The 63,560-nt window shown below is 43.5% G+C and overlaps 1 protein-coding gene and 1 non-coding gene across 2 annotated transcripts; one reads left to right on the forward strand and one right to left on the reverse strand.

Moving 5' to 3' along the window:
• The first annotated feature begins 24,473 nt into the window (after positions 1 to 24,473).
• On the forward strand, positions 24,474 to 50,831 carry LOC115793790 (NACHT, LRR and PYD domains-containing protein 5-like). The gene is made up of 9 exons (XM_030748899.1): positions 24,474 to 24,501; positions 26,969 to 27,158; positions 28,869 to 29,044; positions 29,165 to 31,079; positions 40,054 to 40,227; positions 41,045 to 41,218; positions 44,105 to 44,278; positions 47,240 to 47,413; positions 48,256 to 50,831. Exons 2-9 carry the CDS (start codon positions 27,037 to 27,039, stop codon positions 48,263 to 48,265), a joined length of 2,919 nt encoding a protein of 972 aa, XP_030604759.1. The 5' UTR covers positions 24,474 to 24,501; positions 26,969 to 27,036; the 3' UTR covers positions 48,266 to 50,831.
• A 4,250-nt stretch (positions 50,832 to 55,081) lies between these two features.
• On the reverse strand, positions 55,082 to 55,200 carry LOC115795165 (5S ribosomal RNA). Its single transcript, XR_004021238.1, has one exon. It is a non-coding gene; the product is annotated as a 5S ribosomal RNA (ribosomal RNA).
• Positions 55,201 to 63,560: the final 8,360 nt, after the last annotated feature.

Here is a 63,560-nt window from a genome sequence, read left to right on the forward strand (position 1 = left end):
GGCGACGCTTCGTTTCTCTTTACGCATCTGTTCCTGCGCCAGCTCCCCCCTCCCGTGCGCACCGCGCTAGCCAGCTCCGCTCTGATACTGGCCAAGGATTACCGCGGGCTAGCTGAAGAGGCGGACAAGATTTTGCTGGCATCCAGGCATTCCGGTGTGCATGCACTTTTACCGAGTGCGGCTCTACAAGGGACGGAGACTAGAGAAGCTGGTGCTGTGGCCGCCGTCGCAGAGCGCCGGAGGAAGGAGAGCATGCTCTGCTTCTATCATCGCCGGTTCGGAGTGAAGGCGAAGCGCTGCATTCCGCCGTGTACCTTCCAGCACCAGGGAAACGAGAGGGCCAGTGCTCACTAGCAGCTGTGTGCGCTGGCAGCTCGGACAAGCTGCTCTTCATTGAGGACACTGCTTCGGGACGCCGTCTGCTTGTGGACTCGGGTGCTCAGCGTAGCATCATGCCGGCTTCAGCTGCGGACGCCTTGGGACAATGTCACGGACCCCTGCTGGACGCGGCGAACGGTACCCCCATTCGCACATATGGAATGAGGTTGGTGACTGTGTGTTTCAAGGGACGTCAGTTTAACTGGGACTTTGTGATAGCGTCTGTGTCAGTACCTATACTCGGCGCTGATTTCTTGTGTGCTTTCAGGTTGTTGGTCGATGTAGCTAATAGGTGCTTGATAGATGCTGTGTCTTTTGATACCTACCCCTGTACATTTGGTAGTCCTGGCCCCCTGCCCCTCGCTAACATGCTTGCCACAGGTGATGAGTACCAGCGTTTGCTTGCCGAGTTTCCCACCCTCACGGTTCCCACCTTCTCTGCAGCCGTAGCTAAACATGGTGTGGAGCATTACATTACCACTGTGGGTCCGCCGGTTTTTGCGCGTGCACGCCGTCTCGATGCCGCGAAGTTAGCGATAGCCAGGGAGGAGTTTGCAAACATGGAGCGCCTTGGTATTGTGCGCCGCTCAAACAGCCCGTGGGCGTCCCCGTTGCACATGGTCCCTAAAGCTGACGGTGGGTGGTGCCCTTGTGGGGATTTTAGGCGCCTTAATAATGCGACGACTAATGACAGGTACCCGGTTCCCCACATTCAAGATTTTTCGGTTCATCTTGCGGGGGCAACTATTTTTTCAAAGGTGGATTTGGTGAGGGGATACCATCAGGTTCCTGTCCATCCGCGTGATGTGCCCAAGACCGCGGTTATCACTCCTTTTGGCCTTTTCGAGTTTTTGCGAATGCCCTTCGGTCTGAAGGGCGCGGCACAGACGTTTCAGCGCCTCATGGACTCCGTTTTGCGTGGTATGCCATTTTTGTTCGTCTATCTGGATGACATACTGGTTGCCAGCCCTTCCGCCGCGGAGCATTCAGTGCACCTCCGCCAGTTGTTTGAGCGTCTCAGTGAGCACGGTTTGATTGTGAATCCAGCTAAATGCCAGTTCGGTCTGCCGGCCATAGAGTTTTTGGGACACCTCGTTTTGCCCCAAGGGGCGTTTCCCCTGCCCACTAAGGTGGAGGCGGTTTCTGCTTTTCCGCGCCCTTCCTCAGTGAAGCCCCTGCAGGAGTTTTTGGGGATGGTGAACTTTTATAACCGTTTCATCCCCCGGGCTGCTCACCTCATGCACCCTCTGTACAATGCACTTAAGGGCAAGAAAGGCAACCAAGAGATAGAGTGGACACCTGAGCGGGTGCAGGCATTTGACAGTGCCAAAGCTGCTCTTGCCAACGCTGCCCTGCTGGCCCACCCGTCTCCCGAGGCGCCTGTTGCCCTTACTACCGATGCCTCCGATTTTGCAGTCAGGGCCGTGTGCGAACAATGGGTGGGTGGTGCTTGGCAGCCCCTCGCCTTTTTTAGCAGGAAGCTTCGGGATGCGGAGAGAAAGTACAGTACGTTTGACAGGGAGCTCCTTGCCCTTTTTCTCGCGACGCGTCATTTCCGGTTCCTGCTTGAGGGCCGTGACTTTACCGCTTTTGTAGACCACAAACCTCTCACATTTGCCATGGCAAAGGTTTCAGAACCATGGACTGCACGGCAGCAACGGCAGCTTTCTGCTATTTCAGAGTTTACCACTGACATTCAGCACGTCGCCGGCAAGTGTAATCGGGTGGCTGACTGTCTGTCCAGGGCGCAGGTTAGTTCTGTGCATTTGGGAGTGGACTACTCTGCCATGGCTGCCGACCAACTTACGGATACGGAGATTCAGGCTTTTAAGGCGGCCGAGTCCAGTTTGCATTTGGAAGATGTCTCATTTCAGGATAGTGGCGTAACCCTACTTTGCGACGTCTCATTGGGCAGGCCTCGCCCCTTGGTTCCTGCTTGCTGGCGTCGGCGGGTTTTTGAGGCAGTTCATTCTCTTTCGCACCCAGGAGTTAAAGCCTCAGTTAAGTTGGTAGGGGCCAAGTTTGTGTGGCCCGGCCTCCGGAAAGAGGTCAGGGCGTGGGCTTCCTCATGTGTTGCTTGTCAGCGCGCCAAAGTGCAACGACACACCAAATCCCCTCTGGAGCACTTTCCCATACCCCAGAGAAGGTTCGAACATGTCCATGTAGACCTGGTAGGTCCATTTCCCCCTTCCCGGCGTTTCACCCATCTCCTGACAATGGTGGACAGGACGACTCGGTGGCCTGAAGCAGTTCCTTTGGCGTCAACCACCTCAGCAGATGTTGCTCGTGCGTTCGTCTCCTCCTGGGTATCTCGGTTTGGCGTACCGCTTGACTTGACATCTGACAGGGGTCCTCAGTTCACGTCTGAGCTGTGGACTGCTGTGGCGGAGAACCTTGGCGTCAGACTCCATCGCACTACCGCGTACCACCCGCAGGCCAATGGCCTTTGCGAGAGGTTCCACCGTACCATGAAGGCTGCCTTACGGGCTGCGCTGGTGGACAGCAGTTGGGTTGACCGCCTTCCTTGGGTCCTGCTGGGCCTGCGTGCGACACCTAAGGAGGACCTGCAGTCTTCTTCAGCCGAGCTGGTCCTGGGCCAGCCTTTGAGGGTTCCAGGGGAATTCCTTCCTGGTGCATCTGCTTCGGGGGCCGACAAAAGGAGCGGGCCGGTTTTCCCGGGGAATGATAGGTTTTTGGCCCCAGTAGCGGCGCATCACTGCCTTCCACAGTCATATGTGCCAAAGGACCTGATGTCTGCCAAGTACATTTTTATCCGCCATGACGCGCACCGTTCTCCACTTCGACCTCCTTATGATGGTCCATTCCGTGTGCTAGAGGTGGGACCTAAGGATTTTTTGGTTGAGCTGGGAGGTCGTCAGGAGCGGGTTTCGGTGGATCGCCTTAAGCCTGCTCACATGTTTCCGGATGGTCCTATTGAGTTGGCCCAACCTCCGCGCCGCGGTCGTCCTCCCGTTTCTATGCCTCACTCGGAGGACCTGCCCCCAGCTGCTGTTTTTTCCCCTGCGAGGGGGCAGTCTCGCCGTAGTCGGGGCTATGCCCCTCCCTCGTTTTCACCACCTGTGGTCGCCAAGCACAGCCGTAGTGGCCGCCTTGTTAAACCCCCTAGGAGATACTCTTGATGTGGTATTTTATTTTTGCTATGTTGAGTTGAAAATGGTTGCTGTTTTTATTATTGTATTGTTTGCCATTCTGTGTGTTCAGGGGGGGCCTGTGTGGTGGCCACATATATGCACATTTCACACCAGAATGCCCCAAGCTCTTATTGCGAAGAGAGAGACCGGAATAGATAGGGAAAAGGCGGGAGAGAGAGGCCTGGGATAAAAGGGCTTGACTCCTCCTTTTGCAGGAGTTATATTTGGAGTTCTAGTTTGTTGTGAGTTTACCGAATAAAGCTGAGACTACATACCTGCTCGTGTCTCCTTCCACCGACTCCTACAGTGTGATTTTTCTGATTCTTTAATATATTAAATGTCTTACTTTTTAATTAAAGTGTTTCAGGTGTCTTGCTTGACAAACAAACCTATTACATGTCAATAGAAAAGCTCATTGATTAGGTCATAATAATGCTGAGCTGCACATTTAAAACCTGAACACATCTGATTGATCATCAATGATTTGATCTCTTTGTTTTATTCTTTGTTCAGATTGTGGAGCTGCAGCCTGTCAGAGATCAGCTGTGTGTCTCTGAGCTCAGCTCTGAAGTCCAACCCCTCCCATCTGAGAGAGCTGCACCTGGGTGACAACAATCTGCAGGATTCAGGAGTGAAGCAGCTGTGTGGTTTTCTGGAGAGTCCAGAATGTAGACTGCAGACTCTGAGGTCAGTTCACTGACTGTGTTTCTATTCTCTGTCTTATCTGCTTATTTACCAAGTGAACCTCATTTGTCTTCAGACATAACTTCCCTTCAACATGGAAATTTCTTCTTCATCTTTTTTTCTTGTCTGAAATGAAGTGTGTTTTGATGAAAGGCGAGTGTGTCAGTGATGGTGATAAATGCCTTATTTCAGACACACAGGTCCAGCTCAGAACAAAAAGAAAAGTGTAAAAAGCAGCAGAAAGATGTTTGTGTCCTCATGTTTCCACAAACAAGACCAATATCTGCTGTCACTGTGAGCATGCTCAGTTAGGGCCGCTATGACCACATCTTTAGAATCAGTTAGTCGACATCAATTTGGACATAAATTCCTCCACACAGCATGAAATGCACAAACATGACTGGTCACAAACACGTGGCTGCACTTGTCCATCTTGGAAGCTTGAGCCAAATCCTGAATGCATCATTGTGTCTAACCTGAGGCTTTTTCATTGTTCCTAAACTAGAAGTGCTCCACACATAGACTGTATAAAGAGGAGGACGTCAGGCTCTAAACAGCCATTTGATCAGCATCTGTTCTAGAGATGGACATGATTTTTACAATAATATTCATCAAGTCCTAAACAATCTCCATGTTTTATGCCAATATTTGTCTAAAAATATGTGTGTACATATTTTCCTTGGCTGGTAGAATGTAATGCACCATTACAGCCAGAAGGTGGCAGTCATACACCATTACTGCCAAATGAATGCTTCTAATTTCTGATGAAGAGTCTCATCTGTGTGCAGAAGATCCTCTGAACTCAGATCAGTTTAAAATGAGAAAGTTTACTTGATGCAGAAATATTTCTGTTTCTGTTCATTTCAATGTGATTTCACAAATAATGTCTGATCATTGATATTGATCCTACAGAGCAGCATGTGATTGATCTGTACTGACATGAAAAGATGGATAAATGTTGTGCTGACATTTATATGATGTGTGTTTAAGGCTGACATGATGATGATCCACAATAACAGAAGCACAAAGTCGCTCTTCTCATTTCAGAGAAAAGTTCATTGATTATGACACAGTAATGCTGAGCTGCATGTTCTGGCTTTTGTAAGTTATAAGTTACACCGTGTGCAGTTTTTGTAAAATTGCCCTAGAACTCCCTCCAGTGGTTGTTTTGTAGCATTGTTTGTGGTTACAAAAATACAGGAAGTAGACAGATTCAAGATGGCGGAATGTAATGCCGAATGTTCGTGAATTAGGCTAATATCAATCGTGAAACGTTGTTGTTTTGGACAAGATTTGTTCTTTTACGATGGTCGAAAGTGGACAATGGTCAGAGGCCATTCTTCAATAAAGCAGCAAAAAAACGGAAAGAGAAGTTTCTTTATTGGAGCATCGTTATCTGGCTGTCTAGCTGGTGAAAAACAGGAAACTCAAAAGCGAGGACAGCACAGTAAAAGAACATCAGCGCAGCAGGCAACAACCACAAGGAGATATATAGCGCAGCAACCATGAGTCTACAGTCAGGTAAATCAGATGACATGGAGAACAAGGACAATGCAAGCAACACGACACACGCTGTAAGTCTGCACGCTCACATTCATCCAAACGTTCATCGACAACGTTAAGGATTCACATTGCAAGTAAGATCCTCTCGCCTGTCACAAGGCTGCACGTGAACAATGTGAAAAGGCCATGAATGCAGAAATAGATTATCACAGCTCACACAGTGCAGAAGAGAATAAGGTTAAAGTGGAGCACCTAGCACAACACAGAGAAAGACTGAGTCCACCCAAACTGTATCCATTTGGCACTCCTCAAGCAGCTATAGAGACAACAGGGTGTACAGGAGATTGCGAAGTACCTCACACGGAGGGAAATGTTAAGTACAGGACTTTGCAGTTTGACGACCAGCCAGAGAACTACTGGGCTTGGAAGGCATCATTTCAAAATGCTATTAAAGACTTGCATGTTACACAGCCCAAGAAGAGCTAGATTTAATAGTCAAATGGCTTGGAGCTGAGTCTGGTCAGCAGGCACAGAGAATCCGCTCAGTCCACGTCTTTAATCCAACTGCAGCACTGGAGCTTGTGTGGCAAAGACTCGAGGAGTGTTATGGTTCTCCTGAAGTAGTGGAAAATGCACTGTTAAAAAAGACTGAACAGTTTCCCAAACTCAACAACAGAGATAACGCAAAGTTAAGAGAGCTGGGTGACATTCTGCAGGAAATTGAATGTGCAAAAGATGGAGGATACCTACCAGGCCTCTCATATTTGGACACGGCTCGTGGAGTCAATCCCATCGTGGAGAAGTTGCCCTATGGACTACAGGAAAAATGGATTGCAACAGGGGCAAAGTACAAAGAAGAACACAAAGTTACCTTTCCCCCTTTCAGTGTCTTTTCGGGGTTTGTAAGACAACAAGCCAAAATAAAAAATGACCCAAGTTTTGTCATCACACCTCCTGCCAACGCAAGCATCAAAAAAGAGAAGAGCTTCAAAGGCAACAACAGGCAAGTGATTAGTGTACACAAAACAGATACCAGTCCAGCTCAAACTAGTTACAGTAAACCTATAGAAAGCCCTGATAAGCTTTGTCCTATACATAAGAAACCTCATCCACTTAAGAAGTGCAAAAGTTTCAGAGCGAAACCCATAGATGAGCGCAAGTCTTTTTTAAAAGAGAACAGAATCTGTTTTAAATGCTGTGGCTCTACTCAGCATCTAGCAAGGGACTGCAGTGTGCAAATAAAGTGTATGGACTGTGGCAGCGACAGACATTTAGCAGCGCTACATCCAGGTCCACCTCTTGCACCAGCTGAAAGCTCTGAAGCTGAGAAAGAGAATGGCGGGGAGACGCAAACTAGTGAAAGCGTCTCAGTCGTTTCTAAATGCACAGAAGTGTGTGGCGATGTAGACATCCCATATTCATGTTCAAAAATAAGTCCTGTATTAGTCTATCCAGATGGGAAAAGAGAACAGGCAAGGAAGATGTACGCAGTGCTTGACGAACAAAGTAACAAGTCACTAGCTAAGTCTCAGTTTTTTGAGCTTTTTAAGATTAAGACACACTCAGACACTTACAAGCTCAGGACATGCTCAGGACTGTCAGATAACGTTGGCAGAACAGCATTAAACTTTATGATTGAGTCAATAGATGGTAGAGTAAAGCTCCCACTCCCAAACCTGATTGAGTGTGACATGATTCCGGATGACAGAAGAGAGATTCCATCTCCACAAGTTGCTATGAAGTTCCCACACTTACAGAACATAGCTGAGAAGGTGCCACCTGTGGAAAAACGAGTACCTATTCTTTTGCTCTTGGGGAGAGACATTATACAAGTCCATAAAGTCAGAGCGAGAATCAATGGGCCATATGGTGCACCCTATGCACAGCGATTAGACTTAGGCTGGGTTATAGTTGGGGAAGCTTGCATGGGGAAGACGCATAAACCGCTTAATGTGAATGTGCTCAAAACACATGTTCTTCAGAATGGACGTGCTTCTTACCTCTGCCCATGCCCTAACATGTTTCAAATCAAAGAGTCAAGTGGTTGCAACTACCAGCTTAACACCATACCTGCCCCCCAAAAGGACAGTGAAAACATGAATAACATTCAGCTGGGAGAAACAGTGTTTAATAGGACAAAAGATGATGACAAACCAGCACTGTCAGCAGAGGATAAAAACTTTATTGACATTATGGAAAAGGAAGTGTATCAAAATGAGAGGAATAGCTGGGTGGCACCTTTGCCATTCCGCTCTCCTAGACCAGAGCTTCCAAGTAACAGAGAGCAAGCGCTCAAACGCCTCCAGTCCCTCAGAAAAACACTGGACAGGAACCCCAGGATGAAAAGACAATACACAGAGTTTATCCAAAACATGCTGGACAATGACCACGCAGAGGTCGCTCCACCTTTGGACTCAGACAAAGAACACTGGTACTTACCATCCTTTGGTGTGTACCACCCACAAAAACCTGACCAACTGAGAGTAGTTTTTGACTCAAGTGCAGAGTTCGAAGGACTGTCCCTTAACAAAGTCTTATTAAGTGGACCCGACCTAAACAACACTTTACTAGGTGTCCTTATGCGTTTTAGAAAAGAGCCTGTAGCATTTTCAGCTGATGTGCAACAAATGTTTTATTGTTTTGAAGTGAGAGAAGATCATAGGGATTATTTGAGATTCCTTTGGTATGAGAATAACGATACTAGCAAAGGCATTTGTGACTACAGAATGAAGGTTCATGTCTTTGGGAACAGTCCGTCCCCAGCTGTGGCTATTTACTGTATGAGGCGTGCTGCAGTCGAGGGAGAAGAAGAGTATGGACATGAGGCAAAGCAATTCATAATGAGACATTTTTATGTTGATGACGGCCTTGCATCCACAGCAACAGGAGAAGAAGCTGTTGAGATACTCACGAATGCACAAAACATGCTGGCTCAGTCAAATTTAAAGCTACACAAAATAGCTTGTAATGACCACAAGGTAGTGGAAGCATTCCCTGCTGTTGAAAGAGCCAAGGATCTAAAAGACCTGGATTTGAAGCTGGACAACATACCCCTGCAAAGGAGCTTGGGGGTGCTGTGGGATCTTAAAAGTGACTGTTTTACTTTTCATGTAACCACTGAGCAAAAGCCATTCACCAGGAGAGGTGTCTTGGCCATCGTTAACAGTTTATATGACCCACTAGGTTTTGTTTCACCCATCACAATGCAGGGAAAAGCTCTTCTTCGTGACCTATCCACAGAGCAGAAGGATTGGGATGAACCACTTCCCGCAGAAAGAGAAGATGGATGGAATAAATGGAGAAATTCACTGAAAGATCTTGAGCAGCTACAAATACCAAGGGCTTACCTACCGTTCTCTCAGGCCGCTGCTGTGAAGAAAGAATTGTGCATATTTTCAGATGCCTCAACCATGGCCATAGGAGCAGTAGCCTATCTAAGAGCTCTAGATAGCAAAGGTCAGTGGCACACGGGGTTCATCATGGGCAAGTCCAAAGTAGCCCCCCAACCAGCTCATACTGTTCCTAGATTGGAGTTATGTGCAGCAGTTTTAGCTGTGGAGATGTACGAACTCATTAAAGATGAGATGGACATTGAAGTAAACACTATCAGATTTTTCACAGATAGCAAAATCGTCCTTGGTTACATACATAACAACACAAAGAGATTCTACACTTACGTGGCTAACCGAGTGATTAGAATCAGGAAGACCACACATCCAACACAGTGGTTTCACATATCCACTAGTGACAATCCGGCAGACATAGCCACTAGACCAATTGCAGCTTCCACATTAGCTTCCACAAACTGGTTTAGTGGTCCTTCTTTTTTGGCACAACATGACATAGAGCCATCACATTGTGATAGTTTTACTCTCATCAACCCTGATGCAGATGCAGAGATCAGACCTGATGTAAAAACCCTCGTTACCAAAACCTCAGTAGCACAGCTAGAGCCATGTCGTTTTGAAAGATTTTCTCATTGGATGAGATTGTGTTGCACTGTCGCATCACTAAAACGTGTGGCAGCATCATTCAAGAAAACAGACACAGAAAGTAAAGGCTGGATGTGTTTTCGTGATAGTAACACTGCAGAGGAAGTGTCCAAAGCAGCCAAGTTTATCATTCGCGCAGTACAGAGTGAAACATTCAAAGAGGAGTACAGGTGCATGAAAGCAAATCAGCCACTTCCAAAACAAAGTTGTCTCCAAAAGTTGAACCCTGTCATTGATGAAGATGGACTCCTCAGAATAGGAGGACGCTTGGCACCTGCTGACCTAACAAAAGAGGAGAAACACCCACTCATTATTCCAAAGGCTCATCATATAGCTGTCCTTCTTATTAGATACTATCATGAAAAAGTAGCGCATCAAGGGCGCCTCATAACAGAAGGAGCACTCAGAGGAGCTGGCTTTTGGATTATTGGCAGTAAACGGCTCATTTCTTCTGTCATTCACAAATGTATTCTTTGTCGAAAACTCAGAGGACAAATGCAGACTCAAAAGATGGCAGATTTACCCATTGATAGGCTGACACCCATGCCACCATTTACTAGTGTTGGACTGGACGTCTTTGGGCCCTGGACAGTCACCACACGTCGCACCAGAGGAGGGAGTGCAGACAGTAAACGCTGGGCTGTACTTTTCTCCTGCATGTCCACAAGAGCAGTGCACATTGAGCTCATTGAATCAATGTCGACGTCAAGTTTCATCAATGCTCTAAGAAGATTCTTTTGCATCCGTGGTCCTGCTCAAATGCTTCACTCTGATAGAGGGACTAATTTTATTGGAGCATGTAATGAGCTGCAAATTGATCACAAGGACACAGAACTGAATGCTTACCTGCTGGAGAAAGGATGCACATGGCTGTTCAACTCCCCACACTCTTCACACATGGGAGGATCATGGGAGCGACTCATTGGAGTTGCGAGGCGCATCCTGGATGGGATTCTTTTGAAGGCCGCACATATCCAACTCACACATGAAGTGTTGAGTACATTCATGTCCGAAGTAATGGCAATATTGAACGCAAGACCACTTGTACCAATCTCAACAGATCCAGACAAACCAAACCTTCTCACACCGGCAATGCTTCTCACCCAGAAGACCAATGCATTATCTGCACCAACAGGAAGCTTTGCACCACCAGACCTCTACTCAAAGCAATGGAAACAAGTACAGTGTCTGGCAGACTGTTTTTGGAAACAATGGAAAAGTGAATACCTATCGACTCTACAGCAACGGAGAAAATGGACTGATGATAAACCGAACATTAAAGTTGGTGACATTGTGTTATTGAAAGATGCTCTCACACACAGAAACAACTGGTCCATGGGAAAGGTTGTAAGAACATTTGAGAGTAAGTACAATAAGGTTCGAAAAGCAGAAGTAAAAACTGTGAAAGATGGAAATGAAAAAGTGTTTTTAAGACCCATTGCTGACATAGTTTTGCCTTCCCATCAACATTTGTGCAGGTGACATGTTAGTAGTAATAATAATGCGGCCCTTTCACACCTTAGGTGTGATTTTTCACACCTATGTGATAAAAAAGCCTTGCGCGTGCATGTGAGGTGCGTGTGCGCGTGCGTGTGTCCGTGCGTGTTTGCGCTGACGTGTGATAATGACGTATACGGCATCCGTTCAAATCAGCTGATCTCATTGTCTCTCCTTACAAGGGGGGGGCTTTTTCCCAGACGGACATCAAAGAGGTTCAAACTCACAAGACAGTGGCTAAATAAAAATACAAAGGTAAATAATCTAATATCCGAGCCCACCTGTGGTGCATAAAGCACACAACACAGTGCCTAAATTAAAATACTATGGCTAAATAATAGCCGTATATCCTCCTCAACAGTAGGGCTGGTCATTTACATACAGTAGGTCTGAGGATCCCAGTCTACAGATCATAGGGTTAAATCGATCTTACTAAAAAAGTCTATGTGATGATAAAATAAAATAAATAATATACTGACATCCACAACATTTCCCATTAACCAAACTCAGTAACATGTGGCATTTACAAAGCCGCGATCCGCAGACATCAGCTGATTGTACTGTTTAGCGTTTTCACATTTCAGCCATAGCTTCTTACATCGCTTTGTAGTTTATTTTTAATCTGATTTCCCCATCGGAGACTTTTTTTTTTTCTCAGGAAATAACTCACATGTTAGGTGGGTTCCGTATGCACTCTGAAAATCGCGGAACTTTCTCTCTTTTTACCAGGCAGTCACACAGGCATGTGTGAGATCGTTTAGTGATCAAACAAATTTGCTGTAAAAACCAAAGAAATCCCGATCATATTGAAAAAATGTCAGACTATAATCAAAAACAATCGAGCTCATTCTCATGCCTCTCCTTATCCCTCAGACAGACATCAAAGATGATCAAACTCACAAGACAGTAGTTAATTAAAATACGGTTGTGAAATAATACGGTAAGGGCCGAGTTCACTGCTTGGGCTGTTCATTTACATACAGTAGGTCTGAGGATCCCAGTCTACAGATCAAAGGGTTATGGTGTGTTACCAGACTCTGACTGAAGCCTATGTTTTTATTTACAGTGCTTCAATCCAGCGACAATTCACACGTGTTGGAGTGTACCAATCATCCGTGGTAGACAACGGGTTCGTGAAATAACAAGCGGAGGGGATAATTTCAAAACAGTGGTTCGTTCACCCATACAAAAGGCTTGTGCCTTTATAAAACAGGGAACAGGAGAGAAGGTCCTCTCAAACTCTCGCTTGCCAAGAGGTTTCGCTTGATTTCTTTTTTCCACGAGTTTTTTCTTTTTAAACCGACTCCGGACCATCGCTACACACGGACTTTTAAATGGATTCAGGTAAGCGTGTTATTTTACACAAAATTATGAGAAAACAAATTGTATTCTCTATAGTATCTCATTTCTTTTTAAAAACACACAGTTTGGTTTTAGACAACCGTGGTCAGAATAGAGACTTCAGGAGAAGTGTACGTGATGTAAGAGGTGAGTGATTTCACTGATATATATATATATATATATATAAGCACTTTTTTCTTAAAAATAAAAAATCTTTCTATCTAATGGTCCTTTGTATACCAGATTATTTCATCCATCCATACAAGAATGCACGCGGTCAGATAATACGAAGACCATTGGGGGAGTTACGGATCATTACAAACCGTAAGTCTTTTTTTTTCTTTAACAAGTTATGTCTGAATTAAATCCAACACAACTTTCTCAAACCCGTGTTGTTTTTTTCATAGCATTAGCTGAATCGTCAAGAAGGGATTCTGAAAATCGTGGGTGAGTAAAACCAATTTGGTTTTTTGTTTTTTTGGGGGGGTGTTTTTTTGGATTTATATTTGATTTTTATTATGTGATATTCATTCAGCCTTTCATACCACAGTAGATCGTTTCATCACGCTGGAACAGGAGGACGTCACGGGCCCACGAGTGGATTCTATCGCTCGGCGCGCGGAAGTTTGCGTGAGGACATTACAGCGTCTACGAGAGACACAGCGATCGCAGGACCATCTTCACATCACGAAGCAACCTCACATCATACATCACATCAATCTTGTGCAAAAAAAAAGGATGGCCTCGCTCTTTTGAATGATTACGTACATAGGCTGAACAACGGGGAACTTTTCAGCGAAGACGAGCTGGTCGAACAGATTCCATCAGGGCAACAAACCAACTCCTCTGAACCAGGACAACAAAACCATCTCATCTCAACCAGGACAACAAACCATCTCATCTGAATCAGGTGACAACAGTCCCTCTTTTTGCTGTGCTACAACTCCACGCTGTATGAGAGTTAGGGGTCCCAATAATAATGTGCATGACATAACTGATCACGATTTGATAGAAGCTTACAACGCATGGGTAGCGTCAACCCCTGCTCCTGAAATCGCCAGTCATAATAATCTTTGTAATCCCGAAGTGTTATCATCTGTTTTAAACTCTATCAAAACCAGGCATTGTACCAGAGAAACAAACCTTAGTGAATTAAAAGAAACAAGACAATTCATTGTAGAAATTTTAAACACACAACTAGCCGTTGTAGATATTTTAAAAACTATTTTAGAGACCGTAAGTATAAGATTACTGCAAGGCCAGGAGGCACAAGAAGCTTCATCCGTTCCTTGATCTCAGATTATCAATGGAACCCACGAAGAAAAAATTTAAATCCTCTGGCAGTTAGAATATCGACAATAACAAACTTCGTACACAACTCCACATTTTAAATATATTGAGTAATCACATGGTTAAAACATGTGATGGTTTAAAAAGAAGTGTAATGAACTCATCCTCTTTATCAGACAGTGTTGAACCAGTGGCAGAACCATGCAATACACACGCTGTAACTGTTAACACAGACAGCAATAATCATTCTTCACACACCCACACATTTTACATACCAGATGCTAGTGCTGTTGGTAATGTCTGCACAACCATCGGCGCTAATGCTGCTGCTACATCCTAATGCGATGCGGGTCTGCCGTGTGCTACTGCTGATGCTACTGTTTGTGGTGCTATTACTGCTGAGGCTACTGTTTGTGGAGCTGTTTGTACTGCTAATGTTAGCAACGCTGCTACAGCAGCTGTCACACTCCCTAGAGGTGGGGGCGTGCACTGTGATCCTGCAGGCCCGTCTGGTTTATCTGTTGCTGTTGCTGCTAGCGAGTCCAATGCTCTGTGCGTGTCTAACATCTCATCTCATAGCTATGATGTGGGAGTAGTAATAATAATGCGGCCCTTTCACACCTTAGGTGTGATTTTTCACACCTATGTGATAAAAAAGCCTTGCGCGTGCATGTGAGGTGCGTGTGCGCGTGCGTGTGTCCGTGCGTGTTTGCGCTGACGTGTGATAATAAAAAAATCTAAATAAATAAATAAAAATAAAAATACAAAGGTAAATAATCTAATATCCGAGCCCACCTGTGGTGCATAAAGCACACAACACAGTGCCTAAATTAAAATACTATGGCTAAATAATAGTCGTATATCCTCCTCAACAGTAGGGCTGTTCATTTACATACAGAACGGAGGATGACCCAGTCTACAGATCAAAGGGTTATGACGTGTGTCTCCACCTAGTGGGGTGTGTCTTAAGTTATAGGGTGTGTATATAAGATCGTATGTACCTCACTTCATCAATTGACCACTGGCATATACAGCTTCGGAGAGAATTTGCGACAGCTAGCGATCAACCAACCACCCATCTAAACCGTCATGACGTCCTTCAACCCACTTGCCGGAGTGAATCCGTCTGACCCTTTTGGAATCAGGACCGACTTCGGAGGTACGTCATCAGATGCGCACCACAGGTGGGCTCGGATATTAGATTATTTACCTTTGTATTTTTATTTTTATTTATTTATTTAGATTTTTTTATTATCACACGTCAGCGCAAACACGCACGGACACACGCACGCGCACACGCACCTCACATGCACGTGCAAGGCTTTTTTATCACATAGGTGTGAAAAATCACACCTAAGCTGTGAAAGGGCCGCATTATTATTACTACTCATGTTCACCTGCACAAGGTGCAGAGTATTGATGATGGCTCATCCAGCCTGATCTGCCAGTATCCATCCTTTTCATCCAGGATGGAGAAGATGGATTTTCCAGCTAATTTGCTGCGTACGTCTTTGGGAGTAGGAGTGGAGTAGTGTTGGCGTTTAAGTGCTTGATTCAGATCGCATGTCATGGTCCTGGGCCTGCGGCCCGGTGTTTTGAGTTCTTTTGTGTAGCTTTCTTTTGTTGTACTTTTCAGGTTGTTTTCTTAGTGTTTCTTTGGTTTCTCTGTTTGTTGTTTGAGTGTGCGCTTTGGTTTTCTTTGTTGTTTTGTTTTGTAATGTTGCCTTTATCAAGTTTTCTGTGTTAGGTCTGCGTCTGTTATGTTTAGTATTTCCTGGTTTATTTTGGTAGTCCAGTGTTCCCTGTGTTTTCTCTTATGTTTTACTTCCTGTGTTATTAGTCTTATTCTTTTCACCTGTTGTGCTCAGCTGTTTTCTACTCCCCCTCGTTCCATCTGTGTATTTTAGTCTCAGTGTTGTTTAGTTCGGTGTTCAGGTCCTCATCAGTTTTTGCCTGTGTGTTTTGTCCTTCGAGTTTTTGAGTTTCTAGTTCCTGCTTTCAAGTTTTGAGTTTGCTGTTTTGTAATTATTGAAGTTATCACATAAACTTCCCTCTAAACCTGCTCTCGCTGTGTCCTGCACTGGGGTCCTCCCTGCCTTGCCAGCACCCAGCCGTGACATCGCAAGGGTCCAAACATACCCTGAGCGAACCATTTTTCTTCTTTGTGGCAACAAGACTGTTAACCCATTGCATTGGCTCATTAACAGGTGTTATCACTTTCCTTTCCTGTATTTCTTTCAGAGTCTTTTTAATGAGTCTGTAATGGAGAGAGGCACATTTCTGCATGCGTGGGTCACCGGTGTGACTGCTGGGTCAATGTGTATATGGTGAACTCCAGGAAATTCACCCAGACCTCTGAAGACCTGCATATCTCTGCAGTAGCTCCTCTTTGGCGGCTGGAGGCGGTCCTAATTTTTAACAGCTGCAGCTCCTCACATGCATCTCTGCAGAGAATCAGTTTGTCTGCACAGCTCGTTACATGGAAGTCAAGCAGGGCCTTGTGTTTGGTTGTCCTGCATTCTAGGGACACAACACCATCTACAGGCAGGCGGGCACCACCAAAAGCAATTAACATCGTCTTTGTGGGTCGCAACTGTCATGGACCGGGTAACTGCTGATACAAATGCATGGGAAGCACATTTGCGTCCGCTCCTGTATCAAGCTTGAAGTTTGTCCCTGTGCCTCTGATTGTGGCAGTTTTATACCACACAGTGGTTTTCATCTGTTTAGTCATTTCTTTCTTCCATCATAATGCACCATGCTGATGTATAAAGAGTCCACTTCACTTTCTATGTTATTCACAGTCTTTGTTTTACTGCTGCTTTTGTCAGTGCCAGCCCTACATACCTTGGAAAAGTGGTTGTTCTTTCCACATTTGTGGCACACTGCACCATACGCTGGGCATTGTCAGGGCTCATGCTTTTTCCCACACTTGTGACAGACATTTGCTGCTTGCTTCTTACTTTTTGTTTTGCCTTTATTCCATCCTGTTCGTCTTTGTATCTTTGCTCACTCCATCCACAGATGTGTCACTCTCTCACCTAATGTAATATTACTTCAATATTCACAGAGACAATATCAATCTTCCTCTCACCAAAGACTTTTCATCCTGCCTTGAAACTTTTGGATTTCATCAGTTTCCCTCCTCACACCAAAGGACACACTCTGGACCTAATTTGTTGCTCTGGCCTCACCCCTTCCAGCTGCTCCACAGATGAACTTCCTGTTACAGATCATTTCTTGCTCTCATTCAGTGTTTCACTCCTTCTCTCCTGGACTAAAGCACCATGGCCCATCTCATTCAGGGACATCAACTTGGATATCCTCTCTGCAAACATTGCCAGTGCTCTGATGCCTGACCGTTCTTCCTCACATGTCTGCTCAGTATAACACTTGTTTAACTGACAGTCTCAATTCTGTCGCCCCAGTGAAAACACAATCTGTTTCCTTCACTCATTCTGCAACCCTGGTTGACCCCTGAACTCCGCTCACTGTAACTCCCTCATGTTGTTTGTCAGTAAAGAAATCACAAAATCCACCACACCTATGTCCTGTTTCTCCTCCCCTCCCCCATCTGAACTCCCCCACCTCTGTCAGCTGCTCTCCACCTTTCAGCTACCACCTCCCTCTGAATCACTGAGCTCATCCAGAAATCCAAGCCCTCCACATGTCTTCTTGATCCTCTTCCTACAGCTCTGGTTAAATCCTGCCTCCCGTCTCTCCTCCCCTTCATTTCTGCCATTATTCCCTCTTTGCTTACCTCTGGAATTGTTCCCACTCTCTTCCAAACTGCAGCCTGAAAAAGCCTGGTTCTGATCCAAACAGCTACAATAATCTTCGCCCCATCTCTAACCTACCCTTCATTTCCAAGATACTTGAAAAAACTGCTGCTATTCAACTTCACACCATCTAACTCAAAGCAGTCTTTATGAACAAATCCCTTCTAATTGGCCTCCCTCACAAATCCCTCCAGAAGCTTCAAATAGTTCCAAACTCAGCCGCTCACATCATCACCAAACCCCCTCATTTCACCACATCACCCCACAGCAGCTCCACTGGCTCCCAGTTAAGTTCACAATTCAGTTCAAAATCCTCCTCTTTGCATTCAAGACCATCCACAACCTCGCCCCTCCTTATCTAATCGAACTTCTTCAATCACCTCATCCGCACCCTCTGCTCTTCCTCCTCTATCCGCCTGACTGTTCCCCCTGCCCGCCTCAGTACCATGGAGCTATCTGCTCCTATCTGCTCCCAGCTGTGCAACTCTGCACGTGTTCAACTTGTGTTGAAATCGCAGACTTCAAATTAGCACCAGTTTTTAAATTGTGTTTATTGGCCAAATAGGAGGAGTGACACACCTGAAGTGTCAGGCCTGTGATGGCGCCCTCTGTCTGTGAGGACAGGAACTGTTTTTTTGGAGTGGCACAAATAATTTGTGTGGCATCTTAGTGTGACACTTGATTTTTCTGTAAATGTTGTACAAAACACACTTGAGGCATCACCTGCATTATAATGTAAATACTTATAACATTGATAAATTTGTGTTTGAAATTTAGAACTTAGATTTATATTTGAAGTTATAAAAATACTTCATTAAACATGTTTGTAGCTTTCACAGTGAAAAAAAACCCAAAAACCTCGTGTTAAATGTATTTTGGACAAGTTATAAGAGTTCCTCATCCACTGACATTTGTCTGTATAATCCATACAGTACTATGGATTTATTGGCTACCCGCAACAACAAGGACACGGTCTTAAGGAGTGCATTTTTTATGTTCCTGTGTCTGTGGCTAAACATACAAAACTTGGTGTATTACATTGCAGTGCTGCACATTACTGGCAATATATGTCTAAATAATGAAGTGAAGCTGCAGCTTTACAGATTAAAAATAAAAACTATAAACATACACGAAAATGACTGGACAATCTTCTGGGCAACTGGAAAAATATTCTAAACTGAGCTCTTACAGTATAAAAGGCTCCCAGTGTCATCACTTTAGACCGCAATTTCTCCTTCTGCCAACTCTGCATCTTACATCTTATCCCGCCTTCTCAGTAAAGCTAATAAAAGCCAACAGCTAGTTTGAAATAATGTCTCCCTCCTCCTGACAGTCACCTCTGACATTGGGCTAATGGGGAATTTACTGATTTTAGCAGTGGTCAACTGAGTTCCCTGCTGGGATTAGCAACAAAAGAAGCTGATCAGTGTGGTTCTCATCATAGTGAAGGATAGGGATATCATTAAACCCCACACTTCACATCTTGTATGTATACCCAGTATTAAAAGGTCTCTCCTATGCACATGCAAGATATACAGCACTTAGCCAGTCATTAATTCTTAATATTGCAAAAATTCCTGTTTGCAATGAAGGAATGAAAGCACAGAGGACCGTAGCCTCCTGGGAACGAGCGGAAATCCAAACCTTAATTGTACGTGACAACATGTAACGGATACATGGCCTTGTATTACAGTATAATTGGGGATTTCAGAAGGAATAGTCTGCTGTGTGATCTACATTATGCCAAGATCAGAAGCAGAGTAAACTGAGTGACCCCCCCCCCACACACACACACACACACACACACACACACTTCCTTTTTTGCTCTACAAGGTGAGAGTGTTTACTTGTGTTGTGCTCGAGAAGAATGTTCTCAGTTTGATGGTTGCCAAGAAAAATAAATCCTAATTTATGAATATCTCTTATTGAAATGTATTTGAAAGTGATTATTTCCTAATATCAAAGCTACAAAACAATTTGAAATAACTGAGTGCAGCAGGAGAGTAATTTGTAACCTATACTAGGGGATTCAGAAGCATTTCTAGATGATGATTATTGCATTTTTTTTTTTTTATTACAGCATGCGCTCTCACAACTTGCTGTGTTACTCAGGTTCATTGAGAGGACTTGGTAATTCCCTCATTGTTTACCATACAGTATATTTCATGGAAGGAATCTAAATGTAGACCTCATTATGTAAATGAATGGCTCTCTTGTTGCTTTTCAGCTACGTAAAACTGAAATAAATGAAATGAAGAAAAAATATGAATTGCTTCATCTAAATATCAACGTGTGTGTTTTTGTTCCTGTCTTCTCCAATTCTAAACCTGTAAATGGAAAATACCACAGATGTGCAGCTGTTTCCTCAAACACTTTTTCAGCTAATGCACACAAAGCTGCACACACACTTTACACTCTGCTGTGTCTGTGTACAAATGTACATGTGCTCGGTCTGATGCTTCACAACCAAAGATCACATCTTTGTGTACAAAATAAGGAGAAGTATCATTGTTACTGAATACAACACACACATCACTGAGAAACCTGATGTGAAAATGGTTCTTTCAGCAGATTCTGATCAGGGTCAGAGGTCAAGTCCATAAGACGAACCAGGATTTCCAGATCTAGCTGTGAGTGTTCACATGAATGTGTGTCAGTGGCAGCACATGACAAATGATGAACATGAACGAGTCCACTGGCAGCAGAGCGGCACATTTGGAGAAGACAGTGGAAGTAAAATCTGAAGAACTTTGAAAGTTGTCAGTTGTGTGCAGCTTATACAGCATGAGAGCTGTGTAAGGTGCAGACACACAAGTTTACAGGTGTGTGGCTGAGCTTCTCTTCTGTGTTTCTGGCTGTGGGAGGTTAATAAAACCTGTGTGAGCAGCTCATTTTGAACAGGAAGCATGTCTGTATTTGGTTCTATGACTCCAGAAAGCACATTCTGATTCTGAAACACTGAAAACATTTCAATCATTTATTTGTACAATAAATGACGCCTCTTGAAGAAGATTCAAGTTCAAATGTATTTGTAAAACTGATGATGTGTTTAGATGGAGCACATTTGTTTTAGTATCCATATTTTCTGTTTTTGAACCCAACTGGGATCAGGATCACTTTATAACCTGCATATAGAGGAGGAGCACAACAAGGGGACGAGCAGCATGTTATCATTTTATTGTCAGTCTCAATGAGGAGCACGAGGTGGTGCTAAACTTGGAGGTAGAGGACGAGGATCAGGAATAAACATCTGTGTGTGCAGTTCTCCACGAGGAACAGCTCTTGGTCGTCTCCTGGTCGATCTCAGAGTCCAACAGGAAGTGGAGAGAACCAGGAAGTAAATGTGTTGGATGAAAATAGCATACGCCATCAGATCTGCTTTGAAAAGCTGCACACAAAGCCAAAGGACCATTTAAACAAGCACGTTTGTACTTTTTTATTAAAGCACATGTGCAATGAATTTCTACTGATTTAAAAAATGGTTCAAATCCGTTTCTCACCTCTGGATTTTCATTCTAGTCTGTGCTCTTCAAGGGAAATGCCATTCAGATTACACAGCATGGACTTCATCACTGACCAATCAGCTGATGTCTGTTTGACATGCTGCACAATACAACAGAGAGTTTGTTTGAGCAACACTTGAGTTTAACACTTCTTTGTTTGCACAGAACATTGAGTTAAAGCTCAAAGACAGAAAAGAAGAGGTCGCTCCACCAGCTCTGTCTCACTGAATGTCAAATAAAAACAAGGTTATTCCTTCATTTGAGGCTCACCATCAACTTTCCTTAGTATCCATATCTTCATCAGCAGAAATGAACACAGCAGGTGTGGGGGGGGACGTGGCCTGAGAAACACCAACAACATGACATAAAGAGATGCAGCCTATACAGGAGGAGGAGGTCTGAGAGCTGATTTAGGTGGAGACTACACGGGTAAATGGTAAATGGACTAGTTCTTATATAGCGCTTTTCTACTCAGATATGAGCACTCAAAGCGCTTACACAACACGTTCACATTTACCCCATGCACACACATTCATACAAGCACTTCCATGATTAATTAATTAAGCTAAGTGCTTTAATCATCTAACATTCACTCACATTCATACTCCGACGGAACGGTCGGAGAGCAACTTGGGGTTAAGTATCTTGTCCAAGGATACATTGGCATGCAGCCAGCAGTAGCCAGGAATTGAACCACTGACCTTCTGATCAGTAGGTGACCTGCTCTACCTACTGAGCTACAGCCACCAGGTGGTACCTTCAGATCTGAAGGTTGCTGGCAGAGGCTGTGGATCAAGGTTGCTCTGCAGTTGTGCCACAATGTGCTGATGGAGGAGGCAGCTGGCTGGTAGAAGGTGGTGGTAGATGTTGTCAGAGGCAGTTGTAGGATACAGCTGCAAGTACTCTGGGCGTCTTACCTGAGAAAGACCAATGAAATAAAGCTGAAGGACAAATATTTGCTTGCAGAAGCTGTGGGTGGAGCTCTGAACCACAGCTGGCTGCCAGAACCTGGAGGTGCAAACTGCTGTGAGAGGATTTATGGTGGAGCTCTCTGTAGGTGGAGACTCTGTCTGCAGGTTGTGGCTGTTGGTGGAGGTCGAGACTTGAGCTTTTTGTCAGGATCTTCAGGTGGATGCGGAGGCTGCAGGTTAGTGGCAAATCATTTAGGTGGAGCCCTCTGGCCCTGGAGGCAGCAGCTTAATGTTATGGGGAGATGATTGTGGATGAAGAGGTGGATACAGCTGGGTGGTAAAAAGTGCTGCAGAGGATGGAGGCAGTAGATGGGAAGTGTACGCTGGAGGTGGAGACTGGATGTGCAGCTACATGGCTGTAGGAGGTCTTTGAGCCAGAAGGTGAGCTCAGAGGAGTTTATCAGTGGATTTAAATGTTTCTGACAGCAAATTCATTTAGACATTAAAAACATGAAGCTAATCAATTACTTATAGATTAATTGATTATTTACAGACAGATTTATTAACTGTTGCATTTCTTTCGCTTCCCTTTTTTAGCTATTTAAGGTTTTGCTTCTCCCTGAATATCCACATTAAAATGAGGACACTCTTCAAACCTGTGAGACACGTCCACGTGAAGGCGGCCGTCTTCACTCTCAGACGTCGTCATTTTGGGACGATTCAGTCTCTCCCAGAGCTTCTGCTTTATGTTATTGACTGATGTGAATTGATTATTGATCCTGTAAAACTGGGATTCCCCAAGTGTGAGCTGCAGCCCCCTGGAGGTCCCTGAAGGTACTGCAGGATATTTAATTTCAATGTTTTCTTCCATAAATTTTTCATGTTTGTAATTTAGTTTAAAATTAACATTAAATATTTACATTTCAAAAAGAAACAGAAGTAATGAAACAAATTAATATCTGACACTTGTATCTGTTTTGGCTGCTTTAGCCAACAGGGGGCAGTATCACAGAAATGAATCCTTCATGAGCTTTATCAACATCATCAACATAAATGTTGCTCCAGTCCTGAATTGGTCCTCAGATGGTTAATGACGGTTTTTGTATCTTTTTCAAAAACAGGCAAATGATCACTCACAACATTTATAACGAGAGCAGCAGTTATGTTCCCCTCAATAACATTCATGAAGATATTATTAATGAGTGTAGCAGCGTTACAGTTATTCTATGACGATATGAGATTGAGGGGAAGAGCCCACACAAACACAGAGCTGATAGACTCAGTTCTCAGTTCTCAGAAATTGTAACCACAGCAAAACTTGTGTTGTGATTTTTTCTTGTGATCAAGTGATTTTCAGGATCAATATTATGTTCAGCGTTGTGCTGTCTGTGCTCAGAGTTCCTCTCCTCATGTGAAGCTTTGGATGCAGTCAGTAACTTTCATCTCAGCATCCTCATGCCCAATCCTTCATTTTTACACTCCACAATAATGAAGTGGAGAGTGGAGTGGAGAAGAGACAGCAGCACAGAGCTCCTGTCTCTTTAAGAAACACTTCCTGGGGTCCTTCCTATCTGCCTCTGGATCGCGGGGGGCATGGTTGCAGTATCTCGCCCTCATTATCGAATACATTGCATGACAAAGGCGCATACACACACATTACTACAAACAATAAACTTGTGTGTGTGTGTGTGGGTGTGTGTATATATGTAGGTGCATATGGGTGTGTGTATGGATGTGTGTGTGTGGTGTGTGTGTGTGTGTTGTGTGTGTGTGTGTGTGGTGTGTGTGTGTGTGAGTATATCAACCTCTTTTATTTATTTATTTAATTTTTTTTTTTTTATCTATCTCCTTTCTTCCTTTCTCTCCCCCCCCCCCCCCCCCCCTTTTCTCCCCCCCACCTCTTGTTCTTGCCCCTTCCTTGTTGCCTGTCAGACTTGGCATGAATAACTAAATAAAAAGGTAAATAAATTAACAAGAAGAGCCTATAGGAAACATATAGAGCTGTTCTTGTCAAAGCAAATATGTTTGGTACATCAGTACATTCGGATCATCATTCCGATTGTGAAAGATGCCAGACATGACAGGCTAAAAAAAAAAAAAGAAACACTTCCTGTCATGTGACTTTCTGTAAGGGAGAAAGTGAAAGTACAGTCGTCCCTCGCTGTATCGCTGTTCTCTTATTGCGGCTTCACTGTAAATATATTACTGATTCTGTTTCGTGGAGTTTTCACTATATTGCAGGATTTTCTGGTATGTAGGTCTTTCTGTAACACCCCATAACTCTGTTCATCACTCGGACGAAGAGATAAGTTACTCCTCCGCCTTTAGCGGAAATAGAAGTAACGGACGAGGGTGATGCTGCACCACCTTCATCACCATCAATCTGCACAGCTACATAATTCATCATCTTCATCATTCAAGTTGTAGTAAGAGAGTGGGAACGGTTTATAGGAGTGTGGGAGGAAAACCAGGTGAGTGTGAGTCCAACCTTCTTCTTCTACTACTGTCAGAGTCTCTGAGTAGTGATGGTCTGATGAGGCTCCGTGAACGTGTCGAGTCTTTGCAGCACCAAAGCCTGATCACACAAAGCCCCGTTTAACAGCTCATTTAGGAGTGCTGACATGTAGTGATGTTACCTCTTGTATCTGGGGCTATTATTGTAGCAATACAATAATATAATAATGGCCCCATACTTGTACTAAAGCCCCGAGGCCTGCGCCCATAGACATTTATACGTAAACGCCGCAGTGAGCGGGTCGGCCCGTTGCCGTTCCGCCATATTGGATGCCTTTGAAAGCAGAAGTGAAGGACTGAAGTTCATCAAGCGCCTTTCTACAAACTTCTTTCAGTTAAAGCCTCATTCTCGGATATATTCTGGGAAACTGATAAAACTCTGATAATTATAAAGGTTAAATACTCTACTACAACATGCTTATATGTTCATATATGTGTGTTTACATATACTGATGTTGGTAAGGTGGTTACTATAAATGTTTACAATAACCAGATCCAAACATATAGACATAACATCTGTAGGTTTACTCAATTACAACATATATATATATATTTTTCTCATCATCAATTTAAGTAGTAATAATAGCAATCTTTGAGACAAAAAAAACCAATTTTCTAATCAAAATAATCTTTTATCTTTTATTTTAGCTGTGAAACTATGTACTAAAATTGTAGATCCTTGTTTTATTATAAATAACTAAATTTCATGGTTAAAGGGTAAAATCAGAGCTATTTCAAACTTGTTTTATCAATCAATCAATATTTGTATGGCAACAAATCCCACATAGTATAAATATTAGTATAGTATAAATGGAGCCTCTCAGCTCTTCATTTATCAGCTGCTTCCCTCTGAGATCCTCCAGAAGGACACACACAGGGTCCTCTGCTCTTCTCTCTCTGTCCAGACTCTCCACCCTACCTGTGGCTTCATTGACTCTGACTCTCAGGTCGTCAGGTGATGAAGGCAGAGCATTGGAGGGTCCCAGTAGAAACAAGGATGAAATGTTCTATTCACAGTGCATTACAGGGTTCACTGATAAAAATATCCTGCCCTATCTACATAATAAAATTAAGGCAACTATTTGCATACTTTATTTATGTTGATCAAGCAAGACTGTTATGTGTTTAAAGTACTTACTTATTTCTTTCCATGAAATATAAAATCCAAGTAAAGTGAACTTAATTTTGTCAAGTTGATTAAGCAAAACTAAACTTTGTATAAATCACTCAACTTTTTCAAGGCAGTAAATGAAATTAGCAGGTAAAAGCAACTTCATTTTATTATGTAGATCAAACAAAAAACCTTTGTATAAATTACTTAATTTTATTAAATGTATTTAATGATTTTTCCTAAGTAGAATTAACTTGATTTTTGCATGTAAAGCAAAACTATTTGGTAAATGGACTAGTTCTTATACAGCACATTTCTACTCTGAGCACTCACACAACACGTTTACCCATTGATACAAGCACCTCCATGATTAACTAAGCTAAGTGCTTTTATTGTCTAACATTCACACACATTCACACTCCAACAGTTGCATCAGAGAGCAACTTGGGGTTCAGTAACTTGCCCAAGGATACTTTGGCATGAAGCCCGGAATCGAACCGCTGACTTTCTGATCAGTAGGTGACCTGCTCTACCTCCTGAGCTACAGCCACCCCATCTACAATTATTTCTGAAAATGAAATTTATTGAATTTATAACAGATTGAGCACAAATACCGATTCTATTCACGATTTTACTATTCCTAACATGAAATGAGAGTTGTTATTTTAAAGTAGCATTTCATATTGAACATGTATTAGAATAGAATAGAATAGAATGCCTTTATTGTCATTATACAGGATGTACAATGAGATTGGAGATTGTATTCATTCTTATCTGAATTGCATGCCTGATAATGTCGTTGTTTACGTCATGGTGGAGTGTTTGTGTGTTCCTGTTTCCAGGTCTCATCTTGTTTTTGGATTTTGGTTTTCTTGTTTTGGAACTCAATAAATACCCTTCAAAGTTTTCATCTGCCTGCAGCGTCCTGCATTTTGGGTCCAGCTCTGCCTGAAACACCACCTATTATGACAAATGCTTCATTCCCAAAATGAATCACCTGACTGGATCAGGTGATTCACTGACAGGACCTCATCTGGTTACGAGCAAAAATGAAATTTAATCTAAAAAGTACAGAGACCCACAAAGCTGTCCTGAGATCACTCACACACACACACACACACACGTAACTGTCCCTTTGCCCTTCTCCTCACAGCACAACCATGGTGATGGAGGACAGTCACCATTGATTTTTATTTTGAGATTGGTTTAAACTATAAAATCAATTTAAAAGCTCACGCTTTGTTTGTGTGTGTGTGTGTGTGTGTGTGTGTGTGTGTGTGTGGTGTGTGTGTGTGTGTGTGTGTCTTGTACAGAGCTGTTTGTCTGGTTGTTGCTCTGCTCTCAGTCGGTGTTGCTGGTTTCTCTCTCACACTGACTGAAGATGAGTGGTTTGGAGGAAGAGGAGGGCAGAGCAGAGTCTCCAGGATCCAGCTGTCTGTCTATGAAGAGTGATCGGTCCAAAGATCCTCCTCCAGACTTCAGTAATGAACCGTCAGACACAAAGTAAGAGCCTGTTTGTGCTGTAAATGTGAAGATGATTCATTGAGCAGGAATCAAAATGCTGCTGTCTGTTAGATCAGCTTCACTGAACTGTTGCATTCCCACTAACACAGCAAAGCTTCAGTGAGGATCAACATCAGGTTATTTTCCCACAGAGAAACTAGTTTGGACTGAAAACATCATCAAAGTCACTGAGAAACACATGAAGGAGTTCTTCTACCTGTATGTATCTGTACACGTGCAGCTCAGTCTCTGTGAGGAGTCATATATGAGTCACATATTAGATCCATCAAATCCCACATTAGAATACCTGAGGAATACAGTTATTACAGAGCACTGAGTCACAATGTTGGGGTCAAAGGTCACATCTTCAGCTCGATTGTTGGTGTTCATGAAACAAACTGATGATAATAAAAACAAAAAGCTGGATGTAGAAATGATGTGTGACAAAAAGCATGTGTGTGACTTTTCCCGTGCACAAACTGTTGTTCATGAAGGAGGAATGAGCAGTGAGAATGTGCAGACCTCATTCACACTTTAACCTCCTGAGACCTGAGCTCCTGTTTCTGAGGCATTTTTCATTTCTCCTACATATTTGTGATCACATGGACCTGATATGCAGATAAACTCAACTTCCTCTTTGAACAGGAAGTTGGATTTTGTTCCATGGTTGTTACAAACTTTTGTAAAAATGTCCTCAGATGGGACGATGGCTTTATTTGATAGCATAACACAACAAAGTCAACATGGATGAACAAAGTCTAAAACACTATTGAGCAGAATGAAGTATGAGGTGCAGCAGAGCCTAAATGTAACGTCTCCATATGGACACAGGGTCTGAGGAGGTTAAAGCAGGGCTGTCACATTCAGGGTCACTCAGGACCACTTTGGGAAATGAGAATCACATTCAGGGACACACACACACACACACTTTGACTGGACACACAATGGAAGTGTCATAGATCCACATACAGTCTGGTCCACAGAAAGCCCTCAGCCAGTCCATCAGAAAGTTTATGAGCCTTTATAAGATTTGATAAAGAAAAATGTTTCCATGTAGTGCAGCTGTACCATACAGCCTTCTGCCCAAAGCTGGCTTCATAGAAAGCTAAAGCTCACATTTACAGCTCCATCAGTTTGAAATCAGACTGAGGAAACTTGAGCTTCTTCACTGATGTTTCTGCTGTCAAACAACTTGAGGCTGGAAACAGAGACTGAATGTGCAGATCCTGAAATGAGGAACGTCTCCCAGCTGATGAGGTCAATTATTAACATGGTTTGGTCTAAAAAGAGCGTCCCAGAGAGGCTGTGGGCAGGAGGGGTGCTGAGGCTGCTGCAGCAGATAACAATCAATTCAGTCTGAATTCCAAACATTACCAACATGAACATATGAATAAAGTGAGAAACAAACACATTTGATGGCAAACAGAAGAACTGTGTAACTGAATCTATTCAAACTATTGTGAATGAGAGATTTGCTCACAGGGCAGGGAGGGGCTGTGTCATCTGTTCTCTCAGTGCTTCACTCCAACATTTCCACTTCAAACACATCAGTTCTTTCACAGCTACCATCAGGATTTGGGAGAAAAACACCAGCTGTTAGAAGCAGGAAAAGATTCACAGCCTTTTTCCTGCCAGGAAAGCAGCTCAGTGCCCAACAACATGAACATGTAAAAGAGCAGCTATGATTTTATTCTGTGTTTGTGTTTCCAGAGGTCAGCAGCACAGACACACAGCAGAGTCTTCAGTATCCAGCTGTCTGTCTATGAAGAGTGATGAGTCCAAAGATTTTCCTCCAGACTTCAGTAATGAACCTGGACCCCAGTGTGGAGAAAGATCCAGAACCAGAGCTGGACTGCAGACAGCCAGTCAGTGCAGCTGTGTACAAAGTAAGACTGAACATCTGTCTGCTGATGGAGTCATTTCTGAAAACTGGACTTCTTGTTGTGATGTTCAGATATTAAAGAGTTTTCTTTCTCTTTGCTTTCATTGTTTTTCTTGTTGTTTAGCAGATCCTGGTCTGCAGGAGGTTTTAGAGGAACATAAGATCAGTCTGAGGAGGAGATGTGAACGTGTGACTGAAGGAAGTGATGAAACAGGAAGTAGAACCCTCCTGAACACGATCTACACTGAGCTCTACATCACAGAGGGACAGAGTGAAGAGCTTCATACCCAACATGAGGTGAGGCAGCTGGAGACAGCTTCCAAGAAGAAGACCCTCCATGACACTCCAATCAGGTGCCACGACATCTTTAAAGCCTTAACTGACCAACAGAGACCCATCAGAGTGGTTCTGACCAACGGCGTCGCTGGTGTTGGAAAAACCTTCTCAGTGCAGAAGTTCACTCTGGACTGGGCAGAGGGCTTGGAGAACCAACATGTCAGTGTGGTGATTCTGCTTTCATTCAGGGAGCTGAACCTGATCCCAGATCAGCAGTACAGTCTTCTGGAGCTGCTCCATGTTTTCCATCCAACATTACAGAAGGTCCCAGCAGAGAAGCTCGCTGTCTGTAAACTTCTGTTCATCTTTGACGGCCTGGATGAAAGCAGACTTTCACTGGATTTCACCAACAGGAAGCTCGTGTCTGATGTCACACAGAAGTCATCAGTCAATGTGCTGCTGACAAACCTCATCGAGGGGAATCTGCTTCCCTCGGCTCTCATCTGGATAACTTCCCGACCTGCAGCAGCCAATCAGATCCCTCCTAATCACGTCCACAGGTTCACTGAAGTACAAGGCTTCACTGATGCCCAGAAGGAGGAGTACTTCAGGAGGAGATTCAGGGATGAAGAGCTGTCCAGCAGAATCATCTCCCACATGAAGACATCCAGGAGCCTCCACATCATGTGTAGAATCCCAGTCTTCTGCTGGATCACTGCTACAGTTCTGGAGCACATGTTGACTACAGAGCAGAGAGGAGAGCTGCCCAAGACCCTGACTGACATGTACTCACACTTCCTGCTGGTTCAGACAAAGAGGAAGAGGAACAAGTACCATGAGGGACATGAGACGAGTCCTCAGGAGCTGATGGAGGCTGACAGGGAAGTTCTTCTGAAGCTGGGGAGGCTGGCGTTTGAACATCTGGAGAAAGGAAACATCATGTTTTATCAAGAAGACCTGGAGCAGTGTGGTCTGGATGTGACAGAGGCCTCGGTGTACTCAGGAGTTTGTACAGAGATCTTCAAAAGAGAGTGTGTGATCTTCCAGAAACCAGTCTACTGCTTTGTTCATCTGAGCATTCAGGAGTTTCTGGCTGCAGTCTACATGTTCCACTGTTTCACCAACAGGAAGACAGAGGTGGTGGGAGACTTACTGTCGGATATCTTAATAGAAAAAGAAAACAGTGACTCAAACCCAGTAAATGACTCAAAGTCATTTACTGGGATGATTTTTAGGTTCTTCGGATTCGGTGATCAGATTTCAGTGATCACTGATAATCAAGTTAAAGCTCAGTGTTTCACATCTCTGGACATCTTTCTGAGCAGAGTCATGGAGAAATCCTTGAAGAGTAAAAACGGCCACCTGGACCTGTTTGTTCGCTTCCTTCATGGCCTCTCTCTGGAGTCCAACCAGAGACTCTTAGGAGGTCTGCTGGGTCAGACAGAGAACAGCCCAGACATCATCCAGAGAGCCATCAACAACCTGAAGAAGATGAACAGTGATCAAATCTCTCCTGACAGAAGCATCAACATCTTCCACTGTCTGATGGAGATGAAGGACCTCTCAGTACATCAGAAGATCCAAGAGTTCCTGAAGTCAGAGAACAGATCAGAGAGACTTTCTGAGATCCAGTGCTCAGCTCTGGCCTACATGATGCAGATGTCAGAGGAGGTTCTGGATGAGTTGGACCTGAAGAATTACAACACATCAGAGGAGGGACGACGGAGACTGATCCCAGCTGTGAGGAACTGCAGGAAGGCTCAGTGAGTCCAGATGTGATTAACATTATCAGTTAGTGCAGATTAGTAGTTCTTTAAATATCCACACTGTGACATTCTCATCATTCTTAAACAGAGTTCCAAGTGTTTATTGTAAAAATAGCATCATACTTGTATTATATCTCTCTGTGATGTTTCTCTTTACCCACACTAACTGGTAGCAGCAGAAGGCTGCCCTCCCACAGCTTCATTCTAACAGTTTCCTCTGTTACTCATACTAACCAACTGACATCAGAGAGTTTCATGACATCTTCATCAGCAGCTAATTAGCTTGTCTCATTAACAGGACATAAATGACAGAAGTAAAATGTTGAAGATCACTGCTGCCACGAGCTTAGGTATCATTGATCTTTATGCTGCGGGTCAGCTACCCATTTACCAATCCCACATTGTTTTGGCAAAGTTACACACCGATTAAACATCAACTTTAGTGACATCTGATTGGTGTAACCGGGTGTCATTACTGTTGATGTGAATTATTATAATATCCTAACAAAATCTAATATTATTAGGATATTATTATTAGACTTCCAATATTAGAAGCCTAATAATAATATCTATTATTATTAGACTTCGAATAGGCTTCTGTGTAGGACTACTCTTCCTCCTGTCACCCAGTCGGCCTGATTTCCCAGCTGCTCGGGATCTGCTGCCCGGGATCTGCTGGGGGAGAGCTAACGGTGGCTAAGCTACCTTGGTCTGCACTGACTACAGGGGCCTGGCTGCTAGCTGCAGGATTTAATCATGTTTCACAAATATATCTGAAATCAGCAAACACCCATTCTGATTCACTGACCTTTCATCGATCATTCATCATCAGTTTGAACTCAGCTTTTCACTGTTCACACTCACTGACTCAGTGACTCTCAGTGATAGGTTCAGATCATTTTAAAAACTCAGAGAACAAACACACAACTCTTTTGAACTTGCGCAAGGAGGAGAGATCCGTTCCTTGAACTCAGCTCTCAGCTGAGCGGAAGTTGTCTGTCCTGGCGAACTGCTTCCTGCGCAGCGCTTTTATTCGGATTTTCACAATAAGATCACGTGGGTTACATCAAACGCAGTTTACAGCATGTAATAAACAACATTCTTGGCTTTTTCCTTACCATATATGGTCGTAAGCATACTGTGACATGTGCGCATGTAACATGGCGTATACGAGACACGTATCCTATATGTGTTCTCTGCAGGCCGAGAGCAGCCTGCAGGTAACTACAACTTCCTTTGTAAGAAATACCACCACGTGTTCCCATTTCAAACATAAAAACAACAGTCATATGCACATAAAACAACTTATAGAAAATATACAAACAGAAGATATGATAATTTATAATAAACAGAATGGAATTTATACCATAACTCCAACACTCAGCATTGGTCGCTCACTTCTTTTTTGGTAGGAAACTGATGAAATCTGTACTTCTGACCCGTCCTGGGGTCAATGGAAGTCTTGCTGTTATTACTGCAGTTTTTGGCACAGCAAAAAGTACCTTTGGTGCTCATTCTGGTACACATTCACAGAACTATCAGACACTCAATGCAAAATACACTTAGCCTAGCACAATGCAGCAGTTGCATTCAAATGGCTGCTTTGGAAGTCGTGTGATTTTCAGAGTGACTCACCAAACGAGCTTCACTCAGTCTCCTTAATCTCTGCTGTGGCTCAGTTGTTCAGCCTTGGTGATCATCTGTGTGAAACTGTTGTTTGTATAAGTAATAAGCACGGGGAAAGCTGATTGTAATGTGGAGTTATTAACTGTATTTAGGTTACAGGACATTTGACTTATTTCATTAAACATCTGATTTCTATCAGTATATTAGAGGCTTGTGGGAAACGTGGTTAAATGGACTCCATGATTGAGCTTTCTTGTGAGCAGTTTGTAAATATTTGAATATTTTGTTAAAATACAAATTCAATTAAAACCGCAAGCGGTGATATCGGGCCCGCGCACTCCCTGCGCGGCGACCCGTGGCGCTCGTCGACCCGTGCCGCACTCGGAGGTCTTGTGATCGTGATGGTGTACAGAAGGTCTGTAGAAAGTTGAATTCTTTTTTAGGAAAAGATATCTTTTGCTCTCGGCATAGACGCAATGGAATATTTGGGGGTGGGGGTCACGGCTCCAGCATGCAAAATAGGGCATGGGTCTGATAGACTGTTTTGATCAGGATGATCTCAAGAATGTTGAAACACATTTTCATACATTTCCGAGAAACTAAGTTTGTGGATGCTATACAAATTTCATTTGCTTCTGTAGGGGGCGCTCTTGCAGCTACGTATAGCCTTGAATCCATAGTTATGGGTTCAGAGTGGCTGTGTACATGAGTGATTACATTTCAGGCAGATCGGGCAAAGCATGTACGAACACGTGCCCAAACAATTTTGGTCGCCATTGAGAAACATGAAAGCCAACTTCAATGGCCTGGTGGTGACAACACCATTTAATATTTTGTCACGATTTCCACAATATTTGATGGGCTGTTTGTCTAGATGATGTGGAGCCAATTTGGTCTCACTGGCTGAAATGCCCTAGGAGGAGTTCATTCAAATAGCAGGCCTGAAAATGGGCAAAAATTGACACTTTCAATTGAAGATGCTGGACTTCCTGTAGGGTTTGGAGTATGGCTCCAAGAGACTTTTTTGTATGTCTTAGGATGTTACATGAGTGTGCAAAATTTCAGAGCTGTAGATAAAATGTAACTCAGGGGCTAGCTAAAAAACATGGTATATTATGATATTTAAAGCTGCCAGTAGGGGGCGCTCTAACGTTTATGGACTTTATGCATATCAATGTGTTCAGGGCAGGAGGCTTATCAAATAGATGAGGATTTTGTAAGGAATGGTGAAAGATATTTCATGTATTTCAGAGCAAAACTAATTCTGTGGACGGTCATACAAATTTTCATTTGCTTCTGTAGGGGGCGCTATTGCGCCTACAGTCTTGAATCTGTAGTTATGGATTCAGCCTGGGTGTGTACATGAGTGATTAAATTTTCAGCCTGATCAGACAAAGCATGTGCGAACAAGTGCACAAACAATTTTGGTGGTGAGGGAGAAAAACAAAGGCCAATTTAATGGCCTGGTGTGATAAGGCCGTTTAATATTTTGTAAAGATTTCCACAATATTTGATGGGCTACTTGTGTAGATGATGTGGAGCAAATTTGGTCTCACTGGGTCAAATGCCCTAGGACAAGTTCGTTCAAATAGCAGGCGTGGAAATGGCAAAAATTGACACCTTCAATTGAAGATGGCCGACTTCCTGTAGGGTTTGGGGTATGGGTCCAAGAGACTTTTTTGTACGTCTTAGGATGTTACATGAGCCTGTACATTTTCATACATGTAGATAAAACGTTGCTCCGGGGCTACTCAAAAAACTTGCTATTTTAAGATATTCCGAGCTGCCACTAGGCGGCGCTCTACCGTTTATGGACTTTTTGCATATGAGTGTGTTCAGGACAGGGTGCTTATCACACCACTGAAGTTTGAGCCAGATTGGGCAAGTTGGGTTTGAGTTACAGCCATTTTTGTGTTCATGGCGAATCATCGAACTTTGCCGTCCCATAAGGGTCACGCCCTTTTGTCAAAAACTCACAGTTTTGAAAACACAGTAAGTCCAACTTCTTAAGGCTTTCCAGGTGAAATTTGAGATGGTTCTGCTAAACCACCTTGGAGCTGGACCTCCAAGTGTAAAATATGACATTTCCTGTTCCCACTAGGTGGCGCTGCGACTGATATTAAATATTGTCATATGTATGTGTTCAGGGGGGCACCCTCATCCTACTGGAGAAGTTTGATGCACATTGGATCATGTAGGTATGAATGAGAGGCAATCAAAATTTCATGGCGAATGATCAAAGTTCAAAGGGGCATAAGGACCCCTCCCCCTTGGCAAAAACTCACCATTTTCGAGATTTAGATTCCCCTGGGGGTGTAGGTTAGACAAATCAAATATGAAGATGATAACGTCTAAAACCTCTGAGTTATTAGAAAAAGTGTGAGGGCTGCAAATCGCCAAATTTGCATAATTAATTCAAAATGGCGGACTTCCTGTTGGGTTTAGGGCATGGCTCCAAGAGGATTTTTTGTGCGCCTGGACATGATATACATGTGTATGAAGTTTCATTCATGTACGTGAAACACAGCGGTGGGGCTCCAGTTTAGGGGGCGCTAGCGAGCCATTTGGGCGCGCCCTTGCCCGAGCCCATTAAAATACTTAAATTTTCACCAGGTGTGACGCATGTGCCAAGTTTCATGAGTTTTTGAATATGATAAAGCCCCCAAAAAGCCAATTCATTTGCCTGAATAATAAAAAAAAAAAAAAAAAAAAAAAAAAAAATAATAATAATAATAATAATAATAAACGAAGCAATTACAATAGGGCCTTCGCACAGTTCGTGCTCGGGCCCTAATAATCACTTGTTGATATATTTGTAGGTGTGACAGTGGTGAATATTGTTGTTATTGCATTTAATGAGACTAATGTTGAGAATTGGAATGGCGTAGGTCACTGAGGGCCAGTGGTTCACAGTATTTACAGATGTGTACTTATATTCTGCTTGGTATTTATGTTTTGTTGATTGTAACGTGCATGTTTTTGTTTCTGGGTTTTCAGTTCAAAGCTTTTTCACCTGAGACTGAATCATTTAATGAGCCTCTAATGTCAGAAGAAGCAAACTGAACAAATGGCTCATCTAAGCGAATTGTTCAGATTTAGACTTCTGCAGTGAATCTTTGCAGAGCTGCGCTGTGACCTACGTAAGTGGCCCGTGTTGCTGCATTGATGCTTGTGCAGGTGCATTATGTGTTCATTACCGTGTGGTCGTGTCCCCGTGTTTTACAAGCGCTGCCGGCCGACAGAAACAAATAAAAAGCTGGGACTTGTTCCCTCCTGGGTCCTCGCTCTTTGCTGTGCTCAGCTTTTTTCAGGTGCAAACTTATTTGACCCTCTAGGTTTTTTTTTACGTCTTTGTTCATTCTCTCACGTCCATTCCCATTTCTCCGACTCCCTGAGAACAGTGTTTTCCACAGTGGGTGCTTCCACCTGCTGCGGGCTGAAATCCACAGACTCCCGCAGAGCCTCAAACTCTCTGTGGAGGATTTCCAGCAGGGCCAGGCCGTCAGAGCTGGACACTTTCTTATTTATGGACTCCAACATGTCCACCTGGTTGCTGCTATGTAGAGACACCACATCCGGGAAGTCTTCAGGGTGGCTCCTCTTGGTGGACAGAGTCGGTGTCTTGTCTGGTTGGTGTTGATGGTGACAGTAAAGGAAACATTTAAAGCACTGTAATCTGTGAAGTGAGACTTGCAGCCTGCTATACAGCATGCATACTTCATGATGTGTAAATAAGCTTTTAGGGTTTTCACAGAAACACCACAGCTATGATTTTAGATTTAAGATTTAAGATAGTGTTTTATTTGTCACATGCACAGTTATACACAGTACAATGCACAGTGAAATGTATTTTGTACCTGCAACCATATATACACACACATATAAATAAGAAGAAGAATAAAAATAAAAAAAAGTAATTCACACTATACACTATACACACTTTTATAAATTATAATATTTACATTGTGCAATAATGGTCCAGTTAGGGCTCAGAGTTGAGCAGACGGATGGCTTGTGGGTAAAAACTCTTCTTCAACCTTTCAGTCTTAGTCCTCAGGCAGCGGTAACGCCGGCCTGATGGGAGCAGGGAGAAGAGAGAGTGTCCGGGGTGGCTGGGCTGTTTTAGGATCTTCATGGCCCTCAGCCTGCACTGCTTGGTGTAAATGTCCTGCAGGTTGGGGAGGGTGGTTCTGATGGTCCGTTCAGCTGAACGAACCACCCTTTTTAGGGCCATGAAGTCCTGCTTGGTGCAGTTTCCCATCCAGGTGGTGATGCTCCCACGCATGATGCTCTCGATGGTGCAGGTGTAAAAGTTCCTGAGCACCTTGAGTGGGAGCTTGAAGTCTCTCAGCCGCCTGAGGAGGTAGAGACGCTGTCTGGCCTTCTTCACAGTGATGTCCAGGACAGGTCCTGTGAGATGGTCACTCCCAGGTATTTGAAAGTGTCCACTCTTTCCACCTCAGCACCACTGATGACAAGTGGATGGTAGTCCCTCTGCTGCTTCCTGCTGAAGTCCACGATCAGTTCCTTTGTTTTGCTGACGTTGAGCAGGAGGTGGTTCTCCTGGCACCAGTTCTCCAGGCGGGAGACCTCTCTCCTGTAGGCTGTCTCCTCATTGTGAGAGATTAGTCCCACAACAGCAGTGTCGTCAGCAAACTTGATGATGACGTTGGACTCTGACGTGGCCTCGCAGTCATGGGTGTACAGTGAGTACAGCAGAGGGCTGAGCACACCTTGGGGGGATCCAGTGTTGAGGGTGAGGGAGGATGAGGTGAGGTGACCCACTCGTACCACCTGTGGTCTGCTGGTCAGGAAGCTGTGAACCCACCTGCACAGGGATGGGCCCAGGCCCAGGTCCAGCAGCTTAGAGACCAGCCTGGAGGGAACTATGGTGTTGAATGCTGAGCTGTAATCTACAAACAGCACTCTCACATAGTTCCCCTTACCAGTGTCTATGTGTGAAAGGGTCTTGTGGAGGAGGAAGGATATGGCGTCATCTGTGGATCTGTCTGGCCGGTATGCAAACTGTAGTGGGTCGAGGGTGGTGGGCAGTGAGGAGGTGATGAATGTCTTGATGAGTCTCTCAAAACACTTCATCACCACAGAGGTGAGTGCTATGGGCCTGAAGTCATTGGGGCTGCTGGGGTGTGGTTTCTTTGGGACTATGATGGACTTTTTAAAGCAGGTGGGAATCACACACAGTTTCAGTGAGAGGTTGAATATCAGTGTAAACACAGGTGCCAGCTGGTCAGCGCAGGTCTTAAGGACACGTCCACTAATACCGTCTGGTCCAGCCGCTTTCCTGGTGTTTACACGTCTAAACGCCCTCCTCACGTCGCGCTCCGTCACAGTGAGTGTCTCCGCCCCTCCGGCCGGGAGCGCAGCGGGCTGTCGGCTTCCCGACTCAAAGCGCGCAAAGAAGATGTTGAGTTCATCAGCCAGAGAAGCGTCGGCACTCACCGGGTGTGTGTGTGGTGCTTTGTAGTGCGTGATGGTGCGTAGTCCCTGCCACAGTCCCCTGGGGTCAGACTGTTGTAGTTGCTGTTCCAGTCTGCGGCCGTAGCGATGTTTAGCCTCTTTCACCGCTCTGCGGACGTTGTATGATGCAACCTTGTAGTCCTCCATGTTCCCAGAGGCGAGGCCGGAGTTGTAGGCAACGGTGCGGGACCTCAGGGCGTCGCGGACAGATTTATCCACCCACGGCTTCTGGTTGGGAAAAGTCCTGATGGTCCTCCTAAGTGAAGTGTCTTCAACAACTTTCCCAATAAATCCCACGACAGTTTCCGTAAACAGTCTGAACATCCTTAAAATGCTCCTTAACTCACCTTTTCACAGCAGCCCCTGCACCAACAGGTCACTGAATGAATCTGCTGAGAGAAAGAAAAGTGTGTGTGACTGCAGGGACGCCTGAACAGAGAAATCTGTCTGAATCCAAAGAAGCACATGTACTGAATGCTAACAGCTGTTCTGCTAAAAAGCTAAAACCGCTAACATCACCTCAGTCATTAGCTTTGTTAGCAAAGCCGCTCTGCTCTCAGCATCATGAGAGGGAAGAGATGCTTTAATAGTTTAATAGATACCTGACACCTCTGTTAGCTACATGCAGCTATTTAGTACCAAGCTGGAGGAAAGAAAGTGTGTTATATCAGCAAGCTGATGCTACTGAACTTGAGTTTGGTATACCTGCCTTACAGGTGTGTGTGTGTGTGTGTGTGTGTGTATGTGTGTGTGTGTGTGTGTGTGTGTGTGTGTGTGTGTGTGTGTGTGTGTGATCATCATTGAGTATTTAGGCATGAATCCTTTTCTTTGCCTTCTTGTCCATTCAGAGGAGCCACAGGGTGGTTGTGGGATCCTGGAGTAACTGTCTGTCAGTGTAGAGCTGATCCATGATGAGGGGGGCCCGTTTACCCCTGTGTCTGTGTTCACAGTGGGATATAGTATTTTCCACCTGTTGTTGGTTTCCTTGGGAAACTGCTCCTTCATACCAAACAATGTTCCTTTGAATTCCTGCTTCTTGCTTTTAAGCCGTTCTTTCTGCTGGAAATGTTCAAATTTAGCAATGATGGGACGTTTCCTGTTTCCTCCTCGAGCTCTGAGTCGGTGAACGTGGTGGAATGAGATATGAGATGGTGCTGACAGTTTCCATCTCACAGAGACTCAAAGTCCCAAAGACCACCACTGATGGAGAAAAACAAGTGTGTGTCCTTAAAGCTGCCTTTGTTTGCACTTTATGCACTGCTGCACTTCTAAAACTTGTATCTGTTCATCCTGTGAACTCACTTATTTAACTTTATTATTAATGTTCACAGTGAGTTCTATGTGCTCTCATTTAAAGCTGCTTACTGAGGGCAGTAAAGTATAAACTGTTAAAGCATCAAAAACACAAAAAGACAAGAAAAAGTTTCATTTTTACAGCGTCTGTCAACTGAAATCAGTAGAGGGGTCGAATATGAAGTCAAATCAAATGTGTGAGAACTTCAATGTCAGAGGTGCTTTACTGCCAAATTGATGATATTTTCATCTTTTTCATTCTGTGTTTGATAAATTCATTTACATGTTTATCATGTAGTGAAGTGGGTCTTCTTTTCTCTTTAACTTGATATTGTTTATTGCATTTTTATCTCAAATGTATAATTTTATTCTAAGAACACCAAATGAGCTGCTGCACTGTGTGAGAGAGAGGGCATGCTGGAGGACCATGATCACCAACACCATTCAGCAAAGCACTAAAGAAATATTATTATTATTATTATTATTATTATTGAGTCTGTCATGTTTTCCTATCTTTGGTTGTTCTCTATGTTCTGTTTCTAAATCACTTTAAGTTGCTTTTCTTGTGTTTCAGACTTTCTAGCTGTGGACTCTCAGAGACTCACTGTGAAGTTGTAGCTTCAGCTCTGAAGTCCAACCCCTCCCATCTGAGAGAGCTGTGGCTGTTTAACAACAACCTGCAGGATTCAGGAGTGAAGCTGTTGTCTGCTGGATTAAAGAGTCCAAACTGTAAACTGGAGGCTCTGCTGTGAGTTCACTGACTGTTGCTGATTAACAGAGTTATGAAAAATGGAGATACAGAGTTTTTAGTTAGAACAAATGCTCTGAGCTGATAGAAGAAGGATCACAAAGAGTTTAAACTACAGAGCAGAGTCACATGTGCTGATTAACACACACACACACACACACACACACACACACACACACACACACACACACACACACACACACACACACACACACACACACACACACCTCTTTGGTCTGCTGTTGCTTTAAAAAGAAATGAATGAAAAACTGCAGAGGTGGAAGTGTCTGCTTTAGACTGGAGTGTTTTTATAAAGCACTAATCAATCAGAGCAGAAATAGAAAACAATGATGTGACATCATTAAGAACAAATTGATGGAAAAAGTCAAAATAAAATATTTGAATGATTGAATAAAACCACTTGTGAGATATGACAGAAATCTCCCTCTGAGGTCTGCATGGACCCCAGTGGGTAGGATGAGGGTTAAAATGACATTTGTGTCATAACAGAGTTTGAGCATCAAGCAGTCTGCAGATGGTTGTATAATAAAAAGAAAGAGAGAAGCAGCCCAATGACAGGAATGCAGGTCAGCACGTAGATCTTCATGATTGAACTGAGCCAAAAACTTCATCTGGATGCTGTGTGTAGAAAGCTGACATGATTATGATTCACAGTATCAGAAGGACAAATTCATGCTCCTCATTGATAGAAAAGCTCATTGATTAGCTCATAATAATGTTGAGCTGCACATTTAAAACCTGAACACATCTGATTGATCATCAATGATTTGATCTCTTTGTTTTATTCTTTGTTCAGATTGAGGAGCTGCAGCCTGTCAGAGATCAGCTGTGTGTCTCTGATCTCAGCTCTGAAGTCCAACCCCTCCCATCTGAGAGAGCTGGACCTGAAAAACAACAATCTGCAGGATTCAGGAGTGAAGCAGCTGTGTGGTTTTCTGGAGAGTCCAGAATGTAGACTGCAGACTCTGAGGTCAGTTCACTGACTGTGTTTCTATTCTCTGTCTTATCTGCTTATTTACCAAGTGAACCTCATTTGTCTTCAGACATAACTTCCCTTCAACATGGAAATTTCTTCTTCTTCATCTTTTTCTCTTGTCTGAAATGAAGTGTGTTTTGATGAAAGGCGAGTGTGTCAGTGATGGTGATAAATGCCTTATTTCAGACACACAGGTCCAGCTCAGAACAAAAAGAAAAGTGTAAAAAGCAGCAGAAAGATGTTTGTGTCCTCATGTTTCCACAAACAAGACCAATATCTGCTGTCACTGTGAGCATGCTCAGTTAAGGCCGTTATGAGCACATCTTTAGAATCAGTTAGTCGACATCAATTTGGACATAAATTCCTCCACACAGCATGAAATGCACAAACATGACTGGTCACAAACACGTGGCTGCACTTGTCCATGTTGGAAGCTTGAGCCAAATCCTGAATGCATCATTGTGTCTAACCTGAGGCTTTTTCATTGTTGCTGAACTAGAAGTGCTCCACACATAGACTGTATAAAGAGGACGGCAGGCTGTAAACAGCCATTTGATCAGCATCTGTTCTAGGGATGGATATGATTTTTACAATAATATTCATCAATAGATTAATATTGACTTTAGCAGACCCTGAGCAGCTGCTACAAGCTGCTGTTTGAGATCAGAGCTGCAACGATTCATGGAGTAACTCCAATAATTCCATTATAAAAAATCCTCGACACAATTTGTTGCTTCGATGCTTCGTTTAAACTCTGCAGCGCTCAGGTGTCTCCATGTTGTTTCAGCCACATTAGCGACTAAAAACAGACCTGTGATAGAAACTTATTTAGGAGCACGTGTGTGAATACAAAGTATTACAACATTAAGCTCGTGCAGCCCCCAGTTTTCCAACAAAAAGCCTGATAACAGCACCAAAGGTGTTGACGTCAGTTTAACGTGAGTCTGTCTACAATCACACGGTGCAGAGCAAAGAGGCGGAGCCGTTACTGAGACCGTGAGCTCAGGTGGAGCCAAAGAAAACGTTTTTCTAGCATCCTAAACAGCAGCACTTGTTCCTGTAACCACCATTAAACCTTTACTGGGAAACAGCTGCAGCTCCTTCATCATCCACCTGATCAACAAACTGCAGCCTGAAGAAAAGAACTTTGTAGCTGCTCCATCCACCGCCGTTTGTTCCACACAGAGAAAATCTGCAGTAAAGATCCAGAAGTTACAATAAAATCTGCAGATGAACGTTAACTTAGTCTGACACCATGTTTAAATCAGGCTGAAGGCTGACGGCAGACGTCCTGCTTTATATGGCAGTAAGTCTAAAGGGGGGCATTGGGTGTACTAGACCATATTTATTTAAGGCTTTAGGAACATTAGTTTGGAGATTTAGATTCATAGAAAATATTAATAAATATCCCCTTTGACACAGGAAATTTGGTGGGATATTTTTTTAATCCTGTCATGTGATCTGAATGAACTGTTGTGTCAAACATATTTGCTCTTCCAAGATGAGCTCTATAGATTCTCTATAAGCTCCTCTTGTTAGTGTTTGTCCTTTTATTTATTTATTTGTGTTATTTTTCACATAAATATAAACGTGTTGTAGCAACGCCGGAGTTGACACACTGAGAAAAAGCAAGAAAGAAAAAAAGAGAGGAGAAAATAGAAAAAGGGGACAGAGAGGACAGAGCACAAGTAGAAAACCACAATGTTCATCAACTGCTGCACCTGTTTAAAAAAAACACACAAAACACAAACAAAACAAAATATGGAGATAAACCCGGTAAGAAGTGAGTCACCTTCATAGTCCAGAAAACCCAGGATCAACCCTGAAGTTACCTGGATAGGAGGGAATCATGCTCTGTAGCGCTGCTTCTGGAGTCTCCGTGTTGATGGTGGCGGAGGAGCAGATGGAGACGTGGTTGCTCGGCCGGTTGGAGCAGTGGGTCAGAGTGAACTGAGCCCACCAAAAGTTAAAAATGTCCCTTTGTTCAGCCGGAGGAAAAAGCAGCACAGAAACTATGAATACAGTTTCTAATGTCTGATTGGATGGTCAGCCTACAGCCCGCCTCCAAAGTCTCTGATTGGCCACCATCTTAATGTGATCAGAGGTACAAACACAGAAGAAGAAACACACACACACACACACACACACAGAGTTGTAACCTGCTCTAACATGTGCAGCTGAGCCAGTTTAGTTTTTCTGCTAGTTTTATTTTTCTGTGTAGTTCTCACTGACCTGTTGTAGCAGCTTTTGTGGTTGGATGTGTTGTGATGCACAGAGATACAGAGATAGCAGCATCTGAACAGGGACTCAAACCGGGAACCTGCAGGTCACTAGTCGGCTGCTCAAACCTCCAGTCTTCATCTCAACAAAGTCGCCCACCAATAATTTTTATCTGCCCACCCAAACATAGCAGTCTAGATCCGGCCCTGCTTGGATGAGGCTCTCTGAGGACGGCTGTTGCACAAATGAGTGTGAAAGGCAGAATGACAGAATGGCTCTTAGTTTGAAAGGAGAGGAAACAGGAAGTGATGCGCTCACAAAGGCAGGTAAGATTATTGGAACAGCTGATGAGGACAGAATTGAGTTTGACAGTGTGGGAAAGTGGAAATGATGGAAAGAAGAGAGAAGCAGCCCAATGACAGGAATGCAGGTCAGCAGGTAGATCTTCATGATTGAACTGAGCCAAAAACTTCATCTGGATGCTGTGTGTAGAAAGCTGACATGATTATGATTCACAGAATCAGAAGGACAAATTCATGCTCCTCATTGATAGAAAAGCTCATTGATTAGCTCATAATAATGTTGAGCTGCACATTTAAAACCTGAACACATCTGATTGATCATCAATGATTTGATCTCTTTGTCTTATTCTTTGTTCAGCTTGGATGGCTGCAGCCTGTCAGAGATCAGCTGTGTGTCTCTGAGCTCAGCTCTGAAGTCCAACCCCTCCCATCTGAGAGTGCTGAACCTGAGTTTCAACAATCTGCAGGATTCAGGAGTGAAGCAGCTGTGTGGTTTTCTGGAGAGTCCAGAATGTAGACTGCAGACTCTGAGGTCAGTTCACTGACTGTGTTTCTATTCTCTGTCTTATCTGCTTATTTACCAAGTGAACCTCATTTGTCTTCAGACATAACTTCCCTTCAACATGGAAATTTCTTCTTCTTCATCTTTTTTTCTTGTCTGAAATGAAGTGTGTTTTGATGAAAGGCGAGTGTGTCAGTGATGGTGATTAATCAACATATAAATCAACAGATATCAACAATCAATCATTCCATCAACATATAAATAATTCTTATAACAACCAAAAGATAAATCATGAATGAAAAGGAGCAGAAAGAAGTATAAACTTATAATATCTGCCCCTCATTCACACACACACAAAAACAGCGTACCTCTCACTTTCAGTCCAAAAAAAATGGTAAAATGAACCTCAAGAGAATTCAATAAATAAATAAAATGTTGTAATGTTAGTTTAATATTACTAAAAAGTATTAGAACATATCACTAAAAAAATTGTTGTATTTTTATTTTATTTTAATATTATTAACTATAGTAACATCTCGGGTGTTACGAGTCAGTTTTGACCCAAATATATTTACTTCTAGACAAATCCTAAAAAGTTTGTTTTTCCTTTCAAAAATAGAACATCAATACAAATATAAACTAAAAGCAGAACAAGTATCTCATCAACAATGTTACTGCCTGTAAAAGCTCAGTATGAAGAAAGTGGAGCCTTGTCTTTGACGTGCTAAATTTCAGGGGGCAGCCAGGGTTTGGTTTTGGGTTTGTGCCCATCATGGCAGATTTGCTCCTGAGAAGTCCTTCTATAGGGTCAAAGGTGGTAAAGAAATTACTGCGCATGATATTGTGAGCTCAGAGTCCAGTGGTCATATTAAGGGTCACATTTTTCTTGGTTTTTCTCAGGTATGGCACTCGCAGGTTTGCCTGTGTAAATCTGTAGATTCCATGCATAGCTGGTGTTTGAATCATAAGCTGTCCAGATTTCTATGCCATATTTTCCTGGCTTGCTGGGCATGTATTCCAGAAGGGGCATTTTCTATGGAAAGGGACAAAAAATGGTTATTTGTTGTCACCTCTGACCCTAGGTTGAACATCAGTGGAAGCAAGCTTGTCAGATTTTGCTCCAGTATCTCTGCTGTCAGATCTAAAGACTCTTGATATCATTGGAAAGGTCTGAAGTGGTGTTGTTGTCCAGAAAATATTTCTGCCTGTTGACGTGTCTCACATACTATCAGCAGCCTCATTGATGGATCTGTACACTCCAGCAAGAAGAAGAGCACCAAACATCCAAGTACTCATCATTCCAAATGTGCACTTTTTCCCTTCAAGGTTTGTCACAGCAATGATGACTTATTCTTGTCACAGCAAACGTTTCCATCCCAGCAGTCATTTTGATGACATCTGAAGCAGCTGCCCTGCCATGTAAGCCAAGAGGTTGTACTCCAAGAGATGTTACCACTTCTTGATTTGTACGTTTCAGCAGGAGCAGCTTCAGCACTTGTGACCTCCTCATCAGACTCATCAGATGTGTCTGTGTCCTCTGGTTGATACTCAGTATTGTCCTCCTCATCAGAAACTGGCTCATCTTCATCACTGTGGTGCTCTGTGTCTTCTGCCTCGTCTTCAGCAAAGATATGATCCAGAGCTCGGCTTATTCTAAATCTTCTTCTCATTTTGGCAAACTGGAGATGTGGCCTCTGCAAGTAACAAACTAAACTGCTGTGCGGTATACATGTCTGTGCATGTCTGTACATGTCTGTGCCCATCTGGATGATCTAATCAGTCTTTGGAAGCAGAGTTTGAGAGGCTGTCAATACCAGCAGTAGGGATAAAGGAGGATGTTTGTCCAGGGAAGGAGGTAAACAGGGAAGCTCCTAACTTCTCTCTGACAGTGTCAGTGAGGTCACAGTGTTTTTATGATTTCAGTTCTGACACAAATTATTGTTTTATAATCTCAGATTATAACTGAGTCAAAATCGACCCTGACACCACAAATGTCATTGTTTTCATCAGAGCATTTAAAATTTAATGAAATAGATTTTTTTGTTTTGTTTTGTTTAAATAAAGGTTCCTGACAAAGTCAAACAGCCTTGACACAATAAACAGATTTAAATGGTCGGTGCTGACGCTAACACTAGAGGAAGGTTAAGGCCGTTATGAGCACATCTTTAGAATCAGTTAGTTGACATCAATTTGGACATAAAATCCTCCACACAGCATGAAATGCACAAACATGACTGGTCACAAACACGTGGCTGCACTTGTCCATCTTGGAAGCTTGAGCCAAATCCTGAATGCATCATTGTGTCTAACCTGAGGCTTTTTCATTGTTGCTAAACTAGGAAGTGCTCCACACATAGACTGTATAAAGAGGACAGCAGGCTCTAAACAGCCATTTTATCAGCATCTGTTCTAGAGATGGACATGATTTTTACAATAATATTCATCAAGTCCTAAACAATCTCCATGTTTTTAACCAAAATTTGTCTAAAAATATGTGTGTACATATTTTCCTTGGCTGGTTGAATGTAATGCACCATTACTGCCAGAAGGTGGCAGTCATACACCATTACTGCCAAATGAATGCTTCTAATTTCTGATGAAGAGTCTCATCTGTGTGCAGAAGATCCTCTGAACTCAGATCAGTTTAAAATGAGAAAGTTTACTTGATGCAGAAATATTTCTGTTTCTGTTCATTTCAATGTGATTTCACAAATAATGTCTGATCATTGATATTGATCCTACAGAGCAGCATGTGATTGATCTGTACTGACATGAAAAGATGGATAAATGTCGTGCTGACATTTATATGATGTGTGTTTAAGGCTGACATGATGATGATCCACAATAACAGAACACAATAACAGTCGCTCTTCTCATTTCAGAGAAAAGTTCATTGATTAGGACACAGTAATGCTGAGCTGCACATTTCACACCTGAACACATCTGAGTGCATCATCGCTGATTTTATCTGCATCTTTGATTCTTTTTCAGTTTGTATGGATGCAGTTTGACAAAGATCAGCTGTTCATCTTTGGCTGCAGCTCTGAAGTCCAACCCCTCCCATCTGACAACTCTGTACCTGAGAGGAAACAACCTGCAGAGATCAGATGTGAAGCAGCTGTCTGATCTTGTGGAGAGTCCACACTGTAGTCTGAAGGATCTGAGGTCAGTAGAGGGTTGGAGTGAGTCTGTGCTGCTCTCAGCAGTATTGTACTAAACACAGTTAGTATGAAAGCAAAGATCCAGTGTTTCCTGTAAAGCTGCAGCCTTCTCAGTGGCTGCTTTCCACAGTGAAGCTGTGAGAGGAGAATGGTGACAGACACACAACAGTCAGCCAATCAGATCAGCCAGAAGCTTGTTGTGATCATGTGTTTGAGATGATGTGAAGACGACTGCTGTTGTCGTGTTGATGTCTCCAGGAAATAAAGCTGGATTCCAGCTCACAGCCTTACATGTATAGAGACAGTGGTCCTCATTCATCACATCTGATCTCACACTGTTCGTTCTCTCATTTCAACACTAAACAGCTGATCAGTTTCTTCTAACAGCTCTGAGATCAGTCTGACTGAAGCCTGCAGATCACTGGCTCTTATTTCAGAGAACCATCATTATATTTAGTAACCATGTGGTCTTTCTACAGAGCAGAACCTCTGTTAAAGTCCAGGAGTCACATTTGTGTGTGTGTCCTTGTGCAGTAAATCCATCAGTGACGTGTTTGTGCAGTAATGAAGCGTTCAGGACTCTCAGCAGTTTGTTTCCACTGTGGACTTGAGTGAAATCTGCAGAGGAAACAGAATTGATGCTAAAAGTCTCTGCAGGTCTGTGAGCTTCCAGCTCAGCGTGTTCACTACAACATGTTAACATGAGAGCTGAGAGGAAGCTGGATACACTCCACAGCTGCTCCACTGCTGCTCTTTATACTGGACGTGCTGCATCACTGACTGACAGCTGATGGAGAGTCTCTGGAAACACTCATTAATCACCTCTGCTCCTTCTTCTCTCTACAGCTGGTGGTGATGATCTTAGTCCTGATGAGAGTGAGCAGGACGGTGTGTGTGCTGAGAGAGGATGAGCTGTGTCCTGATGATCCAGAGTCCTCCATCATCCCCGTGTGTTCCTCTGGATCTTCTGATGAACTTTGTGTCTCCATTAAAGGACAAAGAAAAGTTAGCTGTATTTCTGTACAGAAAAGAAGTTTGATCATATTTTTCTTTCTTAATAAGATCGTCTGTATGTGATTTGAATAGAACTTGGTTGTTTGTCCAAATGCTGAGGTCTGTAACTTTCTTAATATTGGACCAGTGAACAGTGGAAATGTGTCAGTTATTGCAGCTCTCACCTGTCACTCTGGAGAACAACATAAACTCAGTGTGCAACAAGTTTAAGGTCATTAAGTCCAGCTTGGAGAACATTCAAAGAAGATTTGAGGCTTTCATGGCTGCTTGTGGAGAACCTGCGATACAATCCAATATCTGCATATAAATGTACAGAACAATGAGTTCAAGATGAAAGAATATTATTACTATGAAGTGCAAAAAGAAGTGGAGCTAGAGGGACACTGGTGGGAAAGCTTCAGTTATGGGTGAAGTCTCTAAATAATCATGAAGTAAGCAGCTTGATCACAGATCCAGATTTGACTCAATAAAGAACACAAGAGTCCAAGCAGCAAAAGTCCTGTCAGAAGAAGGCTGTGGAGACTCAGAAGATGAGGAGCGTCTCTAAAGCTCTTCTCAGGAGGAGAAACAGGACAGTCGGGGTGGGCTCAGACAGAGCAGCATTTCACAGTGGATGATGGAGAAAAGTCCAGTTCACTGATGAAGTCCACTTAGAGACAAGTGTCAGTAACAGAAGGGTGAATGTAAGGAGAGCAACAGGAGAGAAGGAGACCACAGAGGGTCAAAGCCACATGGAGATTCAAGTCCAAGCAAAGAGAAGCAGCACTCCATCCTTCAGAGACATGCCTTACTATCATGATGAATGTTTGTGGAGAGGATTGATGCAGCAGGATACTGAGCCCAAACACAGCTCAGCCCTTTAAGAAATCCTTGAATACCAAAGAAGAGCAGGAAGTGCTGACAGTCATGGACTTTCCTCCACAGTCACCTGACCTGAACCCCACTGAACATTTCTGAAGACTGAGGAAGAAAAACATTCCTGACATGGAAACAAAAACCACAATCTCCCTCATCAGCTTCCTCTTACAAACCTCATTGTGAACATTCAGATTTCACTGGTTCCAAATATCTTCTCCACAGCTGACTTCCTGTCTGAGGGGGTTTGTCAGGTGGCTCATTAGAGATCAGCTCTCTGCTGCTCTTTATTGTCATTATATGGATGTACAATGAGACTGTTGCTCCTCCTTGTTGCTCCTCCTTGTTCTGTGGTCCATCTCAGTCCGACCTCATTGAAGATCGTCACTGAGGGCCAAGTCGTGATGGATAGAGTTACAGATCTGCTAAAAGCTATCTGCTTCTGGCGCCTGGGTGGCTTAGTGGCAAAGCCGGCGACCATATACACACGCCGCGTTGCAGTGCGGGCGGCCCAGGTTCGGGCGCCGATTTGCCCTTGTGTCTTCCCCTGTATCTTTCCCCCATTTCCTGTCTCTCTCCACTGTCATAAAAAGCCGCTGTGGCCAAAAATGGGAAAAAAACAAACTTTGGACTTTCAGATGCACTTCCTCTCAGCTCTCTCGAGTCTATGAAGAGCACATTCCTGTTCATGTGGCCCTTCTCACAAAGGGCCTCAGAACTAAAACCAGGTAACAAACGTTTAAAAATCAGCCCTCGATATAGAAAATGCTGAAAATAGTCATGAACGATTGTGCCGTATATGCAGTGTTATTCCACTTCTCTGCTCCCAAGTCTCTCTAACACAGGCAGGAACAGTAAAGATGGTTTGACCAGCAGAGCTACAAATCCGACATTTCTGAGGATTACAGCCAGTTAAAAAACACTTTAGTTTCTTTAAGCTGACTGAGGGACAGGAAGTAGAGTTTGATGTTCAGGACTGCATTTTAGTTCTCAGCTGAAAAAGGTTTCACAACCATCAAAGTTTTTGTTGCTCTTCCATTATTTCTACTTTAGTCGGGGCTGTGAGACGTTTGAGGCTATCCCAGCAATCTTTAGGCAGATGCTGAGTTTGACCCAGGACAGGTTCCCACTCTGTGGCAGAGAAGCTTTGTTTTTATTTCAGTTATTAGATTTAGTTGGACTATTGAGAAAACCTGATAAGTTTGCAGAAACTTTTATTTGGAAAGCGACCTGTTCTTATTTCCTTTAGAAAAACAGCTTCCTTTGAAGACAGTACTGTAGCCTAAATGTTGTGATCTTTATGCTGTTTTTAGTTTGTATGTAAAATTATATTTGAACTCAAATATGTCAGATTTTTATGAATCTGTGAGTTGTTCATCATAACCAAACAAATGGACTCAGCATTTATTTATTCAGTGACTTTTTATTAAATTGTGCGACTCTGCTTGGATCCAGTTTAAGGACATAAAGGCTTCTTTTTACTCGTCTGTTGGTTCACAAGTTTGTTTGTTATTATTGTTGCAATAAGATGCAGTTACACATTTCAAGTGTTCCCTTTGGATGTTTGCTCAAAATAAAAATATAAATATTCAAACATTAATATGTGAGGCTTTCTTCTACTTTTGTTAACAATTGAAAAATAAAAATGGTGTAATCAAAGTAGCAGAAAAGATATTAGGTGTATTATTATTATTATTAATGATTTTAAGTAGTAATAAACATAATGATTATTTTAAGTTGGACTCCAGAAAAGAAATAATTGATGTGAACTAATGAATTGAGGTAAAGATTACTAATGTACTCCTGATTTGTCTGCTGTATCCAATTAAGATTCTGTGTTCATACAAATTAATATATTTAATTTCACATTATGTTAAAACTGAAATGGTTTAAGGCAACGAGTTTCCACAATTTTCTAGTAAAGTCAACTAATTGGTGCTGAGAGCTTAGAGGTAAGAGCCAGGACATCTTTAATGTGAAGATCTCTGAGAGGAGAGGAAGAGAAGAGGAGGAGGAGTGGAGGAGGAGGAGGAGCGGAGGGGAACACAGGCTGAGAGGAAGGGAAGTAGAGGTGGATGGAAAGGAGGAGAAGGAGGGCCCCTGTTCTCCATCAGTGTCTGTGAGATAGTTTGAAATGGGATCATTTAGAGTATGTTTGTTGTTATTATCTGATTTATGTTCTATATCAGAGCAGGAGGGCAGCATGGTGGCGCGCTGATTAGCACTGTTGCCTCACAGCAAGAAGGTGCTGGTTTGAATCCCCCACCGGGGCCTTTCTGGGTGGAGTTTCCATGTTCTCCCCGTGTTTGTGTGGGTTCTCTCCGCTTTCCTCCCACAGTCCAAAGACATGCAGTCAGTGGGGTTAGGTTACCTGCTGAGTCTAAACTGCCCACAGGTGTGAATGTGAGTGTGAATGCTTGTGTGTCTCTCTGTGTTAGCCCTGCGACAGGCTGCTGACCTGTACAGGTGTACCCTGCCTCTCGCCCCTGACAGCTGGGATAGGCTCCGCCCCCCCAGTGACCATGAAAAGCATAAGAAGATGGATGGATGGATAAGACAAGGAGTTATTTAGTTAATCATCTGTTTTCACCCCATCTCTTTAAAACATGTTTATTTGTTAATCAGTAGTGTTCTAAAGAGAACCATGTTTATTTTATTAAAAAGGATTTATACATAGAACCTGTTCCTTTACAATAGCTAAGACTGTGTGTGTGTGTGTGTGTGTGTGTGTGTGTGTGTGTGTGTGTGTGTGTGTGTGTGTGTGTGTGTGTGTGTGTGTGTGTGTACTTGCAGTTCTTCTAATGTCCACTAGAGGCTCCTATTGTGAGCTCATCTGCTCCAAAGGCTGGAGGGAGTTTACAGCAGAGACACTCGGCTGATACTCAGAATTATTGCATATGATTCAGAATAATGAGATATAAATGATTTAAATGCTCAGTGCTGAAATATGGATGTAGCCAGTAAAATGTGAAGAATATGATTCAAATGTGTCCAGAATGTGTGTTTGTGTTCACCTGTACCACACACAGCAGCACAGGGACAAAGTGTTTGCAGTCACTGATCAATTATTTCCCTTATTACTGATTTCCCTTTGTTTTCCTACACGTTACTGATTCAGTTCACCTTTTGTGTCTGACCTTTTTGAACCTGCTGATTTTGTCTGATTTTGCTTGTGAAGCACTTTGAAAATGTATTGTGAAAAATCCTCTGCTAGATTATTGTTACTATCATTATTATTTTTATGTGTGCATGTCTTGTTTTCAGCTCTGTGCTGAAAAACAATCACAGCTTCTCCCAGTTTAAACAAAGATCTGAGATGTTTCAGGAAAATCAGGAAGTTTATCCTGTTATCTTGGAAACAAAAGAGGAATTTTCAGGAGGTTTTCTGTAATAATTCAAAAGCCTTTTTTTCTTAATGGAACCACGGCAATGCTGACTTCTGCTTTGGCCTTAAAAACATCATTACTAGATAGAGATTTTGTTTTGACTGCTTTAGCCAACAGGGGGCAGTATCATAGAAATGAATCCTTCATGAGCTTTATCAGCATCATCAACATAAATGTTGCTCCAGTCCTGAATTGGTCCTCAGATGGTTAATGGTGGTTTGTGTATCTTTTTCAAAAACAGACAGATGATCACTCACAACATTTATAACGAGAGCAGCAGCTATGTTCCCCTCAGGAACATTTGTGAAGATATTATTAATGAGTGCAGCAGCATTTACAGTTATTCTATGAGGATATGAGATTGAGGGGAAGAGCCCACACAAACAGAGCTGATAGACTCAGTTCTTAGTGTTCACCCAGAAGGATTCAAACCATCAACGCTGAAGTCTCCACAAAAAAAAATCTAATACTTTACTGATGACATCATATATTTCTGACAGTTTATCTTTAAATGTGTCAGGTTAGTACCTGCTGCTCTGTACAATTATATTTTTGCATTTTGTCTCATTATGTCAGCTGTAACACGTTCCATTACATTTTCAGTTTCAAACATCGATTCAACAACTCGACACTGATAACAGGACCTGAAACACAAAGCCCCGCCCCCTTTGGTCCCGCCTGTAAAGGTCATGACCTTTCATTTGAGCCGTGCTGTCTGGTTCATCATTTAATAATTTCTCAGAAATTGTAACCACAGCAAAACTTGTGTTGTGATTCTTCTTGTGATCAAAGTGATTTTCAGGATCAATATTATGTTCAGCGTTGTGCTGTCTGTGCTCAGAGTTCCTCTCCTCATGTGAAGCTTTGGATGCAGTCAGTAACTTTCATCTCAGCATCCTCATGCCCAATCCTTCATTTTACACTCCACAATAATGAAGTTTGGACTTATTAACTATGAGTGAGCCATACATCTGTCATATCACTGCAATCTGTCCAAATCTTACTGTGATGACTTCGGCCTCCTCTGGTGTCCCGTTTCATTGAATCCACACCTCACAGTTTCTCATCCACGTTTCCTGGATTTGGTTTTGTTTCCTGAGAATCCGGGCCGGCCTCGCCATGTCGCACTTCTTCTTTGTTAAATGTTGCTCCACAAATCCTTCCTTTCCTCTGAGTTTTTGGGCTTTTCTCTTCATAAATGGATGCTGAGCTGTTTCTGCCTTGCTGTCTGTCCTCTGAAGTGCTGACAGGCTGAAATGTCATGGCTGCCAATAGCAGCATCTGTAGAGTCAAAGAGCCGGAGGAGCCGTTGCTCCGGGGAGTTCTTTTTTTTCGGGGGAAGGGGGGGGGGGGCTGTCATGTCTGGCAGTTTTTGCAGTCAGAATGATGATCTGAATGCACTTTTGTACCAAACATATTTGCTTTTTCAAGAAGAGCTCTATCAGTTTTCTGTAGGATTTTCTGGTCAATTGTAGTTTTATTTTTATTTTATTTATTCTTACCAGATCTGACAGGCAGGAAGAGAAGAGAGATAGAGAGAGGAAAGAAAAAAAGAGAAAAAAACAGGAAAAAAGGGGGGAGAGAACAGAAAAAAATAGAAGATAGATAGCTACACATACATACACATTCGCATATATATACATGCATATACATGTACACATATACAGTGAGTACGAAAGTATTCAGACCCCTTTAAATTCTTCACTCTTTGTTTCATTGCAGCCATTTGCTAGAATCAAAAAAGTTCATGTTATTTCTCATTAATGTGCACTCAGCTCCCCATCTTGACAGAAAAAAACAGAAATGTAGAAATTTTTCAAATTTATTAAAAAAGAAAAACTGAAATATCACATGGTCATAAGTATTCAGACACTTTGCTCAGCATTGAGTAGAAGCACCTTTTGAGCTACTACAGTCATGAGTCTTCTTGGGAATGATGCAACAAGCTTTTGACACCTGGATTGGGGATCCTCTCCCATTCTTCCTTGCAGATGTTCTCCGTTTGTTGGCCGTTGGTGGACGGCCATTTTCAGGTGTCTACACAGATGCTCAGTTGGGTTTAGGTCAGGGCTCTGGCTGGGCCAGTCAAGTAATGGTAAATGGTAAATGGACTAGTTCTTATATAGCACTTTTCTACTCAGATATGAACACTCAAAGCGCTTACACAACACGTTCACATTTATCCCATGCACACGCATTCATACAAGCACTTCCATGATTAATTAATTAAGCTAAGTGCTTTAATCGTCTAACATTCACTCACATTCATACTCCGACGGAACGGTCGGAGAGCAACTTGGGGTTAAGTATCTTGCCCAAGGATACATTGGCACACAGCCTGCAGTAGCCAGGAATTGAACCACTGACCTTCCAATCAGTAGGTGACCTGCTCTACCTACTGAGCTACAGCCACCCCAAGCTTACAGCACCTGGTATTCCCAGGCGGTCTCCCATCCAAGTACTGACCAGGCCCGACCCTGCTTAACTTCCGAGATCAGACGAGATCGGGCGCGTTGAGGGTGGTATGGCCATAAGGTAAAGTATGGTCACAGAGTTGTTCTGAAGCCACTCCTTTGTTAGTTTAGCTGTGTGCTTCGGGTCATTGTCTTGTTGGAAGGTGAACCTTCATCCCAGTCTGAGGTCCTGAGCACTCTGGAAGAGGTTTTCTTCCAGGATATCTCTGTACTTGGACGCTTTCATCTTTCCTTCAATTGCAACCAGCTGTCCTGTCCCTGCAGCTGAAAAACACCCCCACAGCGTGATGCTGCCACCACCATGTTTCACTGTTGGGATTGTATTGGGCAGGTGATGAGCAGTGCCTGGTGTTCTCCACACATACTGCTTAGAATTAACACCATAAAGTTCAATCTTCGTCTCATCAGACCAGAGAATCTTATTTCTCATAGTCTGGGAGTCCATCATGTGTTTTTCATATGTCTTGCACTGAGGAGAGGCTTCTGTCGGGCCGCTCTGCCTTAAAGCCCCGACTGGTGGAGGGCTGCAGTGATAGTTGACTTTATGGACCTTTCTCCCATCTCCCTACTGCATCTCTGGAGCTCAGCCACAGTGATCTTTGGGTTCTTCTTCACCTGTCTCACCAAGGCTCTTCTCCCACGATTGCTCAGTTTGGCTGGACAGCCAGGTCTAGGAAGAGTTCTGGTCGTCCCAAACTTCTTCCATTTAAGGATTATGGAGGCCACTGTGCTCTTAGGAACCTTGAGTGCTGCAGAAATTCTGTTGTAACCTTGGCCTGATCTGTGCCTAACCACAATTCTGTCTCTGAGCTCCTTGGGCAGTTCGTTAGACCTCATGATTCTCATTTGCTCTGACATGCACTGTGAGCTGTGAGGTCTTATATAGACAGGTGTGTGCCTTTCCTAATCAAGTCCAATCAGTTTAATTAAACACAACTGGACTCCAATGAAGGAGTAGAACTATCTAAAGGAGGATCAGAAGAAATGGACATCATGTGAGTTAAATATGAGTGTCAAAGCAAAGGGTCTGAATACTTATGACCATGTGATATTTCAGTTTTTCTTTATTAATAAATTTGCAGGGCAGGGAAAGACCCAGGGGGACCCGGGTCATCCAAGGCCCACCAGGAGCTCAAAAGACCTGAGGCCATACATCTTGATGGCAGCCGAGCACACACCCCAGAGGAGGAAGGAGGAATATTTATATTTATAATAATAATAAAATAAATATAAAAAATAAATAAAAAAATAATATTTATAATAAAAATGCAAAATTTAATCAAAACCATATTCAGTGTAAGACAGACTTCATGGCAGTGATTATTAGGGTGTGCACAAGCTAGGTAATACTATTCTTAACCTACAATATTTCAAAGGGATTTTACTTTATGTTCTGACTTTATTGAGTCGAACTCATAATGTGGCTAGAAAAGGATCTTAAGAGTCAGCAAGAGTAAAGCTTTCACAGAGCCGACAGGCTTTATTCTGGTCCAATAAAACAGCAGAGTATTCAGGAGTTTCACTGTGACGCTGTTAATTCCAGCTAATACGTTTAAATGTTGCAGTTCATTATGATCAATTACTCATAAAGAAAAAACTGACCCATTCGATCTGTTGTTCATCATTTCATAGAAAAACTTTGATGCTTTGATCGTCAGGTGCAGAGGTTTGATCATCCTTTCAGCTGAGTTGCTTAGTTAGAACATAGTTTAAGCATTTTTATCCAGAGGTTAAACAAAAGCCAATAGGAGTGTTATATAACTTGTGTAGCTTAACAAAATACGCCGTGTGACTACAAAGTCACGAGTTCTGTGTGTCAAGCTTGGAGTGAGTACAAAACAGTAAAAGATGCAGGCTGTGATATGATGAACACACTGCTTATGTAGCAACTTTGGAGTTTTTTAAAAACACAAACGATGAGAGAAACTCCATCAGGAAAATGTTGGATACTTTGTTTGTGGCAATACCCGATCAAGAAACTATACATGTTTTTTTTTTGCCTGTGAGGAGGGGGAGAGAATCGGGCCTTGATGATGAAGTAATGCAGGACTTTTTCTGTGAGTTCACATCTATGTTCTTTCTGCAGATGTGAGGAGAGTGGAACCATGTTAGTAAGGGGGACTGTCACAGAATAGTTTTGCTCAAGAAAAAATGGACATGAGGTGTAACTGATGTTTTGAAAGAAAAGCTGATGAAAATCCTTTTTTTTTTTTTTTGAATAAACACAGACCCAATAGGAGGATGTGATGGGGGCAACTGTAAGCATGCCTCATTTGAAATGCACAAGTGTGAGTCTCACACAGACAAAGTAAAAAAATATTGACTTATATCAACCTATGTTTCTTCATACAGGTATATAAGAAAATGAAAACCAACTGATCCAAACGTTGCACATGCTGGTTCACTATGACACTCAGTTAGAGAAGCTACATCATGAATATGGTGGATAACTTGTTAGTGATTTTTTTTAAGGTTTATGTGTCCTGTTCCCCCCTAAAGTCAGTATCTGCTGTACGATTATGGTATCATAAACGTGTGTTTATGTGGCAACAGGTAGCCTGGTAATTAGTAATTAATTATTTGGGGTATTAATATTGTGCTGTGGGGCTGTGGGATTTACAGAATACACAGAGGTCTCTACGTCTGGGCTGCTTAAGGGGCCGGTTTATCCAAATGACCAAAGCTGCATATATAGCAGATGCTGTCCGGCTTCAGATATATATCCATCATTCCCCTCCACAGCCCAGTGTTTCAATGAAATCTTGTAAGCCACTGTTTTACTGCTCATGCTTACATCTACAATAAGAAAAAGGTGGTCTAGTTTCATGGCGCACCCGGTAGGTGGCTGGGGGTGGGCCGGGGGGGCCTGGGTGTCTGATGGCTCTGGCCTGGAGGCGGTGGCTACCGTTTTGTGGTTTCTGTGTCCGGGCCCTGGTTGTTGGTGGTGGGGACTTGGATGGTGCTCTTATGGTCGTGGGGTGTGGGGCTCGGGGTCCCGTGGTGGCGGTGCTGGCCCCGTCCGGGTGGCCGGCTTCCTCTGTGGGGGCCGGGGTGCGGGGGTCGGGGCCCTGGTGCCCGGGGTTGCCCGTTTCCTGGCTGGGCCCCTCCCTGCGCTGGAGGGGTCTGTGCCCCCTTGGGCGCGCCGCCGTGTGGGGTGGGTTGGCTGTGTCAGGGTGTCTGGCTGGCATTCCGGGATTCTGGGTGCCCTCCCCCATGGGGTGGTGGGGCGCTCAGGTGAGGGAGCAGCAGTTGCCCCACACGGGGCCGGTTGGTTCTGACTCAGGACCACTGTGTGCGTGTGTGTGTATGTGTGAGTATGTATGTGGGGGTGTGTGTCTGTGTGTGTGTGCGTGTGTGTACGTGCGTGTGTATGTGTGCGTACGTGCGTGTGTGTGTGTGTGCGATATTTGTTGTCCTTTGTATGCATGTGGGGTGTGTGTTGTGTCCTGTTTGCAGTGGGGGCAGTGGGTGCCGGCCTGGAGTACGGTGGCGTCCTGGGGGTGCGGTCACTTCAGGCCCTGGACCTGCCTTCCCTGGGCTGCGGGGGGGTGTAGGGAACTGGGGTGCCTAGTGAGCCAGTAGCTAGCTGGCTCTCTTCCTCCGGGGGGTAGTCCTCTGCCTCCCGGTCATATTTATCCTGGCCCCTCCCCTCCTCCCACTCAGTTTAACATCACATTATGCACACATAGGTTCTCGGGGGTGGGGGGCTCGTGCTGCAGTGAGTAGGGCCATCACCTCGGCTCTGCTCGCTGTGCTGCGTGATGTCCCACTCCTCCTTTTTTAATTGCATTATACAGCTCACAACACATCATAGTACATATAGGGCCTTGGGGGGCAGGTGTGTCACACAGTGGTTAGTGGGTGGCACTGCTGAGGTGGCCCCACTTGTCTGTTCACTGCTGCCTGCACCTTAATTTTATTTACATTTTAGACATTGAGGGCCTTGGGGGGACGGTGTGGATGGGCGCTGTTATTCAGTGCTCATATTACATCTGTCCCTCCAATTTTAAAAGCACTGTAGTTTTCACACAGCCATACACATTCTTCTCAGTACATACATTCACATCACCCCCCCAACACGCTGAGTGGGAGGAGGGGGCGGGCGGGCCTTCTCACACCCCGGTTCCATGCACCCCGCCTGGGATGGGGACTGGCTCATTGTTCGGGGCTGGGTTGGCTGCTTCCCTGGGTTGCCGCTGGCTTGGTGCTGGTACCCGCTCTCCCACATTAGGTGTCCATGTATGTTACATGTGCGTATGCATGAGTGTGTGACTGGTGCATGCGAATGTGCGTGCGTGTGTATGTGCGTGTGTGTACATGAGGGAATGACTGGTACGTGTGTGTGTGTGTGTACGTGCGTGCTTGTGAGAGTGTGTGTGTGTGGACAGCTGGGCCTGGGTTGGTGGCTTGCCGAGCCTTGGCACCGGTGGGACACGGAGGGTAGGAGTTACCCCTCCCTACCGCTCCACGCTGCTCCCCACTGGTCGTCACTGCCGCCCCTGGGGTGTGGGTGCCCGTGGGTCCCGGGATGTGTGGCCGGATGTCTCGGCATGGTTTTTGGCCTGCTCCCTTGGCGGCCGGGACCTGGGGGTTGGCTTGGGCCTCTTTGGCGCGTGGGGGGCTCTGCCGGGTGTCGGGCTGCTCTCGGGCGCTTGGGGCCTCGGGGGCCGCATGCCTGGCTCGTGCTGGGGGTGCCGGCCTGCCGGGGGGGGTGGGCTGCCCGTCGTCTCTGGCTCTCTGGACTCTAGCCCCTGGATTGTGGGGGTTCCGTCTGTAGCCTCCCTCCTTCCTCTTCTGGGGAGTGTACGCGGTTGCCATCGGGATGTGTGGCCCCAAGTCTTCTGAGCTCCTGTGCTATGGATGGCCTGGGTCCCCTGGGTCCTTCCCTATCTACCTCTGGGTCGCGGGGGGCATGGTTTGCAGTTTCTCGCCCTCATTATCGAATACATTGCATGACAAAGGCGCATACACACACATTACTACAAACAATAAACTTGTGTGTGTGTGTATGTAGGTGCATATGGGTGTGTGTATGGATGTGTGTGTGTGTGTGTGTGTGTGTGTGAGTATATCAACCCCTTTTTTTTTTTTTTTTAAATAAAAATACAAAAAGAAAAAGGTGCTGAGCAGCTGCCATTTTTATCCAACTTTTCACAGTAGTGACCAAAGTACGGCTGTAGCCTACACTTTATTTATTCATACAATAAATGTATTTATTTATGAAAGAAATAAAGTGCAGTGCAAAATAAATAAAGATTTTTTTATGTAACAACATGAAACGTGCATGAAGTGCTTCCATGGTGACCTGCTGTGTTGTAAAGAGAGAACTTTATAAACTGCCTGCAGTTCTAGAATTCTGCTTCAAAGATCAAAAACAATTCATTTGTGCGAGAGAAACCATCGAGTTCGGAGTATTTTGGAGTATAGCTTTATTTTCACAAACTTTCCACAGTGTATTTGAGCATTTCTGTTTCCTACTGAGATACAAAAGAGCAAAATCTCAATGGAACGAAGTAGAGGAATCTACAAACCCATCAGGGTATGAGAGGTTTTGTTTGTACTGCATTTAAACCATTTAAAGAGTTTGATGTGTTTTTTAAAAGCTAAGAAACTGAGAATCAAATTAACTAATGATGAATAACTTGTCATTTCTATGGCAGGTGTTGTTTGGCACTGCCATATATGAGACAGCTGTGAGCACCTGCTGGCATCTCAAAGGCTACAAGACTCAGGTAAGATCCACTGTCCATGCAAGCCAAAAACTGACATCAAATATGTTCATTTCTGAAAAACTGTGTGGTCATGATAAAATATCTACTTTTATTTTTAGATTGCCATAATGAGGGAATTCCTCAGGCTTCAGCAGGAAAAATCGGATTCCACCTAACATCACTGCTGAGGACATGAGAGACCTTTTGGTGCAGGAGAGCAACAAAACAGTCAGAGAGCAGTGAGTTACTGAGACACCTGCAGACCATCCAGCTCACACCTGAAAGTCTCTTTCACTGTAAAAACCCGATGACTTAGCTCAACTCAAATTATTTGAGGAAACCGATTGCCTTGAATCATTTAAGCTCTTTAACTCAAACATTTAAAGCATGAAAAATGACTCATTATGAGTAAAAGTATCTCAGATATTTTGTGTTAAAGCAGCTTGGATGAATAAAGCCAAAAACGTTGTGGTTTTATTAAAAGGAAACATAACATTTTTTTGAGGGGGGGTTATTTTCCAGACAGGGAAGTCACGTGGGACGGGATGCAAACCCGAGCCACCCAGGCGCTCATGAGTGCCTCTTTTTTTTAATTCAATCTACAAATGTACCTATACAAACATTTGTTAAAATAGTGAATTTTCTGTAAATCAACCTATTTCACAGTTACTGATTGAATTAATGATTCTATCTTTTTGATATGACCATCATCAAAGCTTTACACTTTGGGGGATCGTTAACAATTATCTGCATACATATTGGTATGTGATTATTTGACAGCTGAAATAGAAACAACAACTGAACGATGAAAGATGAAGTGGTGTTCACATTTTTGTAATGATATAAGGTAAACGCCAAGAAAATGAGTCCGGGGAGCTAAGTGGAAATATATTACCCACAACTTAAAATACTCAACAAATTTAAGTGTATTCAAAACAACTGACTTTGAACTTCAACAATTCATTTTGAATTCTTTTTAATTTATGGGACCGAGAGGCTCCAACTGTTTCAGCAGATTAAGTTAAATGAACTTGCTTCTTTTATTAAGATGTACTGTTATGCGGTTTTGCAGTGTTGTAATGAAGTGTAAATGCGGAGATAAAACCTGTTTTGTTCCTTTGAAGGCTCTGGGAGTTTAAACTGGAGGATCTGGAGGAAACAGAGGCCAAACCTCTTCTCAAACTGGTAAGACTAGAAAGCTGATGAGACCTTGTAGTCATTTGTAGATGCTTTTTTTTTTTGTTATGTTCACAAAACCTCAAAGAAAAATACACTTTATTGTGTTTTTGTTCCAGGTGTGGGCAGTAAATGTTAATAATAAAATGAGGACGTTGAGTTCCAGGCCAGGATGCTCCTCAAGTTTCCAGAGGCCACACCTCCTGAATTTCAGTGAGTCCCATTTGACAAACAGTCATTAACAGTTCAACTACCATGTTTCATTATTTCTGGGTTAAAAAAACACATCTAACCTTAATCTACAGGAACACCTAAACTCCGCGCCTGGTCAAGAGCTACATTGAGCTCCTGAACCAGAAGCAGCAGGAAACAGAGACCTCCAGAATGCACACAGCAGAGGAAGTAGTGGTTGAGGTAGTTCCCAGAGTCCCTACAGGGCTTCTGGGAGCTTCCTCCACAAACCGCTCTTAAATATGGCGTCCCAGAGTTTTAAGCATCCTCTGCACTAGTGTCACAAAAGCCACCTTGGACAAGATCTCCAAGACTCTCGCAGGAACAGAAAATCAGGCCATCTTCTCGCGCTCCATCAGAGATGATGTGATCCAGAGCATCCTGAAAAAAATTAGAGAGCAATTTCCACTTGATGTTCTGCTCAACAGCATTTCAAACATCACACCGGCGCTGCTCACTAAAATTGCTGTTGTAGCAAAGGAACGCATATGTGAGCTCTTTCAGGCCCACATCCCAAGAGAGCTGGATGGTCACACACCTGCAGCTCAGAGCCCATCGAGGCTTGAAGATGGCTTAAAAATTATTGTACCTGTGGAATCCCCTGCTTCACCTCCAATCTTTTCTGAGGTGAATGCCAGTGAGGAACCTCCTGCTTCACCTCCATCCTTATCTGAAGTGGATGCCAGTGAGGAACCTCCTGCTTCACCTCCATCCTTATCTGAAGTGGATGCCAGTGAGGAACCTCCTGCTTCACCTCCATCCTTATCTGAAGTGTATGCCAGCGAGGAACCTCCTGCTTCACCTCCATCCTTATCTGAAGTGGATGCCAGCGAGGAACCTCCTGCTTCACCTCCATCCTTATCTGAAGTGGATGCCAGCGAGGAACCTCCTGCTTCACCTCCATCCTTATCTGAAGTGAATGCCAGTCAGGAACCTCCTGCTTCACCTCCATCCTTATCTGAAGTGAATGCCAGTCAGGAACCTCCTGCTTCACTTCCATCCTTATCTGAAGTGGATGTCAGTGAGGAACCTCCTGCTTCACCTCCATCCTTATCTGAAGTGGATGCCAGTGAGGAACCTCCTGCTTCACTTCCATCCTTATCTGAAGTGGATGCCAGTGAGGAACCTCCTGCTCAGCTCCTGTCAGTTTGTGAAACATTTGTACCAGTTTCCAGTTTTCAGTGAACAGTGAAGAAATGAAACCCAAAAAGAAAAGAAGAAAGAAATGGGGTTTTTCCAGAAACTGCGAAGAACTCTTTGCTGTTGCTTTGGCAATCCTACAACAACTGACTGACAATCTTATA

The sequence above is a fragment of the Archocentrus centrarchus genome, chromosome 16 (genome assembly GCF_007364275.1).
Source record: "Archocentrus centrarchus isolate MPI-CPG fArcCen1 chromosome 16, fArcCen1, whole genome shotgun sequence".
Lineage (NCBI taxonomy): Eukaryota > Metazoa > Chordata > Actinopteri > Cichliformes > Cichlidae > Archocentrus > Archocentrus centrarchus.

What these genes read in the sequence shown, in the direction of transcription:
- LOC115793790 (XM_030748899.1), top strand. Translation starts at nt 27,037, where the DNA reads ATGAGTGGTTTGGAGGAAGAGGAGGGCAGAGCAGAGTCTCCAGGATCC. An exon ending in AGGAACTGCAGGAAGGCTCA is followed by an intron (nt 31,080 to 40,053) that starts GTGAGTCCAGAT and finishes CTTGTGTTTCAG; the next exon opens with ACTTTCTAGCTGTGGACTCT. An exon ending in TGTAAACTGGAGGCTCTGCT is followed by an intron (nt 40,228 to 41,044) that starts GTGAGTTCACTG and finishes TTCTTTGTTCAG; the next exon opens with ATTGAGGAGCTGCAGCCTGT.